This window comes from Triticum aestivum, chromosome 2B, assembly GCF_018294505.1.
Source record: "Triticum aestivum cultivar Chinese Spring chromosome 2B, IWGSC CS RefSeq v2.1, whole genome shotgun sequence".
Lineage (NCBI taxonomy): Eukaryota > Viridiplantae > Streptophyta > Magnoliopsida > Poales > Poaceae > Triticum > Triticum aestivum.
The window spans coordinates 275,827,140-275,899,228 of NC_057798.1; the positions used below are offsets into that span (position 1 = coordinate 275,827,140).

Consider the following 72,089-nt stretch of genomic DNA (forward strand, 5'->3'; position numbering starts at 1 on the left):
TCCACCCTGCTAGCCCAGGCTGCCGACCAGGAACCTATCCCCTGAACGACGAAGTAGAAGAAGAACCCCAAAACAAGTAACATCGCTCTCGCGTCATGATCATCGCAATACCTGTACCTACAACTGTGGTTGTAGTTATCTGTGAGCCACGAGGACTCAGCAATCCCATTACCATGGGTATCAAGACTAGCAAAGCTTAAAGGGTAAGGAAGGGGTAAAGTGGTGAGGTTGCAGCAGCGACTAAAGAAGTATGGTGGCTAACATACGCAAACAAGAGCGAGAAGAGAAGCAACGGAACGGTCGTGAAGCTAGCAATGATCAAGAAGTGATCCTGAAACTACTTACATTCAAACATAACCCAAAACCGTGTTCACTTCCCGGACTCCACCAAAAAGAGACCATCACGGCTACACACATGGTTGATGCATTTTAATTCGAATCTGGTGTCAAGTTCTCTACAACCAGATATTAACAAATTCCCATCTGCCACATAACCGCGGGCACAGGTCTAAAAAGTTTATACCCTGCAGGGGTGTCCCAACTTAGCCAATCACAAGCTCTCACGGTCAACGAAGGATATTCCTTCTCCCAGGAAGACCCGATCAGTCTCGGAATCCCGGTTACAAGACATTTCGACAATGGTAAAACAAGACCAGCAAAACCGCCCGATGTGCCGACAAATCCCGATAGGAGCTGCACATATCTCGTTCTCAGGGCACAATGGATGAGACCAACTACAAGTAAAACTAACCCTCAAGTTTCCTCGATGTGGCCCCGTAGGCTGCTCGGTTCGGACCAACACTCGAAGGAGCGCTGGCCTGGGGGGGGTTAAATAAAGATGACCCTCGGGCTCCGGAAACCCAAGGGAAAAAGGCTTAGGTAGGCAAATGGTAAAACCAAGGTTGGGCGTTGCTGGAGGAGTTTTATTCAAAACGAACTGTCAAGGGGGTCCCATAAATCACCCAACCGCGTAAGGAACGCAAAATAAAGGAACATAACACCGGTATGACGGAAACTAGGGCAGCAAGAGTGGAACAAAACACCAGGCATAAGGCCGAGCCTTCCATCCTTTACCAAGTATACAGATGCATTAATTAAATAAGAGATATTGTGATATCCCAACATAATCCTGTCCCTCATGGAGCAATCTTCAACTTCACCTACAACAAACAACGCTATAAGAGGGGCTGAGAAAAAGCGGTACCATAGCCAAGAAATGGTTTGCTAGGAAGGTTGTAAAAGGTTAGAGGCTGACATGGCAATTTGGGAGGCTTGGTGAACAAGTGATAGGTAGCACAGCATAGCGATAGAACGAAGCAACTAGCATAGCAATGATAGTAGTGAGATCCAAGGTGACGGTCATCTTGCCTGAAATCACGCTAGGAAGAAGAATGAGTCCATGAAGAAGATGAAGCCACAAAGACGAACCAAGCGTAGACGAACGAATCCTCACGATCGCAACGAAACAGGAACTAACAAGAAGGAGCATAACCGGAAAGAAGCAAACAACAAGGTAAACACACAACACATAGACATGGCATGATGCTCAACCAAATATGATGCATGACAAAGGCTATATGATGTTGCTCATGGCAAGAGAGGATGCATACAAGAGCAACACATCAAAGCAAGTTTAAATGAGGCCGGAAACAACATATAACAAATCCGGCAAGCCCTCATATGCAAATTTCGAAATTGGTCCAGATCTAAATAAACCTTATGTTCAAGTTGTTAAACAGCAAGTTGAGATGCACCAAGATGATCTACATGAAATTCTAGTCAAGTTACATATAAAGTTCATTCAGTTCTGAGCTACGGCCTAGAAGATATGAGCAAAACAAGTTAAACATGGCATTGATGCAAAATGCATTCAAACATCAAGGAAACACTCTCAAAACATGGATCCAACGTGATAAGATGACACTACATGCACATCTAAGCAAGTTTCATACAGAGCACACTCAAAACGAAGCAACACTTCAACACATACACTCTATACAAGTTTAAAGGACAAGTTGTCCAAAACAGCAACTAGGCATCTAAAAAGCATTAAAATAACATGCTATAACACCTCAACATGAAGACACTTGGCATGGACATGATGTACACGTAAGGCATGAAAAAACATGAACACTGAGCTATCTCCAGAAATCACTAGAGCATGCTCAAAAGGACATGGAAAGATTCCAAATAATAACAGTTTCACAGACTTAGGAGAAATCACTGAGCATGATAGAAATAACATCAGGTTGCAATGTTTAGAGCTATCAAATAACATGCTACGGGAACTTATCATGGCAAACAAAGGCATGGCATGCTAATACTAAAGACAAAGAACAAAAATTCCTTACTGAACTTATTCCAAAGATCAACAGGAAACATGGTAGCATTCATGCAAACATGGCAAGTAATATGACAGATTACAGACTGAAAATAATAGGACATGGCAGGAACAACGATAAGTAGGCATGTTGGTGAGCTTGTACCACTCACCACAAAGCATTTCATAGCATGTTAAGTAAACCAACAGTAAGAAGACACATTTATGGAGCTAAACATGGCAATATCATAGTCATACGGTCCATGGATCACTAGCAAAACTCATGGCAAAACTGAACTTAATGTTAACAGGCTGACAGCAACATTATTTAGCAACTTTGGAGCAAGATAACGACAAGCTACAGCAGTCTATAAATGCAACCAAGGCCATGGATGGATAGAGAATGACATTTATAACAAAACATACTTAGTAAACATCTCCAGATTATGTATAGAATAACTTGTAGCAGAAGGTTTACATAGCATCATGATATAACAGATTCAGCCTATCAAAACAGTAACAGCAAGTAGCCCACTTCACAAGCTTGATGCACTCACCACAAGGCACACAAAAATACATGGATTGCACCACTGTAAAGATGGCATGATGTAGCATAAAACTCATGTATACATCAAGATCATAGGATGCACACACAAAATGCAACGAAAATGACAATACAGCAAGTTATAACAGTCTCAGCAGGTTAACATCATTTAGCACTCTTGCAACGATGATTAGGGCATCAAGATGGACTCAAACAAGCATGCCACAATGGAATGAAATGTATATAATCTCACAATGAACACTTTAATATATTATATGCATGAATCGGAGCACCGAGCATGAAGTTATGGCATGGCAAAGTAAGCAACAAAATGTTACAGATCTGGGACTTAATGAAAAAAAAACTACCTCGCGGAATCGGGACGGAGCAGTGCGGGATGGAGATGTCCGGGGCGGGGACGCGCGTGTTTGGATGCGAGGATGGGTGGATCTGATCCCGGTGATCGGATCCGGCCGGAGTGGAGCTCCAGTGAGCTCCGCGAGCTCCCGCGACGATGGGGACGACGGGGAGGCACAACCCGTGACGTGGAGGCGGCAGGGCCGGCGAGGGGCGGCGCCGGACGAGGCGCCAGCGGTGATGGGCGGCAGGGCTGGATGGCGGCGGAGCGCGGACGCGGCCGGGCGGCGCGGCACGAGCCCGCTTGGATCGGGCGCGGGAGGAGATGGCGGGGCCGGCGAGGAGGCGACGCGCCAGCGACGGGCGCGGGGTTCGGCGACCGGCGGCAGCGAGGAGGCGAGACACGGCAGCGTGGGAGGCGGAGGGCGCATGCGGCAAGCGGGGCGAGCGGCCCGGGGCGGGCCTGGCGGCGGGGCGCGGTGGCTGGCGGCGGAGGAGACATGTGGCGGCATCGGATTCGCTGTGGGGCGGTGGCTGGACGTGTCCGGCCGTCGGCGGACATGTCCGGTGGCGCGAAGGGAGGTGGACTAGGGTTTGGACCCGAAAATGGAGGGGAAGAGGGCGTTTTTATAGGTAGAGGGAGCTAGGGAAGTCCAAATAGAGTGCGATTTTCGCCCACACGATCATGATCGAACAGCGGAGAGCATGGAGGGGGTTTAGATGGGCTAAGTGGGCTGTGTGAAAGGGTGTTGGGCTATAAGAGAAAAGGGGGTTTCGGTTAGCTCGGTTAACCGTTGGGGCATCAAACGACCTCCAAATGAAAAGAAATTTGACGGGCGGTCTACCGGTGATATACCAAGGCCACTCGGCAAATCTCGGTCCATTCGGAGAATGTTTTTCTCCCGCTCACGAAACAAGGTCTGAGAGTGTGACGCCCCCGATTCAATCGTACACTAATCATACATGCAAACATGTACAATCAAGATCAGGGACTCACGGGAAGATATCACAACACAACTCTAAAAATAAAATAAGTCATACAAGCATCATAATACAAGCTAGGGGCGTCGAGGGCTCGAATACAAGTGCTCGATCATAGACGAGTCAGCGGAAACAACAATATCTGAGTACAGACATAAGTTAAACAAATTGCCATAAGATGGCTAGCACAAACTGGGATACAGATTGAAAGAGGCGCAGGCCTCCTGCCTGGGATCCTCCTAACTACTCCTGGTCGTCGTCAGTAGCCTGCACATAGTAGCAGGCACCTCCAGTGTAGTAGGAGTCATTGTCGACGGTGGCGTCTGGCTCCTGGGCTCCAGCATCTGGTTGCGACAACCAGGTAGAAAGAAAAGGGGAAAAGGGGGAGAAAAGCAACCGTGAGTACTCATCCGAAGTACTCACAAGCAAGGAGCTACACTACATATGCATGGGTATATGTGTAAGGAGGCCATATCAGTGGACTGAACTGCAGAATGCCAGAATAAGAGGGGGATAGCTAGTACTATCGAAGACTACGCTTCTGGCAGCCTCCGTCTTGCAGCATGTAGAAGAGAGTAGATTGAAATCCTCCAAGTAGCATCGCATAGCATAATCCTACCCGGTGATCCTCCCCTCGTCGCCCTATGGAAAAGCGATCACCGGGTTGTCTGTGGAACTTGTCTGGGTGGGTTTTATTAAGTATCCAGTTCTAGTTGTCATAAGGTCAAGGTACAACTCCGGGTTGTCCTTTTACCGAGGGACACGACTATTCGAATTGATAAACTTCCCTGCAGGGGTGCACCACATAACCCAACACGCTCGATCCCATTTGGCCAGACACATTTTCCTGGGTCATGCCCAGCCTCAGAAGATCAACACATCGCAGCCCCACCTAGGCACAACAGAGAGGTAAGCACGCCGGTCTAAATCCTATGCGCGCAGGGGTCTGGGCCCATCGCCCATTGCACACCTGCACGTTGCATACGCGGCCGGTGAGCAGACCTAGCAACCTCCATTACAAAGGAAGTTGCGTTAACACAGTCCAACCCGGCGCGCGCCGCTCAGTCGCTGACGTCACGAAGGCTTCGGCTGATACCACGACGTCGAGTGCCCATATCTTTCCCGCGTAGTTGGTTAGTGCGTATAGGCGAGTGGCCAGACTCAGATCAAATACCAAGATCTCGTTAAGCGTGTTATTATGAAGTAATCGCGGACGTCGACCAGGGCCAGGCCCACCTCTCGCCTAGGTGGTCTCAACCTGCCCTGTCGCTCCGCCACAAAGTAACAGTCGGGGGCCGTCGGGAGCCCAGGCCCACCTCTACCGGGATGGAGCCACCTGTCCTTCTAGCCCCCACATCGGAATCACTTGCGGGTACTCAACGAGCTGACCCGACTTTAGTCACCATCTGTAGTATGTATATATGTATAGTATATACCCGTGATCACCTCCCAAGTGATCACGACCCGATAGTATAGCAAGGCAGACCGACAAGAATGTAGGGCCACAGATGATAAACTAGCATCCTATACTAAGTATTTAGGATTGCAGGTAAGGTATCAACAGATGTAGCAACAATGTCAGGCTATGCATCAGAATAGGATTAACGAAAAGCAGTAACATGCTACACTACTCTAATGCAAGCAGTATAGAGGAGAATAAGTGATATCTGGTGATCAAGGGGGGGCTTGCCTGGTTGCTTTGGCAAGGAGGGGTCGTCAACTTCGTAGTCGAACTGGGGTCGCCGACAGTCTCGGGGTCTACCGGAAATAAGTAACGGAGGGGGAACATAATAAATAACAGAGCAATCAAAGCATCACAAAGCATAACATGGCAGTACGCGATGCTAGGTGTGCCCTAACGCGGTAGTAGGTGATATCAACGAAGGGGGAAACAACCGAGAAAGTATCCCCGGTGTTTCGCGTTTTCGGACACGTGATTCGGAGGGGAAAATTGCGTGTTCTCTATGCTAGGGGCGCATGGCTGACGAACAGGTTGCGTAGTCGGATTCTTCTCGTCATTCTGAGCAACTTTCATGTACAAAGTATTTTCATCTGAGTTACGGATTATTTTATATTAATTTTCAAAGTTTTAATTGATTTTCTAGAATATAATAATTCGAATTAAAAATAGTGAAATACTTATGTCACCTAGGGCAGTGCCAGCCATAGTCAAATGACATGTGGGGCCGGGTCAAAGTCGACAGTACAGTCAAGGTTGACTCGGTCAAAGTTGACTGGTCACACTGGGTTGTGGGTCCATGATGTCATTGACTGGTAATTATTTAATTTAACAAAATTGATTTATTTAGCATTGTGTCCCACATGTCATTGGGTAAGCACTACTAACCAAAACCAAATTAGTCTAAACAGGAGGTTAGTGCCAAATGGAATTAGTGCCTAATCTACGCAGGGGGCGGGTCATCTAGCGGAGGCAACAGCCGGCTGGCTGGCACACACGCGCGGCCGCACGACGTGCAGTGGCTGCGGCCATGGGGTTGCTCAGCCAAGGTAGCAGCTAGCGCGGGCCTGCGCGGGCGCTGGCAGAGGAGCGCAGGCAGTGGTGGAGCATGGGCGAAGCGGGAGGCAGCTACGGGGAGCAGTTACAGTAGCAGAAGGAGCAGCATAGGCAGCAGTTAGCAGGGCAGATCAACATCGACAGCAGCAGCTAGAGAACTAGGCTGTAGCCTAGTGGCAAGGGAGCGCAGTGGCGTCTCCAGCAACCAGGGTTCGAGCCACGTCGGGGACGAATTTCTGGTTTCTCACAAGGGATGCTTCTCCTATATCAATAAACCATGGGTGCTAGTGCCCATGAGTTTCATCTTAGAGAACTAGGCTATAGCCTAGTGGCAAGGGAGCGCAGTGGCGTCTCCAGCAACCAGGGTTCGAGCCACGTCGGGACGAATTCCTGGTTTCTTACAAGGGATGCTTCTCCTATATCAATAAACCATGGGTACTAGTGCCCATGAGTTTCATCTTTTTTTAGGGGCAGTAGCAAGCAGTGTTGGTTTTTTGATCTTAGAACAAGTACACCGGAGCAACCCACACGTAGAAGCTAGCTAGCATGTTAATTGATGAACAGTAGCCACAACGTACAATACGCGTCTCGCCGGAACTAGCTCTAGTTGATTTTGGTCAACTTGACGGAGCAGAACAAGAAATCATGGTTTATTCCAACAAGCAGTAGTAGAGAGTAGCAGCAGATCGTAGCGGGAGCATCAGGGGGGCGGCACCGAACGGCTGCGGGCGCGACCGGCCAAGATAGGAGGCGCGCGCGGCAGGATCAGAGAGCTCCGGCGCGGCCAAGGGCGAGCACGGGCGGTGAGAGTGGCCTACAGCGGGGGATTCGAGTGGGATATAGGGGGAATCGGAGGAGGGGCTCACCCCGGTCGCAGAGGAGGGGTTGACAAGGCCGGGGACGCAACGATGACGGCGGATCGAAGCGGTGAGGTGCGGCGACCGTGGCCGAGGAAGACGAGCGAATCGACGGCTCCGTGATGCTCCAACTCGGATTCTTGTGCGTAGTGGACGAAGACGAGGAAGCATAAGCTCCTCCACATCCGTCCGTCGCTCGGGGTGGCTCCTGACCGGGAAGACGATGATGGCGCGGCGGCGGTAGCGCTCGGGTGCGCGCTGGTTTGGCGCGGGGAGAGGAGAGGGAGTGAGGGAAGGGGATTTAGGGTTTCGGGCGCCGGGGGAGGGTGGCGCCGGTTTTATAGGCGAGGTGGTCGCCGGGGAGGGCCGCCGGATGGCCGCCACGATGACGGTCGGTGCCGTGGCGGGCATCGGCGCGGCCACGCCCTCCAGTGAACAGGGGAGCGGGGAAGCAGGGGCGAGGTGGGTCGGCCTGGTGGCCTAGTGGGCCAAAGGCCAGTGAGGGGGGGGGGGTTCCTTTGTTTTCTTTTCTTTTGTTTTATTTTTTGTTTTATTATTATTATTATTATTTATATTACCTTTCTGTTTTTGTTTTGTTTCCTACTAATCTTAGTTTTAGTAAAATATACACGTACCATCTAAATTAGTATTTCATCTTAGTCCATAGTCACAAAAAGTCTAGTCCTCAAATAAATTAGTTTGACATTTTATTAATTACAAAAGGTATTCAATTAATTGTTTTTTACTGATGTTTTATTCAACTGGTAGTATTTAAACATTTTACAAATGTGTGGTTTCTCCAACATAATTACCTATGCAATATTTGGTTTACTTCGAACATTTTAGTTTTAATATTTGAAAAAAATTATTGTTTGCTTGATTTTGAGTTTGAAGTTGAATCGGTTTCAAACTAACGTGAGATTAGCAACAGTAATCGAAGTGACGTGGGGCCATTGACAGAGAATTACTGTAGCTTAACTATCCGGGCATCACAGAGAGGGGCGACAGGCACGTGCGAATGTGGTTGGGCTCAGAACGGATAACGGAGAGAACCGGGGGAACCCGAACGGATGCAAGTTTTGGAAAACATGCAGATGAAATGCAATTGATGGCATGGCAAAATGCAACACGCAATCAAATGACATGGCAACTACGGCGAATAGCTGGAGACACCTGGCGCATCGGATCCGGGGCTTACACCCTTTAACAGTACGGTGTTTCCTATGACTCAAGAGAGAGAAAATGAAACTACGAAAATAGAAGTCTTCACGCTTCATAATCCTCGCATCAATATCAAAGTCTTCAAGGTCACACCAATTTCTTCATTTTCAAAGTCTTTAAGAAAACCAAAGTCTTCAAACTAAAGAAATTCATTTTTAGGGGTCAAATTTCATCCTAAATATCAAACTCCTTGTAGACTTACATGTGTACACTCACAAACACATTAGTCCCTTAACCTATAAGTCTTCAATACACCAAAATCACTAAAGGGCACTAGATGCACTTATAATTCATCAATCAAGCATTCATATTTATTTTGTCTTCAATGATTTCTGCTTGCGACCGGATAGTGATGTGTGAATAATTCACTAAGGCAAGGTCTTGCAACTCTATGTATTCGTGCACGGGGCCGTTCGATGACTTTGCTTAATTGACGTTATTTGTATCTGTCATTCCTAGCGGAGTTTTATTTTGTCCTCTTCTCATTCTAAGGCTTCGCGGGTATCGAGACCCCATTCATTGATAAGGGGGAGGTAAGAAGCATGGATGCATAGAATGCTATTAAGAAAACTACTCATAGAAATGATTAGTATGGTATCAGAAAGCAATTACTTGGTGACAACTAAGGTGTAGTCATCAAATGCCAAATGCTCTTATCTCAAGAAATTTGTAATAACTGAGGTAACCCCGAGCGACTGTAAGGGCCAGCTTTGTACAACTGACTCTCAATGCAGGTCATGACCGGTCGTAACGTACTTTCAACGGATCGCCCACTTCATCGTGTTAATAGCACATCATAACGGGTGTCTACCCGGGCCATGTTTAATATCAAGACGAGACCCCACACACAAGTACAAGGTTGTGAGAGTAAGTCCTTGTACCCATGCCTATTTCCATATTATTGAAAAATCTTGCGCACCATACTAAACTTCTTTAAATGTGTGACCCCAGTGTAGATCACATCTACAAGCCCTTTATTTGCAAATTTATTTTTTTCTCAACTAAAGTGAGGCCCGAAGAGACTGGAGCACATCTTTGGCCAGATAACCAACATACTATGACAAGCATAAAAGGTTTGTGGATAGCTAGACCTTTGTAACAAAATCATCGCTATGCAGTTGAGTATAAAAGATTGCAAAACTGAAGCAAAAAGAACATCAACTAACAGATCAAATCTATTACTGGCACAAAACAACGTGTAATCACACACATACCCATGTGCTCTAGATCGAACTTGCATCTACTCATAGATTTCTCATGCTGCCAATGTTGGGAAATGTAGTAGAAAAAAAACATCTTGCAAATAAGATCCCAGGATCACTATGAAGATGCAAAGAAGTTCAGATCTGGTCTTTAACAACTAGATTTCAACGGAGATGAAGTTGGTGAAGAATTTAATGTCAATTCCCGCAGCTAGGATTAAACCTCCCAGCCGTGAGAATTTTTCTCCTCCGGATCTAGGATCAAAGAGATGATCTCTCTATTTGTATCCACGTGTATGAGGTCACCAATCCAGCAAAGCTTCACCATCCAGACGAGAGCCTATCAAAGAAATAGAGGTGTGGGTGGAGCAGCCTAACGACGTACAAAACGTTTTTGTGTGAGAGAGAAAAAGAGAGATGGGGCAGCCTTCAAGCAAGATGAGATGCGTTGGAGGGATTGCCCCCTCTCGTATTTGTAGGCACAGGTGAGGGATGGCCGCCTTGGAGGAGGGTGAGGGAGTCCTGGATAAGGGGGTATCCGGACAGCCGAACTATATACTTTGGCCGGACTGTTGGAATATGAAGATACAAGACAGAAGACTTCGTCCCGTGTCCGGATGGGACTCTCCTTGGCGTGGAAGACAAGCTTGAGGATTCGGATGTAGTTCTCCTCCTCTGTAAACCGACTATGTGTAACCCTAGCCCCCTCCGGTGTCTATATAAACCGGAGGGTTTAGTTCGTAGGACCCATAATCATCATCAACAACAATCATACCATAGGCTAGCTTCTAGGGTTTAGCCTCTCTGATCTCGTGGTAGATCAACTCTTGTAATACTCATATCATCAAGATCAATCAAGCAGGAAGTAGGGTATTACCTCCATCGAGAGGGCCCGAACCTGGGTAAAACATCGTGTCCCCAGTCTCCTGTTACCATTAGCCATAGACGCACAGTTCGGGACCCCCTATCCGAGATCCGCCGGTTTTGACACCGACATTGGTGCTTTCATTGAGAGTTCCTCTGTGTCGTCGCTACAAGGTTAGATGGCTTCTCCAACCTTCAACCACACTGTCCTGGGCGAGACTTTTCTTCCCGGACAGATCTTCGTGTTTGGCGGCTTCGCACTGCGGGCCAATTCGCTTGGTCATCTAGAGCAGATCGATAGCTACGCCCCCGGCCATCAGGTCGGGTTTGGAAACCTAAACTACACCGCCGACATCCGTGGAGACTTGATCTTCGACGGATTCGGGCGTGTGTCAGGAGCGCCGAACAATCACGACGTGCACGACCTAGATCGGTAGTCGGACAGTATTCGGAACATCGCACCTGCTACCGCTTCAGACTTCGCTCCAGAGCGGGTCATGCCTTCCAAGGACGGGTGGATGGACCCTGCCCCGGAGGCCGCACACTCCTCGGCATTGGAGCTGAGCACAGACTCCTCTCCTAAAGGGATTTGTGGCTCCTGACCCCCGGACCCATCTCCGGCAGTGTGTTCCGGACCGCGCGCGCTCATACCCATTGAATCCAACTAGGCTCTAGTCATAGAGTTCACCGCCGCGGACATTGTTCACCACTCACCCTTCGGAGACGTGCTAGATTCTTTAAGGTCTCTCTCTGTGTCAGGAGACTCTTGGCCGAACTATGTCCGGCTCGAGTGGCAAGCTGGCGACGAAGAAATTCGTTTCCCACCCACCACCCACTTAATAGCCACGATCGATGACTTGACCGACGTGCTCAACTTTGACTCCGAAGACATCGACGGTATAGACGACGATGCAGGTGAAGAAAAGGAACCACCGCCCATAGGGCGCTGGACTGCCACCTCTTCATATGACATATACATGGTGGATACTCCCAAAGAAACCAATGGCGATAAGGCAACGAAAGATAACCCCTCGGGGAAGAAAGCAAAACACGGGCGTCATCGGCACCACTCCAAGCCTCGCCATAGCAATACCGGCACTTGAGAAGAAATTCCAGATGGTGCCGAAGAGGAATATGATCCTGATCAACCCACCTTCGAGCAAGCTGAACAGGAACACAGGCTGGCTAGCCCAGATGAACAGGCGACGGATGGATACTTGGAGGACGATAACTATATGCCTCCATCCGAAGACGAGGTGAGCCTCGATGATGAAGAATTCGGTATACCAGAGGATCCCATAGAGCAGGAGCGCTTCAAAGCGCAGGCTTATAGCCACTGCATGAAGCCTGAAGAAGAAGCAGCAGCAGCTCCAAGCCGACCAAGACCTGCTCGCAGACAGATGGACCGAAATCCTTGCGGCCGAGGAATACGGACTTGAGCCCCCGAGCAGGGGATACCCAAAGCATAAACCACTAGAAGAAGAGGCCGAAGAGCCTGAACTTCCAGCACAAGATGAGGTTGACCGGCCACCTCGTGGCCGGGATAAAACAGGCTATCAGGCCGGACACCAGCCCGCACCCCCACACCGGTTCACCATGGCCCGGGGGAATACGCAGGACCTGCGAGACATATTGGAAAACAACGCAAGACAACCAAGATCGATCTACGGATCATGGGGGCGCGCCACAGCTCATGACACCGATCGTCATGCCGGATACAATGCTGATAAATCCGGCCAGGCCGGACATTACCGACCAGACCCAATCGGAATACGCCATGACATAGCCCGGCACAGAGGCGCCGCACACCCCCTCTGCTTCACTGATGAAGTAATGGAACATGAATTCCTAGAAGGGTTTAAACCCGTCAACATCGAGTCATACGATGGCACAACAGACCCCGCGGTGTGGATCGAGGATTTTCTTCTCCACATTCACATGGCCCGCGATGATGACCTACATGCCATCAAGTATCTCCCACTAAAGCTTAAAGGGCCAGCTAGACACTGGTTGAATAGCCTGCCAACAAACTCCATTGGCAGTTGGGAAAATCTTGAGGATGCATTCCTCGATAACTTCCAGGGCACCTATGTGCGACCACCGGATGCTGATGACTTAAGTCACATCACCCAACAGCCCAGAGAGTCAGCCAGGAAATTCTGGACTCGATTTCTCACTAAAAAGAACCAAATTGTCGACTGTCCGGACGCTGAGGCCCTGGCAGCCTTTAAGCATGATATCCGCGACGAGTGGCTTGCCCGACACCTCGGCCAAGAAAAACCGAAGACCATGGCGGCCCTCACGACACTAATGACCCGCTTTTGCGCGGGTGAGGACAGTTGGCTGGCTCGCAGCAACATCGCGCCTGGAAACCATGGTACTTCAGACATCCGTGATAGTAACGGAAAGCCACGATGCAACAGACACAAGCATCAAAATAATGGCGACAATGCGGAGGATACGGCAGTCAATGCCAGATTCAGCAACTCCAAATCCAAACAGCGGAAGAAGCCTTTCAAAAGGAACAATCCGGGATCGTCCAGTCTGGACCGCATACTCGACCGCTCGTGCCAGATTCACGGCACCCCCAATAAACCAGCCAATCACACTAACAGAGATTGTTGGGTGTTCAAATAGGACGGCAAGATAAATGCCGAGAGCAAGGACAAGGGGCTGCACAGCGATGATGACGAGGAGCATGGGCGCCCGAACACTGGAGGACAGAAGAAATTCCCCCCCCCCCCGGTCAAAACGGTGAACATGATTTATGGCACTCATATCCCCAAGCGGGAGCGAAAGCGTGCACTTAGGGACGTCTATGCGATGGAGCCCGTCGCCCCAAAATTCAACCCATGGTCATCCTGCCCGATCACCTTTGATCGTAGGGACCATCCCACCAGCATCCGTCACGGCGGCTCAGCCGCATTGATCCTTGACTCAATCATCGACGGATTCCACCTCACGCGATTCCTCATGGACGGTGGCAGCAGCCTGAACCTGTTTTATCAGGATACAATGCGCAAAATGGCATTGATCTGTCACGGATCAAACCGACTAAAACCACCTTCAAAGGTGTAATTCCAGGGGTAGAGGCTCGATGCACGGGCTCAATAACACTGGAAGTGGTCTTCGGATCTCCAGATAACTTCCAAAGCGAGGAGTTAATCTTCGATATCGTCCCTTTCCGTAGTGGCTATCATGCACTACCTGGACGAACCGTGTTCGTGTTGGGGAACGTAGCAGAAATTCAAAATTTTCTACGCATCACCAAGATCAATCTACGGAGTAATCTAGCAACGAGGGGAAGGGAGTGCATCTACATACCCTTGTAGATCGCTAAGCGGAAGCGCTACAAGAACGCGGATGAAGGAGTCGTACTCGTAGCGATTCAGATCGCGGTTGATTCCGATCTAAGCGTTGAACAACGACGCCTCCGCCTTCAACACACGTGCAGCCCGATGACGTTTCCCGTGCCTTGATCCAGCAAGGGGAGAGGGAGAGGTTGGGGAAGACTCCGTCCAGCAGCAGCACAATGGTGTGGTGGTGGTGGAGGAGCGTGACACTCCAGCAGGGCTTTGCCAAGCACCGCAAGAGACGAGGAGGGAGAAGGGTAGGGCTGCGCCAAGAGGGAGATGTTCTCATGTGTATGGCAGCCCCAAACCCCCACTATATATAGGGGAAAGGGAGGGGCTGTGCCCCCACCTAGGTTTCCACCCCTAGGGGTGGTGGCGAGCCCTAGATCTCATCTAGGGGGGCGGCCAAGGGGGAGAGAGGGGGGCGCACCACTAGGTGGGCCTCGGGCCCATCTGAGCCTAGGGTTTCCCCTTTTCCCTTCTCTCTTCGCCTTGGGCCCTGGTGGGGGGGGGGTGCACCAGCCCACCTAGGGCTGGTCCCCTCCCACACTTGGCCCATGCAGCCCTCTGGGGCCGGTGGCCCCACCTGGTGGACCCCCGGGACCCTCCCGGTGGTCCCGGTACGTTACCGATAGCACCCGAAACTTTTTCGGTGACCAAAACAGGACTTCCCATATATAAATCTTTACCTCCGAACCATTCCGGAACTCCTCGTGACATCCTGGATCTCATCCGGGACTCCGAACAACATTTGGTAACCACGTATATCTATTCCCTATAACCCTAGCATCATCGAACCTTAAGTGTGTAGACCCTACGGGTTCGGGAACCATGCAGACATGACCGAGACAACTTTCCGGCCAATAACCAACAGCGGGATCTGGATACCCATGTTGGCTCCCACATGTTCCACGATGATCTCATCGGATGAACCACGATGTCAAGGATTCAATCAATCCCGTATACAATTCCCTTTGTCTACCGGTATAGTACTTGCCCGAGATTCGATCGTCGGTATCCCGATACCTTGTTCAATCTCGTTACCGGCAAGTCTCTTTACTCGTTCCGTAACACATCATCCCGCGATCAACTCCTTGATCACATTGTGCACATTATGATGATGTCCTACCGAGTGGGCCCAGAGATACCTCTCCGTCACACGGAGTGACAAATCCCAGTCTCGATTCGTGCCAACCCAACAGACACTTTCGGAGATACCCGTAGTGCACCTTTATAGCCACCCAGTTACGTTGTGACGTTTGGTACACCCAAAGCATTCCTACGGTATCCGGGAGTTGCACAATCTCATGGTCTAAGGAAAAGATACTTGACATTTAGAAAAGCTTTAGCATACGAACTACACGATCTTGTGCTAGGCTTAGGATTGGGTCTTGTCCATCACATCATTCTCCTAATGATGTGATCCCGTTATCAATGACATCCAATGTCCATGGTCAGGAAACCATGACCATCTGTTGATCAACGAGCTAGTCAACTAGAGGCTCACTAGGGACATGTTGTGGTCTATGTATTCACACATGTATTGCGGTTTCCGGTCAATACAATTATAGCATGAATAATAGACAATTATCATGAACAAGGAAATACAATAATAACCATTTTATTATTGCCTCTAGGGCATATTTCCAACAGTCTCCCACTTGCACTAGAGTCAATAATCTAGTTCACATCACTATGTGATTGTAATGAATCGACACCCATGGGGTTTGATCATATCTCGCTTGTGAGAGAGGTTATTAGTCAACGGATCTGAACCTTTCAGATCCGTGTGTGCTTTGCAAATCTCTATGTCATCTCCTAGATGCAGCTACCACGCTCTATTTGGAGCTATTCCAAATAACTGTTCTACTATACGAATCCGGTTTACTACTCAGAATAATCCGGATTAGTGTCAAAGTTTGCATCGGCGTAACCCTTTACGACGAACTCTTTTACCACCTCCATAATCGAGAAAATTCCTTAGTCCACTAGTTACTAAGGATAAGTTTGACCGCTGTCCTGTGATCCATTCCTGGATCACTCTTGTACCCCTTGACTGACTCATGGCAAGGCACACTTCCGGTGCGGTACACAACATAGCATACTATAGAGCCTACGTCTGAAGCATAGGGGACGACCTTCGTCCTTTCTCTCTCTTCTGCCGTGGTCATGTCTTGAGTCTTACTCAATACTCACACCATATAACACAGCCAAGAACTCCTTCTTTGCTGATCTATTTTGAACTCCTTCAAAATCTTGTCACGGTATGTATTCATTTGAAAGTACTATTAAGCGTTTTGATCTATCCTTATAGATCTTGATGCTCAATGTTCAAGTAGCTTAATCCAGGTTTTCCATTGAAAAACACTTTTCAAATAACCCTATATGCTTTCCAGAAATTCTACATCATTTCCGATCAACAATATGTCAACAACATATACTCATCAGAAATGCTATAGTGCTCCCACTCACTTCTTTGGAAATACAAGTTTCTCATAAACTTTGTATAAACCCAAAATCTTTGATCATCTCATCAAAGCGTATATTCCAACTCCGAGATGCTTACTCCAGTCCTTAGAAGGATTGCTGGAGCTTTGCATACTTGTTAGCATCTTTCAGGATTGTCAAAACCTTCTGGTTGTATCACATACAACCTTTCCTCAAGAAAATCATCGAGGAAACAATGTTTTGACATCCTATATGCAAGATTTCATAAATAATGCAGTAATTGCTAATATAATTCCAACAGACTCTTAGCATCGCTACGAGTGAGAAAGTCTCATCGTAGTCAACTCCTTGAACTTGTCAGAAAATATCTTAACGACAAGTCGAGCTTTCTTAATGGTGATACTTACCATCATTGTCCGTCTTCCTTTTAAAATCCATCTGTACCCAACAGCCTTACGACCATCAAGTGGTTCTTCCAAAGTCCATACTTTGTTTTCATACATGGATCCTCTCTCGGATTTTATGGCCTCGAGCCATTCATCGGAATCCGGGCTCACCATCGCTTCTCCATAGCTCGTAGGTTCATTGTTGTCTAGCAACATGACCTTCAAGACATGATTAGTGTACCACTCTGAAGTAGTACACATCCTTGTCACCCTATGAGGTTCGGTAGTGACTTGATCCGAAGCTTCATGATCACTATCATAAGCTTCTACTTTTGGTGTAGGCTCCACAGGAACAACTTCCTGTGCCCCTGCTACACACTAGTTGTAGTGACGGTTCCATAACCATATCAAGTCTCCACCATCCTCCCACTCAATTCTTTCGAGAGAAACTTTTCCTCAAGAAAGGACCCGTTTCTAGAAACAATCACTTTTGCTTCCGGATCTGAAATAGGAGGTATACCCAACTGTTTTGGGTGTGCTATGAAGATGTATTTATCCGCTTTGGGTTCGAGCTTATCACGATGAAACTTTTTCACATAAGCGTCGCAGCCCCAAACTTTCAAGAAACGACAGCTTAGGTTTCTCTAAACCATAGTTCATATGGTGTCATCTCAACGGAATTACGTGGTGCCCTATTTGAATGCGGTTGTCTCTAATGTCTAACCCATGAACAATAGTGGTAATTTGATGAGAGACATCATGGTATGCCCCATATCCAATAGGGTGCATCTATGATGTTCGGACACACCATCACACTATGGTGTTCCAGGCGGTGTTAGTTGTGAAACAATTTCCACAATGTCTTAATTGTGTACCAAACTCGCAACTCAGATATTCATCTCTATGATCATATCATAGACATTTTATCCTCTTGTCACGAAGATCTTCAACTTCACTCTGAAATTACTTGAACCTTTCAATAATTCAGACTTGTGTTTCATCAAGTAAATATCCTCAGCATCTACTCAAATTATCTATGAAGTAAGAACATAACGATATCCACTGCGTGCCTCGACACTCATTGGACAACACACATCAAAATGTATTACTTCCAACAAGTTGCTCTCTTGTTCCATCTTACTGAAAACGAGGCTTTTCAGTCATCTTGCCCATGTGGTATGATTTGCATGTCTCAAGTGATTCAAAATCAAGTGAGTCCAAACGATCCATCTGCATGGAGTTTCTTCATGCGTATATACCAATAGACATGGTTCACATGTCTCAAACTTTTCAAAAACGAGTGAGTCCAAAGGTCCATCAACATGGAGCTTCTTCATGCGTTTTATACCAATATGACTCAAATGGCAGTGCCACAAGCAGGTGGTACTATCATTACTATCTTATATCTTTTGGCATGAACATGTGTATCACTACGATCGAGATTCAATAAACCATTCATTTTAGGTGCAAGACCATTGAAGGTATTATTCAAATAAACAGAGTAACCATTATTCTCCTTAAATGAATAACCGTATTGCGATAGACATAATCCAATCATGTCTCTGCTCAACGCAAACACCAAATAACAATTATTTAGGTTTAACACCGATCCCGATGGTAGAGGGAGCGTGCGATGTTTGATCACATCAACCTTGGAAATACTTCCAACACATATCGTCACCTCGCCTTTAGCTAGTCTCCGTTTATTCCGTAGCCTTTTATTTCGAGTTACTAACACTTAGCAACCGAACCTGTATCTTAACACCCTGGTGCTACTAGGAGTACTAGTAAATTACACATTTAATACAATGTATATCCAATATACTTCTGTCAACCCTGCCAGCCTTCTCATCTACCAAGTATCTAGGGTAGTTATGCTTCAGTGACCGTTCCCTCATTACAGAAGCACTTAGTCTCGGGTTTGGGTTCAACCTTGGGTGTCTTCACTAGAGCAACAACTGATTTTCCATTTCATGAAGTATCCCTCCTTGCCCTTCTTGAAACTAGTGGTTTCACTAACCATCAACAATTGATGCTCCTTCTTGATTTCTACTTTCGCGGCGTCAAACATCGCGAATATTTCAAGGATCATCATATCTATCCCTGATATGTTATAGTTCATCACGAAGCTCTAGCAGCTTGGTGGCAATGACTTTGGAGAAACATCACTATCTCATCCAGAAGATTAACTCCCACTTGATTCAAGTGATTGTTGTACTCAGACAATCTGAGCACAAGCTCAACGATTGAGCTTTTCTCCCTTAGTTTGCAGGCTAAGAAACTCGTCGGAGGTCTTATACCTCTTGACGTGGGCACGAGCCTGAAATCCCAATTTCAGCCCTCGAAACATCTCATATGTTCCGCGACATTTTGAAATCGTCTTCGATGCCTCAATTCTAAACCGTTTAACATTACTGAACTATCACGTAGTTATCAAAACGTGTATTTCAGATGTTCGCAATATCCACAGATGATGTTCGAGGTTCAGCAAACCGAGCGGTGCATTAAGGACATAAGCCTTCTACGCAGCAATGAGGACAATCCTCAGTTTACGGACCCAGTCCGCATAATTGCTACTATCAACTTTCAACTAAATTTTCTCTAGGAACATATCTAAAACAGTAGAACTAAAGCGCGAGCTACGACATAATTTGCAAAAACCTTTTGACTATGTTCAGGATAATTAAGTTCATCTTATGAACTCCCACTCAGATAGACATCCCTCTAGTCATCTAAGTGATACATGATCCGAGTCAACTAGGCCGTGTCCGATCATCACGTGAGACGGACTAGTCATCATCGGTGAACATCTTCATGTTGATCGTATCCACTATACGACTCATGTTCGACCTTTCGGTCTCTTGTGTTCCGAGGCCATGTCTGTACATGCTAGGCTCGTCAAGTCAACCTAAGTGTTTCGCGTGTGTAAATCTGGCTTACACCCATTGTATGTGAACGTTAGAATCTATCACACCCGATCATCACGTGGTGCTTGGAAACAACGAACTTTCGCAACGGTGCATAGTTAGGGGGAACACTTTCTTGAAATTATTATGAGGGATCATCTTATTTACTACCGTCGTTCTAAGCAAATAAGATGCATAAACATGATAAACATCACATGCAATCAAAAAGTGACATGATATGGCCAATATCATTTTGCTCCTTCTGATCTCCATCTTCGGGGCTCCATGATCATCATCATCACCGGCATGACACCATGATCTCCATCATCGTGTCTCCATGAAGTTGTCTCGCCAACTATTACTTCTACTACTATGGCTAACGGTTTAGCAATGAAGTAAAGTAATTACATGGCGTTATTCAGTGACACGCAGGTCATACAATAAATAAAGACAACTCCTATGGCTCCTGCCGGTTGTCATACTCATCGACATGCAAGTCGTGATTCCTATTACAAGAACATGATCAATCTCATACATCACATATCATTCATCACATTCTTTTGGCCATATCACATCACATAGCATACCCTGCAAAAACAAGTTAGACGTCCTCTAATTGTTGTTTGCATGTTTTACGTGGCTGCTATGGGTTTCTAGCAAGAACGTTTCTTACCTACGCAAAAGCCACAACGTGATATGCCAATTGCTATTTACCCTTCATAAGGACCCTTTTCATCAAATCCGATCCGACTAAAGTGGGAGAGACTGGCACCCGCTATCCACCTTATGCAACAAGTGCATGTCAGTCGGTGGAACCTGTCTCACGTAAGTGTACGTGTAAGGTCGGTCCGGGCCGCTTCATCCCACAATACCGTCGAAAACAAGATAGGACTAGTAACGCTAAGCATATTGAACAAAATCAATGCCCACAACAACTTGTGTTCTACTCGTGCATAGAATCTACGCAATAGACCTAGCTCATGATGCCACTGTTGGGGAACGTAGAAGAAATTCAAAATTTTCTACGCATCACCAAGATCAATCTACGGAGTAATCTAGCAACGAGGGGAAGGGGAGTGCATCTTCATACCCCTGTAGATTGCTAAGAGGAAGTGCTACAAGAACATGGATGAAGGAGTCGTACTCGTAGCGATTCAGCTCGCGGTTGATTCCGATCTAAGCGCCGAACAACGGTGCCTCCGCGTTCAACACACGTGCAGCCCGATAACGTCTCCCGTGCCTTGATCCAGCAAGGGGAGAGGGAGAGGTTGGGGAAGACTGCGTCCAGCAGCATCACGACGGCGTGGTGGTGGTGGAGGAGCGTGGCACTCCAGCAGGGCTTTGCCAAGCACCGCAAGAGACGAGGAGGGAGAGGGGTAGGGCTGCGCCAAGAGGGAGATGTTCTCATGTGTATGGCAGCCCCAAACCCCCACTATATATAGGGGAAAGGGAGGGGCTGCGCCCCCACCTAGGTTTCCACCCCTAGGGGTGGCGGCCAGCCCTAGATATCATCTAGGGGCGGCAAAGGGGGAGAGAGGGGGGCGCACCACTAGGTGGGCCTCGGGCCCATCTGAGCCTAGGGTTTCCCCTTTTTCCCTTCTCTCTTCGCCTTGGGCCCTGGTGGGGGGTGCACTAGCCCACCTGGGGCTGGTCCCCTCCCACACTTGGCCCACACAGCCCTCTGGGGCCGGTGGCCCCACCTGGTGGACCCCCGGGTCCCTCCCGGTGGCCCCGGTACGTTACCGATAGCACCCGAAACTTTTCCGGTGACCAAAACAGGACTTCCCATATATAAACCTTTACCTCCGGACCATTCCGGAACTCCTCGTGACGCCCGGGATCTCATACGGGACTCCGAACAACATTCAGTAACCACATATATCTATTCCCTATAACCCTAGCGTCATCGAACCTTAAGTGTGTAGACCCTACGGGTTCGGGAACCATGCAGACATGACCGAGACAACTTTCCGGCAATAACCAACAGCGGGATCTGGATACCCATGTTGGCTCCCACATGTTCCACGATGATCTCATCGGATGAACCATGATGTCAAGGATTCAATCAATCCCGTATACAATTCCCTTTGTCTAGCGGTATAGTACTTGCCCGAGATTCGATCGTCGGTATCCCGATACCTTGTTCAATCTCGTTATCGGCAAGTCTCTTTACTCGTTCCGTAACACATCATCCCGCGATCAACTCCTTGATCACATTGTGCACATTATGATGATGTCTTACCGAGTGGGCCCAGAGATACCTCTCCGTCACACGGAGTGACAAATCCCAGTCTCGATTTGTGCCAACCAAACAGACACTTTCGAAGATACCCGTAGTGCACCTTTATAGCCACCTAGTTACGTTGTGACGTTTGGTACACCCAAAGCATTCCTACGGTATCCGGGAGTTGCACAATCTCATGGTCTAAGGAAAAGATACTTGACATTTAGAAAAGCTTTAGCATACGAACTACACGATCTTGTGCTAGGCTTAGGATTGGGTCTTGTCCATCACATCATTCTCCTAATGATGTGATCCCGTTATCAATGACATCCAATGTCCATGGTCAGGAAACCATGACCATCTGTTGATCAATGAGCTAGTCAACTAGAGGCTCACTAGGGACATGTTGTGGTCTATGTATTCACACATGTATTGCGATTTCCGGTCAATACAATTAGAGCATGAATAATAGACAATTATCATGAACAAGGAAATACAATAATAACCATTTTATTATTGCCTCTAGGGCATATTTCCAATAGTTCGCTCGTTTCAATGCGGTACCGCACGATGCATGCCTCAAGCTCAAGATGCCAGGACCTCGCGGGGTCATCACAGTTAATGGAAATACGGACCGCTCTCTTCGTTTGGAAGAACATACTGCGGCCCTCACGGCAGAAGTACAATGCAGCCTCCTCCGACAAACAGCCAATCCGGCAACGACATCTCCGAACACCGTCAAGCGAGTCCGGAGTACCCCGCAACAGGACAGTCAGGCACGCCAGGGGCTCGATTAGCAATCCGGCCTCCACCCCAGCCCCATTCAAGTGGCGTTCGTACCACGCGTGCACAATTACGCGCTCAAAGTACCATGGGCATAGGTGGAGGCGATGACAATGCAGCCAGAGTGCGGTTCAGCCGCCAGGAGGCCCGAATACCTTTTTTCCTTTTTTTTCAGGACCCCACTTTCGGGCAGCCCCTTCAAAAGAGATCGGATGACCGGACTCATTATGGAGAGGGCACCAAGGAGGCAAGAGGCTTTTGCCCACAAGGGAATATTCAGGTGGTCTTCTTCAATGATCGTCATACCTATTCTTACATACCCGCATGTAGCCTGCCCTTGGATAGGACATGTCAAATAGTCCTATTTCTTTTTTTTCTGCTTAATGCATCAATTGTACACCTAGGTCTTGCCATATTGTCCAAATAAATTGGAAGTAGTACGTAGCGCCAGCTTCTTATTACTATCCTCATATTTTTTGTTGAATATTTATTCAATATTGCATCCGTATGTTTTGGTATGGTCAGTTTGCCAGGGGCTTCTTATCGAGCCCCATACTATGGCAAGGAAAGTCCGAACACTTTCAACAGTGCGGCACCCCGAACTTATAACATTATATGCATCAGCTCCGAATCATGTCTTGGGTCAATAGTTGGGTTAGCCCGGCTCCCTTGTTTTGGTACCTTACATTCCGTTATATTGGCTAAGGTAGAGCAGGGCGAACTACTGCAATTGTGTCCCGGTTTTTCCGGACGAGCACCTCAGTAGAGAAAGCCAAAAGCTGACCGTCATCATGCGGCGAGAGCTGGTCGCTGTTCGCGAGGTACCAAAATCCCTAAAGATTTTTTTCCGCTTAAGGCGAGGAATCGGCTTCGTCCGATTTAGGCGTGTATAACGCCCCAGTTCGGCTTTCCGAATACTAGGGGCTTCGCCGAAATTTAAAATTGTAGACTTCTATGGTCAAGTGAGAGTAATAAAGTCGAATAGTCTGATTGCCTCGTTCGCTGCGCCAAACACCTCCTTAAAGGACCAAAACTTTGGATAAAGAGTGTTTGGGTATCCACGAACACCCCAGTACTAGTTACAAGGGGGCGGAAGCCGACGACTGGCCTACTTTCAGATTTTGATAAACAACCGCAGAGAAGGTAATATTTTAAATCAAACAAAGTGTTGCATAGCACAAATAAACCCGTTCCCTTATTACACGGAAGACATGAGTACATTCACTCAAAAATTATGTTCTTAGGACATTCATTCGCCACAAGACGAGCACCTTTCATAACGCCATCATAATATTTCTCGGGGCAGCGATGCTCCTTGCCCTCCGGGGGTCCATCCTTCACGAGCTTCTCAGCGTCCAGCTTGCCCCAATGCACCTTCGCGCGGGCAAAGGCCCGTCGGGCACCCACAATACACGCGGACTGCTTGATAACTTCTAGTCGTGGACAGGCACGCACCATCCGCTTCACCAGGCCAAAGTAGCTGCCGGGCAGGGGCTCGCTAGGCCACATCCGGACTGTGAGGTCCCCCATGGCCTGTTCGGCCGCATTGTGGAGTTCGACCAGCTGCTTCAATTGGTCACTCAGAGGCATCGGGTGTTCGGCCCCAGTATATTGGGACCAGAACAGCTTCTCTGTAGAGCTCCCCTCTTCAGTGTGATAGAACTCCGCAGCATCCGAAATGCTGCGTGGCAGATCTGTGAATGCCCCTGGAGAGCTCCGGATTCGTGTAAGTAAAAGAAATGACTCCTCCACATGCTTGCTTTGCATAAAAAATGCCTTACCCTCCGCTATCTTCTTGGCTGCCTGGATTTCCTGGAGGGCCTTTTGGGCTTTGGCCTTGGCGTCAGTCGCGCTTTGGAGAGCCTTTGCAAGCTCAGACGCTTGCGTCTTGTAGTCACGCTCCAGGGACTCGAACTTCTGGCCGAGCTCCTGGAGCTCCTGTTGTACCTCTCCCACCCGAGCATCTTGCTTCTCTCGCTCGGTGTGCTTAGTATCCACCTTGGCTTCGGCCGCAGACAGCGCTTCCTTCAGGGCCGCCACTTCGGTCGCGGTCCCTATCAAAAGCCATGATGCTTTTTCTTAGCATCACCAACTTTTTATCCTCTATACAACATATGGACGGGGTTTTTCTCACCTTTGTTTGCCTCGAGCTGCTTCTTCACGAGGCCGAGCTCTTCTTCGGCCTGCCCCAGTTCGCGCTTGAGTCCGGCAACCTCGGCCGTGCGTGCAGTGGCGGTCAGCAGCAGTGCCTGTTTGATTCATACAGACAAATACTATTAGCTTCCTATGGTTTTTATTTGACCCTCTGTTTGGCTTTTCTTTCCGAACACCAACCAGAGCATCAGGGGCTACTACCTATCCGGTGATATTTCCTCACATTTTCTTTACCTCAAAGCCTGTTAGCAGGCTCGTGTAGGCTTCGGTCAACCCGCTCTTGGCGGACCGAACCTTCTCAATCACCGTACCCATAAGTGTACAGTGTTCATCCTCGATGGAAGCGCCTCGTAGCACTTCCAACAAATTATCCGATCCCTCCGGCTGGGCGGGGGTCATCGGTACGGCTGGCTCGCCCTCCTTCCCGAGGGACTGCTTACCGAAATTCGGAGCCTTTGTAGGCTCCGGTGCAGTAACTGGCCGAGAGCCAGACTTGCTATGGCTCCCGTCAGCATAATCCATGGGGTTCTCATCCCCCATGTGTCCGGCGCCCGAGATTTTGCCTTGAGGCATCTCCGGAACCGTCGCCTCCTGTTCTGGCATCCTCCCGGACAACACCTCGGTGTCATCCACGGGTCATGGAGAGGTCGCCGTCGGGAGCGAATTCATCTTCGACTCATTTAGAGACTCCTCCGAAGAGGACTCCTCGAGATTGGACCCAGCCAGACTGCATATACATGTTCGGCGTCATTACAAACTATGAGGTCGAAAGTCATACGAAAAATATTATAGGATGCGAATACTTACGACCTCGCCCGGGGTTTTCCCCTAGGCAGCCACTCCTCGTCACTAAAAGCGGCGGTAGTGGATTGATCTGGAAGGGACGCCTTGCCCTTCTTCGGCGTCCCGGCCTCCCCCGACGGGGCGGCCTTCCTTTTCTTCTCCTCCCTAGAGCGGGGAGGAGGCATTTCTTCATGTTCTCCCCCGTCTTCGGGGGGAGAATCTTCCTTGTCGTCTTTAGATGACGACTCTATCACGGCCCTGCGCCGGTGACCTTTTCTGGTCCCCGTGGTCGTCTTCTTGGACCCTTCGGCCCCCTCGGTTGAGGTGGCCTTCTTCTTCTTCCTCTCCTCCCCTTCGTGGGAGGAGTGCGCCTCATCCTCTTCTGGCGAGGCGTCGGGTGCGGCCTCGTGCCGAAGACCCCTTCGGGTCCCCGTGGCCTTCTTTTCGGCCTTTTTCTCCGACACCTTGTAAGCCGCCTGTAACGCCCTCGATGTGGCTATATCTCCCACGTGTCGAAGCACGACTTAGAGGCATAACCGCATTGAAAGCAATGTCGCAAGTGAGGTAATCTTCGCACAACCCATGTAATACATAAGGGAAAAGATACATAGTTGGCTTACAGTCGCCACTTCACACAATACATAAATAAACATCCATCATCCAGATTACACTCAAGGTCCGACTACGGAACCAAAATAAAAGAAGACTACCCCAAATGCTACACAGATCCCCGATCGTCCCGACTGGGCTCCTCTACTGATCATCTGGAAACGATACATAGTAACGACCAAGGGCCTCATCAAATTCCCACTTCAACTTAGTTGCGCCATCTGCGCTGGTATCATCGGCACCTGCATCTGTTTTGGTAGAATCTGTGAGCCACGGAGACTCAGCAATCTCACACCTGCGAGATCAAGACTATTTAAGCTCATAGGTAGGACAAGGGGTAATATGGTGGAGCTGCGGCAAGCACTAAGCATATATGGTGGCTAACATACGCAAGTGAGAGCGAGAAGAGAAGCAATGCATCGGTTGAGAAGCTAGAAGCGATCAAGAAGTGATCCTAAAACTACTTACGTCAAGCATAACACAAACCGTGTTCACTTCCCGGACTCCGCCGAGAAGAGACCATCACGGCTACACACTCGGTTGATGCATTTTAAAGAGGTCAAGTGTCAAGTTATCTACAACCGGACATTAACAAATTCCCATCTGCCTCATAACCGCGGGCACGGCTTTCGGAAGATTATATACCCTGCAGGGGTGTCCCAACTCAGCCCATCACAAGCTCTCACGGTCAACAAAGGAATAGATCTTCTCCCGGGAAGACCCGATCAGTCTCGGAATCCCGGTTCGCAAAACATTTTGACAATGGTAAAACAAGACCAGCAAAGCCACCCGCTGTGCCGACAAATCCCGATAGGAGCTGCACATATCTCGTTCTCAGGGCACACCGGATTGTCCAGACTTCCGGTAGGCCAGCCCAGAGTTGCCCCTGGTGGCCACCGGCGGCCGACAGTTTGGACCAACACTCACAACGAGCACTGGCCCGGGGGGTAAATAAAGATGACCCTTGGGCTCGCGAAAACCCAAGGGAAAGGGCTTAGGTGGCAAATGGTAATACCAAGTTTGGGCCTTGCTGGAGGAGTTTTATTCAAAGCGAACTGTTAAGGGGGTCCCATAAATCACCCAACCGTGTAAGGAACGCAAAATCCAGGAACATAACGCCGGTAATCGGAACTAAGGCGGCAAGAGTGGAACAAGTCACTAGGCATAAGGCCGAGCCTTCCACCCTTTACCAAGTATATAAGGTGCATTAATATAAACAGGAGATATTGTGATATCCCAAAGTAACCACGTTCCGACCTGGAACAGACTTCAGCTTCACCTGCAGCTAACAATGCTATAAGAGGGGCTGAGCAAAAGCGGTGACATAGCCAGACAAAGGGTTGCTAGGACAGGATGGTTAGAGGTTTAACATGGCAATAGGTAGGCATGGTAAACAAAGGCAGGTAGGGCTAACAAAGCGATAGAGCGAGTACTAGCAAGCAAAGATAGTAATGATTTCGAAGGTATGATCATCTTGCCTGCAAGGTTCTCAGAGTTGTCGAAGGCTGGATCCTCGTTAGCGTACTCAACAGGTTCCTCGTGCACGTACTCATCTCCCGGCTCTACCCAAAGCAAGAACACAAGCAAGGAACCACAATAAATCACGGTGCAATGCGCAAGCAACATGATGCAAAACATGTCATGATATGCGAGATGTGATATGCAATGCATATGCGTGCTTCGGAAGGAAAGATGATGAACAAGGCATCAACTTGGCAAACCAAGTATGCCGCTGGAAAGATGAGATGATTTCGGTTGAAATCGATATAAAGATCACCGGGAACGGATGCACGGTTTGCAAATGGCAAGCAAGACAAGTATGACACAAAGCTGCGTTTAACAGCGCGATGCTACTTAGCATGCAACAAGAAACTATGCTACAGCGCCCCAAAATAAAAACAAAGCATATGGCAATGATCTACAGGAGATGCTTTACAAAAGAGGAACACTGAGCTATGGCTAATTCACACCATAACAGGTTCAAACAAGCATGGAGAAAGAGCAAAAAATTATCAGGTTGGACATGGCATAAACAGCAGCACGAAGCAATGTTCAGAGCAAGTTATTAACATGCTACAAGAACTTATAATAGCAAACTAAGGCATGGCATGAATCTACTCAAAGCATAGATCAAAAGTCCCTTACTGACCATAAGCCAAAAAGGATCGGAAAATATGATGGCACCCACGTAAACATAGCAAGTTTCGTTAACAGATTTCAGCAAACAAAGCATGGCATTGAAATAATTATGAAGGCACCTTCGCGAGCTCGGTGCACTCACTACAGATCATCTCATGATAAACTAAGCATACATCCATCAAGAAGACATGTCATAGAAGCTACACATGGCAATAAACAACATCATGGCATACCCGGACCAACTACAACAACCTCGGCCAAATTGAATAACATGTAAACAATCTGCCAGGAAACAGTTTGAAGCAAAAGTAGAGCACGAAAATGACATGCTAGACTACTCCATTATTGCAACCAGGACCATGGATGGATAGAGCAAAACCATTTTTTCAAAACACCCTTACTGAAGTATCACAAATTATGCATGGATCTCTCTATAGCAACATGTTTACATGGCATCAAAATTACAGCAGAACAGGAACTAAAATCAGCATTAACACGAAGCCTAGTTTGCTTGCTTGTGCTAGTAACCACATTGATCACAAAAATACATGGTAAGCACCTCTGTAAAGAAGACATAGCCTAGTTCAAAACACATTTAGGGACCAAGTCCATAGGATGCACACATCAATCATGGCAAAAATGACAAAAGAGCTCGTGCTGATAAGATTCTGAAACTAACAATATGAAGCCCTCTTCCAACAGCATTTCGGGCATCAAGATGACCTCAAATGTAAATGATGCAATGGAATAAAATGATGTACTCTTCGAGACGAACAATTTGACATATTATACGCACGAAACGGAGCTACGGGTGCGAAGATATGATGCAATGAACATGCAATGGTTTAACAGCAGATCTCAGACTTGGAGAAAAAACAGGGGGGGGGGGGGACGAGGAAGTCAACCCTATCCGAGATCTGGCCGGATCGCGCGGATGCCGAGGTCGCCAGAGACTTGCCGGAGACGGGGACGTGGCCGGAGGGGAAGACGGGACCGGGGCGACCAGATCCGGCCGGATCCGGCGCCGGCGGCGTCGGCGGAGGCGGAGGCGGGGCCGGGGACGCGGGCGGCGGCGCCGGAGGAGCGACAGCGGCGGCGGTCGGCGGCAACCGGCGGAGGGCGGCGACTGGCGGGCGGAGGCGACAACGACGGCGCCGGAGGCGATGGCCGGAGGGCGGGGCCGCGGGGCGGCGGCGCGATGGAGATGGGCTCGGGGGGCCCGATCCGGCCCTCGCCGGGCCGGCGGCGGGGCTGGCGCGGCGGCGGTGCGGGCGAATGGTGGCGTGACACGTGGCGGCGGCGGGGCGACCGGGACGTGTCCGGTGGCGGCGGAAGGGGAATTCGCTAGGGTTTCGTCCGGAATTCGGGGAAGGGGTCTATATATAGAGGTAGAGGGAGCTAGGAGAGTCCAAATGAGGTGTGATTTTCGCCCACACGATCATGATCGAACGACCGAGAGCATGGAGGGGGGTTAGATGGGTTATTGGGCTGTTTTGGAGGGGTGTTGGGCTGCAACTTAAAAGAGGCCTTTGCGGGGGTGCGGTTAACCGTTGGAGTACCAAACGAGCTTCAAATGACCCGAAACTTGACAGGTGGTCTACCGGTGCTATACCAGGGCCACTTGGCAAGGCTCGGTCCATTCCGAGAACGTTCAACACCCGCACACGAAAAAGGAGACAAGAGGGGTGCGCCGGTGCGTGTGGGAGTGTCGATTGCGAAACGGACAACCGGGAAAAAAACTCGGATGCATGAGATGAACACGTATGCAAATGAGATGCACATGATGACATGATATGATATGCATGACATGAATAAAATGCAAAACAAAAGACAAAACCCAACCACAGAGGGAATATCATATCACATAGCCGAAAATGGCAAGAGTTGGAGTTACAAAGATGGAAAGTTACATCCGGGGTGTTACAGCATCTCCGCCAGGCGTGCGCTCACTGGGTCCTCTGGCAATGGAGCCGGACAGTCGATCCGCTCCGCCGTCTCCACCCACTCCTGTTCGTCAGCAAGGTGACTTAAAAATCCTCCCCCGAAAGTACTAAGGGAACGTCTCGTAAATAGTCAAGGGACTTACCGGACTAGCGAGGCGCGCTGCGCTGAGCCCCCGGTCCTCGAAAAGGGGAGGAGGGACTTCGCCGGTCTTGAACAAAACCTTCCAGATTTCTTTGTGCGTTGTGTCGAAGAGCTCTAGCAGCATCTGGTGTTCGGCCAGGTCGAACTCCGACATATCAAACGCCCGTCTTTGACACGGGAGAATCCGGCGAATGAGCATAACCTGGACCACGTTGACAAGCTTGATCTTCTTTTCCCTCATACTTCTAAGGTAGGTCTCGAGTTCGGCTAGCTTCGTGGGTTCGCCCCAGGCCAGGCCCTTCTTCTCCCAAGAGGTGAGCCGCGTGGGGATTCCGGATCTGAATTTGGGGGCCGCCACCTAGTTGGCGTCGCGCGGCTCGGTGATGTAGAACCATCCTGGTTGCCACCCCTTTATGGACTCCACGAAGGAGCCATCGAGCCATATAACATTGGGCATTTTGCCCACCATGGCACCTCCGCACTCCGCCTGTTGGCCGCTCACGATCTTCGGCTTCACGCAGAAGATCTTCAACCACAGGCTGAAGTGAGGCTTGATGTGGAGGAAGGCCTCGCACACGACGATGAACGCCGAGATGTTGAGGATGAAATTCGGGGCCAGATCATGAAAATCTAGCTCGTAGTAGTACATGAGCCCGCAGACGAAAGGGTGGAGTGGAAACCCTAGTCTGCGGACGAAATGAGGGAGAAAAACCACTCTCTCCCGAGACTTTGGTGTAGGGGTAATCTGTCCCTCTGTTGGAAGCCTGTGCGCGATATTAGCGGCTAGGTATCCGGCTTCCCGAAGCTTGGTAATGTTCTCCTCTATGACAGAGGAGGCCATCCACTTGCCTCCCGCTCTGGACATGCTGCGGCCTTACGGAGAAGGTGAGAACTTGGGTGCTGGAGCTCGAGGGTGCGAGAACGGATGAGCAAAGGAAGAAGAAGGCGTGGGTGAAAACGAGAAAGTTCTGCCCCTTTATAAAGGCGATGTGAATGTACGCCTCCCCACTTACCTCTCTAAGTCTCTTATTTTTCCAAGCGCCTCGACTACTGGCGCTGGTTGGGTTACCCATACCCGCATTGATGGAGATCCCGTGATAAGGGGACACGATCTCTGCTTTGACAAGACGTGCCAAAGAAACTGCCTTGTGATGTGTGCGGAAGCAGGTTGTAGAAAACGGTTCGAATAAAAACCGGGCCGTGGCGTGATGTCACTTTTCAAAGAATTGTCAGTAGATTAGATTCATGGATTATCATTATTCTCTCTACGGTGGTATATGGAATTCTATCTTGCAGAGCCGGACACGGTCCTTGTGTTCGGAATTTATCTTGGAGTATTCGGAGATAGAACCCGCCTCGCAATGCCGAAGACAATCTACGCGCCGGACTCATCGTCATTAAATCCTGGTTCAGGGGCTACTGAGGGAGTCCTGGATAAGGGGGTATCTAGACAGCCGGACTATATACTTTGGTCGGACCGTTGGACTATGAAGATACAAGACAGAAGACTTCATCCCGTGTCCGGATGGGACTCTCCTTGGCGTGGAAGACAAGCTTGAGGATTCAGATGTAGATCTCCTCCTCTGTAAACCGACTCTGTGTAACCCTAGCCCCCTCCGATGTCTATATAAACCGGAGGGTTTAGTCCGTAGGACCCATAATCATCATCAACAACAATCATACCATAGGCTAGCTTCTAGGGTTTAGCCTCTCTGATCTCGTGGTAGATCAACTCTTGTAATACTCATATCATCAAGATCAATCAAGCAGGAAGTAGGGTATTACCTCCATCGAGAGGGCCGAACCTGGGTAAAACATCGTGTCCCCAGTCTCCTGTTACCATTAGCCTTAGACACACAGTTCAGGACCCCCTACCCGAGATCTGTTGGTTTTGACACCGACAGAGGGCTTGCCTCCTTCCTAGGTCGACGCACTAAAGTGGTGGGCCCCCCAAACCCTAGCCGCCAAAGGAGGCTTGGCCTCCAAGCCAAAAAGAGACACCCCACTATTGGGCCTATAGGGCCCATGCGGCTACCTCCACTTGGACCTAGCCAAGGAAACATCCCACGACACCCTCTAGAACATTCTGAAAGGTTCCAGAATATTCCAAAACCTTCTTGGATCTTCCAGTGTCAATTTGGGTCCTCCGAGGCTTTCCTGGTTTTTCCAAAAACTCTTCGGTTTTCTCGAAAACACTTTTGGTATTCTCTCCAAAACATTTTAGGTCTTCCGAAAACTTTTTTGGTGAATTTCTATCACGCTCCCAACACTTCCAATACTCAACAAACTGATGAACCTTAAGAGTGTGACCCCACTGGTTTGATAAGTGCAGCTATGACCCTGAACTCCTTCCGGTCAATAACCAATAGTGGATCTCGGCATTCATATTGGCTCTCACACTTACATGAATAGTTATCAACTGAACCTTTTGTTCCCATGCACCATTTGCTTTGCTTTGTGATTTTTAACAAACCCAAGGCGAGACCTTTGGTCTCCGTATGAAGCAATAACTTGATCACGCTACCGAAGTTTTCCTTGTTACCGATTTTATTCTTTTTCTTGTTTCTGTATTCCAACATCCCCGTGATTATATTACGTTGTGTCTAGCCAAACGATGATGGATACCAAAATACGAAGAGGGCCTGAAGAATATCTCTACATCGTCATAGGAGCAAATTCCATCTTGAGATAACAAGTCCCTTGACACATTCGATGTACCCTAAAGTTGTCATTATAATCACCCTGTTACGGGTAATGTTTGACGAACCCCAAGCACACCATCTAGCATGAAGGTACTCGATACTCTCATAGTCCAAGAAAGTGAGTATATGTTGACACCTCGGTTGAGTCTCTTCAACACCATTGTTCCGATAACAATGTACTCTCTTTATTGCCAGCATCCTTGTTACTTTAACAATGCCCATTGACCAGTAAAACGGGATCATTATGCAACAACGAGCTAGTCTTGGAGACATGACTAGGAACATATTATGTGTTTATGTTTCCACACATGCAAATGAGTTTTTCTCCAAATCCCATATTCAAGAACCATTACAATTATATCACGGAAAATAAACATTACTTACAAACATGGAAATAAATAACATGTATTATTACCTCTAGGGCATATTTTGTACACCATGAGCATTCGACACATGCCCCCGGGCCCTACTGGACACTCCACTGCTCCTTATCTAGCCAGCCGATGCTTTCGTCCACACATTCACCATCTCCTTCCCCGAATATCTCTCGTCCAGTTAGCCTTCGCCCCCTCTCAAACCTCGCTCACGTCTCTCACCTCCTCCATATAGTTTAAAAAACTGAACCGGTCCGGCAAGGATGCCGGTTCAGATGTTTACCGATCGGACCGTCGGGTCACCGGTTCGATTGTCGGTTTTCTAAGCAATAAAATAATATCCATTTTATTAATAAATACACCAATCAATAGAAACAAAATATGTACTCACTTGATAGAGTAACCAGAACTACATGTTAATATCTAATTCATACACATGATAATCTCTAGCTCTAACGTACTAATTTAGTAATGTAGTGTCAAAAACGCTCTTATATTATGGGACGGAGGGAGTAGCAATTAGCAAGTCAAGCAATAGAGCAACATCAACATAAGTAGTACTGTAGCAATTAGCCTGTACAGTGTATAGCAGCAAGCAACATCAAACCAACATCACTGATTCACAATTTCAATTTTCACATAGCAATTAGTAAGTAGCAGCACTCAACATCACATAGTAGCCGAGCGGAGGTCGGCGGAGGTCTGGAAGTGAGGCCGCCATGAGGGGAGACAACCGGAGGGAGGCCTGGCCTGGTCGTCGATTTGAATGGGGCGCCGGAGCTGCGTAGGACGGGAGACCAGGCGGCACCGTCCCCTCTCCACGGGCATCAAACAATTAACAGAGACAGTGGCGGCGGGACAGCGGGAGTGGCCGCGGGGGCTGGTGGCCTAGTGCTGCTCACAATAAGGGACTGTGGTGGAGAGGGACTGAGGGAGAGACAGAGGCGGCGTCGCTGCACCAAAGCGCCAGGCAAGGGTGGCGGCGGCGCCAGGCCAGAGAGGTGGCGACGTATGGGGGTCTCTGCACAAAATCGAGGGAAGCCCTCCCAATTCGTCCGAAACCCTACAAAAGAGGGCTTCTTCTCTCTTCCAATTCTACCCCCAGCTTCTGCGCATGAAATCGAGTGGATTGAGGGGCTTCTCCAAAAACACTAGGTTTTCTTGAAACCCCCCGATTCATCGGGTTTTACAAAAACCGCCCAGTTCGTCCAGTTTTTTTTGTTCGATTGCTTGAATGGTCTGCTAAGCTTAGAGAACTGTTGGGATCCCTGGTTCCGGTTTTTTTAACTATGCTTCCATCTATATATTGTCGGACCATGACCGTCACTAATCATCGGACTCTGAGGGGCTGCCTGCTTTGCTACTGCGCTACTAAAACCGAACGCTGGCTCCTGCTATGCTCCAAGCGACGATGATGGCTACCGCAAACGGATACACTAGGTATTGCAAGCGGTATGGGCACTTGCTGCAAGCTGGAGTACGGGATGCTGCATCAGCCTCCAGTGATGCGGCGAGCAGTGGACAGTGACCGGCGGCCTAGCATTGCTGGGAGTGCTGCCACACACTACTACATGGCGTGACCATGGCTGCGGCAAAGGACGCTTGCGCCGTGCCAATGATGCAAGGATGGCGGCCCGTGCCACAACCAGAGATGCGCGGTGATGAGCCCGTGCCGCACAATGCTGCGGCCAAGAACCATGCCGCTGCAAAGGATGAAGAAGTTGGGCTTATCCAAATCGAGTGCGTTGTGGTCTATGCTTGTACAGATCGATGCCACTCTCTCACTGAGCCTCTTCTTCTACAGATCAAAACGTGAGGCTTTTGCGTTTTCTGAAAGAACAAAACTAAAAATGGTACGGTACATCAACCGAAACAGGAGTCAAAAGAAACAAGACCAGCATTTTGATTAGATCTATGTTTGCCTCCCAGTCAACACGTGTCGCAGTTGCACAAAACATATTTACATTTTCTCGAGAAAACCTAGCTCCTATAGTTTTTAGTGGTCAACAAAAGGCAAGAAGCCTCCTCAAAACCAGGGCTTCACCAACTCCACTTCTAAAGCTGGGAGTGTCGGCTTATTTTCTTTCTTCTTCCTAAATCCTAAGTCTCAAAAATTCAGGTGAGCCCGAACAACATCGTCGATAGGAGATTGACAGATTGGGCAACTCCCGCTGCTTGATTTCAGCTGATCAGCACAGTTGAAGCAGGTGCACATATGGCCACACCTGAATGAACATCAATTCGGTTAGCAAGACTCCACACGACAATTCAAGGTTAATGTGTTCCTGCAAATCATTATTACCTGTACAGTAAAGAGTCAACTTGCATCTCATGGCAGATGCAGCACGTGCCCTTTTTTGCTGTTATGTCAGGCTGGCTTGGCATCAACCCTGTTCAAAGATTGCATCAGGCTTAAGAAAAAAAATTGATGATTATGAGTAGAACTAAAATGTCAATGAGCTACTGTGGGGTAGTGGTAAACGGAAAACAAATCCAAGTTCAGATGGTACTCAATAGACTGAATTACAAAACCTGACACGCCAAGATTTAAGCAGCGTCACACGTATATATAATGCCATGAGAGTGGTCCAGCCCAAGAAGAACAGAATATATTGTTTTGCTTAGAAGACCAGAGTGACTCTTTTCCAAACAGTGCCACTCGAAAGTAGCTGTGGTCCTTTTTTTCAAGATTTCATCTGGCTAGCCTTTTAAGCAAAACTAGCTCACATGTCACCAGACATATTGCCTTCAATGCAAAATTCTTTTCCAAATAAAAAAGAAACTGCAACTTCATCCTATTTTATGCTGAACAGGACCAGATATAGAAGAGGCACAGACATAGAAAAAAACTTTTGTTGCAACTCACCAGCTTCTCGAAGTGCGCTGCACACCTCTTCTTTAATGGAATGCTGCATCTTTACTTGGGATGCAATACAAGTTTCCGCCAACTTACGTAGTTCATATATTTCATGATGAATCTGGGCCATTTCGCTTCTTACCCTGACCTCCATTTCCTGTAACAGACAACATAGTAAGAATATGTCTTTCCACAATTGACATTGAACAGCAGCTGACTCACAAACAAATTTTGATTTTCATGTTGTTGATGTTCAAATGATGAGTGCTGCCAATTCTCTTGGTGGTGGGCTGTGACATGGGAGACAGGTGCTAATGAACACGGTGCAGATGACACCTGATCTTCATTCCGGGGTTCATCATTCTGTTGCCAGTATAAGTTTTCCGGATAGTAACCCCCAAATTCATCAATCATGTGTTGTTGTCTTTGCTTCTGCAGAATTGCTCTCAGGAGATGGTTCATTTTATTGCTAAAATCACTATCAAGGGACTTTGAGACCTTTTTGCTGCATGGAAGAAACAAAAATGTCACGGTTGACAAAATAAAAATAGGGGACGCTCATTATTGACGCTGATTGCCACCTGCAAGGGGGCATATGCGATAACCTTGTTTAAAAAGGTCATAATACGGTATATATAACATGTCTAATGTTCAAGCTTGTTTAGCCTATTTGTTTTATTGTTTCTCTTGTCATTTTGTTAGGATAGCCTGGCAGTTTATTTGTCTTCTACTCCCTCCGTCCCATAATGTGAGACGTCTTACATTATGGGAAGGGGGGGGGGGGTAATTTTGTTTAGTGATTTGGTTTTTGGTCGCAGCCATGCTTGTGGTGTTGTATTTTACGCCTTCTTGGTGATCTCTTCTAATAAAAAAATGCCTTTTAAGCTTGTTTAAGCTTTAGTGGCTTTTTATTGGTAGGCTAGCCAAGTTTCACGGAACACTTGCATCTCAGTATGTCTTCATAAAAAAAAGTTTTGCTGGAGTGAACCTAAGTGCATCTAGCTGCGCAAGTGGAGATGTGCAAAACATATACTGGGAATTAGAGGGAAATTACCTCTCAAGAAGATTACAAATATCAGCATTGCCAGACAAATCTCGACAGTCTGCTTGTGTGGCAATATGCAATGATCTCCATGAGTTAGGGGAGTCTATCCAAGGCCGATCATTAAATTCAATCTGATTATGATTCTCCATATCACCAATTGTGCCCTGATGCCAGCTGTCCGGACTCATGGAATCTACTGGTGCAGGCCAACCAAGACTGCTCATCCATAGTGCTCTCTCGTCCCAAGAACCATTCAGACTTTGGTTGTCTTCTTCTCGTAAAGTTTCACCTCTTGATGAAGGAGTTTCTTGGAGTTCACACGATGTGCTTATGGTACTTGGGGAGATATCATCCATATATTGATTATCGTAGACAACACGATGATCATCGTACCTTGCAAAGTTTGAAGCTTTAGAACTTTCTTGATAGTGAACACACGAGTTTACCAAGTTTACACGATCTTCCTGACATTGATTTCCCTTTGTGTCTATCTTCTCATCATATTGTCGATTTCCTGAACCGTCGGAGTTAACAAGGCTCTCAATTGCTAGCCCAATAGACTTCTCCGCAGATGGATTTCTATCATCACTATGTTGTTCATCAGCCCTGCACTTCGTGAAAACAAGTATTGCTTTAGGCATACGTGAGAGTAGGCGGAAAGCAATTACTCCCTCCGTCCCGAAATAAGTGTCTCAAGCTTAGTATAAATTTGTACTAGAGATAGTACAAAGTTGAGACACTTATTTTGGGACGGAGGGAGTACTAAATAGATACGACCAAGGACAAACCCAACTTCTCCATCTAAGCTATTTGAAACAGTAAGTTTACCTATTATTTTGCAGACTACATTCATTTGCATCTTGTGAATCTGTCTTGCTGCTATCGTCTCTGTCCATCAGAAATTGCAGACATGACATGTAAGTTCTTTTACTATGCATCATCAAGAGCATACTACAGACTTAAATGTGTTGTGACATTCTAAGAAGGACGCCGCTAACTGCCACACGTGTGGGCGTTAAGAAATCTGCCCACACGTTTTGTCTGGTGCCTAAGAGGACCAGCCCACACATCTGTGTGTGGGCAAAACAACTAGCGCCCACACGCCTCTTTTTTTCCCTCCCGGTCCCTCTTACACGCGTGCGTGTGGGCGAAATAGATAACGCCCACACGCCCGGTACGTCAGGCCCGCACGCCCCACGTGACACTTTACCGTGCGCCCCGCAGTTGCCATGGGCCGGACCCTCGTCCATGTTCGTTTAAGTGCAGTTGCCATGTCGCTGAACTACGGTTGCCATGTCGGACAACTACAGTTGCCATGTTTGCTCAACTGCAGTTGCCATCTCAGGTCAAAGTTCCAGATTGCCATTTTTTGGACAACTACAGTTGTTGCCATGTGTGGTCTGGTCTACTGCAGTTGCCATGATTTCAAAACTTTAGGAGTTGCCACCTACTAACACTAGGCAGTTGCCATGTAGCGCTACAAAAAAAGGCATGGCAAAAAACGTTCGGGTAAAAAGAGAGAGTTGCCATGTGCTCACAAGCACGCTAGGGCAGTTGCCATTTAAAAAAGAAAGAGTTGCCATCTGCTTACGTGCACGCTAGGGCAGTTTGCCATGTACCATGCCAAACATATGGCAACTGACATGTTCGGGTAAAAAAAAGAGAGTTGCCATCTGCTTGCAATCACACTAGGGCAGTTGCCATGTACACTGCAAAACGCATGGCAACTGGCAGCTTAGGTGTGGGAGAGGAGGCGGGCGTGTGGGCGAGATGGCAAACTGCCCACACACCAGCCCTTGTGCGTGACTGAAACTGGTGTGTGGGCGAACTACTAAACGCCCACACACCAGCCCCTCCGTGTGGTAAAACGGATGTGTGGGCGACCTATCTCACACACCACACACGCGAGTTGTCCTACGTGGCATACAAAATCAGCTAATTCGTGCCAAGATTCGTGCAGAAGTTACTGGACGGTGATGGAGGCGTGTGGGTGAGTTGGCTAACGCCCACACGTGTGGGCGTTAACATTTCCGTCTAAGAAAAGACCAGGTAAGACAAACATGTAGAAGTTACTGCGGTTAAAAGAATAATTCAGAAATCCTTTTTATCCACCAAAACTGTCTCAAGCCATCTTATGTACTCCCTCTGTAAAGAAATATAAGAACATTTAGATCACTACTTTAGTGATCTATAAGCGCTCTTATATTTCTTTATGGAGGGAGTAAAAGAAAAAAGAAGTGCTAATACCTCGATGCCTCAGGTCTGCATTTTGGTGGGTGTGGCCTAACCGGTCTTAGTAGATTCCACACTTCATCGTTAATAGCATCTCCGTGACGCAGCAGCTTTAGACGAAGCATGGACTGCAGGATATCAAAGAACAGTTTAAGGTGAGAAGCAGTGGTGATTGCATAAACATGCTTCAAAAGGACGGGAGAAAAAAAAGTAGGGCCTCATGAAATAGGACAGAATACAGATACCAATACCATGCCAATAATCTTCCAGGGAGTAAGTAAATGAGTTCATGCGAGCAGACAAGTACTATGGTATTTAACAGACTTTGCAGTAGAGGGAAGAATAATCTTGTCCCCGGAGGAAGGAATAATGAAAGAAAAAAAGAATCTTTATTTAAGTTAGTTGCTAATGCCAGGAATATGTTGAGGGAGGGAACTCTGTTAAGCAATGAAATGCATGCACCACATTTCTGCAAACAAGAACAGCTTTCAAGGATGGCAATTGTTCACAACCACGCTGTCACTGCCTTGTCCAGTTAAAAGTTCATTTTTCCTAGGTACCACCGCACATCAATATTGGCTGGAGTTGGAGTAAAGGAAAAACAAAAAACAAAAAAGTTTCTAAGTAACTGAAGGTATGGCAGGAAAAAAAACACAACCTAAAAGGTGATGCCATTAAGAAGAATTGAAATTTGCGTTGTACTTTGCAAAACTAAACTGCCCAGCCATTACTCATATTTATGTCCCTGGTACATGCTATAGCAAGTAACCTGTGAAGTCATGTGGTATGGTTTGTTTGGCTTGTTGGCCACAATTGTGCAGCACTCAGAATCTCCACATGATACAAACCAGAGATGATATTCACTCGTGACATCTCATCCATCAGATATGAGAAGCCACAACTTTTTTTCTTTTTCTTTTGAGGGGTGCAAACTATAGCCCCCTTTTTCAGGGATCCAAGCCATAACCTCAATCAGTCTGCCATTGAAACGCCCATCCTACTGTACTGAACGTAAGGGCCTCATTCTAAGGCCGGCAAGCGCCTCCGTTCTAAAAACTGTACTGAACGTTGCTCCGCTGTCACCAGCAAATTAGTTGCATATTACTGCCATTGAAAGTACTACTACGTATGTTAACCTTTCTCATTCATGATGACATACAAACAGATCTGTAAAGGTCATGAGCGGCTATAGGGTACTAGAGTTTCCATGAGCAACATTATCGGATCTTTTGGTCAAGCTTTTGCGACTATCCACCAGAGTCACAAATAAGATCACTAACTAGTTTGATGGTCACTTTATAACATGTAAGGGGCTGTCAAGTTTTTAGACCATTCCCGTTTATTTTTGGTTGAGCCGAAATAAAGCATGATTATGGAATTTGCACATGCCATTGATCAGCAATGCCAGTTGGGAAACCGATCTACCAAACAGTTCTCCGGCCCCATCCTTGCGGGTCTAAAACCAACAACTCACACTTCTTTGGTCGTCTTAAATAATGTTTCCAAAACGATACTAAAAAAAATGCGTCACTGATCATTAATTCATGGTTGATGGAGTAGTACTGTATAGGAAAAGAATTCTATGAGACCAGGTCTCACGGGTTAGCAGACGAGACTCATCCTGATGAATGACACGTGACATTCACAAATCACAAAGCATCTACCCACCGCCACCTTTTTTTCTTTTTCTTTTGAGGGATGCAACGTGAACTTTTTTGATGGAATACGAATTTACCTGGATCCTGCCTTTGTGCCCGAACCGAGAGACGGCGTGTCGATCCGCGAGCGCAGCGAGCTCTCGCCTGCGGCGATGTGCCATCCGAGCGACAAGCTCCTCCACTGCGCGGCGCCCGCGTACCGTCCTGACCACCAGCTTGGGCGGCCGAGTGCCCTTGATATGAAGGGCGAGCGACTCGACTGCGTTGCGCAGCTGGGTCGGCGACGGAGGCGCGGACTGCGAGAGCGGGAGCTCGTTATTGGCGGCCTCCAGGTCCTCCTCCGGAAGCGAGGCAGCCCCGCTGAGCTTCTTGACGATGCATCCGACGCGGCGGCGTGGCGAGCCATCGGATTCAGAGGTGACGTCGCCGGAGACGCGGGGCGTGACGGGCCCCACGGCCTCGATCTCGCGCCAGCGCTGGATGAGCGAGGACGCCCGCGGGCCCGACGGCGGCAGGTCCGGGCCGGCGGTGGTCGTGGAGGAGGCATCGGACGGCGCCGGCGAGGGCGCGCGGAAGACGGCGGCACGGGCGGCAACGGGGCGCGTGGCAGAGGCGAGCGCGGACAGCTCGGCCTCCCTGTCGCGGCGGCGCGCATCGGCGGGAGGCGGCGGCTCGGAGGCTATAATCCGCCTGCGCCTGGGCGTGGGCTCGGCGGGCGCGGCGGGCGCGGCGGCGGCGTCGGAGAAGGAGTGGCGCGGCGGCGGTATAAGGACGTTGACGTTGAAGAAGCGCCTGTGCCTGGAGGTGGAGGTGGAGGTGGAGGGGTCCCTCCATGGTGCGGAGTCGTGGGGCATGGCGGCCAGGGAAGAGGCCATGGGGAGAAGGGTCGGGGCAGGCTAAGAATGGGCGGTGGTGGCGGGAGGACGCGTGTGCGGTGGTGAATATAAGGAGAGAAGAGGAAGAGAAGCTCCACGCTTCCTGCGATCCTGGGATTGCGGTTTTGCTATGCTATTTTCCGCTCCGGCGCAAGGAGAGAGAGAGAGAGAGAGAGAGAGAGAGTTGGAATGAGCCGTTGCGCACGGGAGCGCGGAGCCACAGAGCAGAGCAGAATGGCGGGGGAGAAGAGAGAGAGAGAGAGAGAGAGAGAGTTTGCTCCTGAATTTAGGCGGAGGAGGCGGGGGAGGGAAGAAGGTGCCGTTACGGCGTTAGCGCGGGCGTGGTTTCGGCGCCATTCCACCTCGCACCCTTTCCCGTTTCGGGCCACGGTGGTTGCCCTGCCATGTGCCATGTGACGTGCGCCCGGGTCGTCGTCTCGTCCCTGCTCCGCCCGCGCCGGTGTTGGTCTCGTCTCGTTAGGTGCTGCATGCGTCGCGCTACACGTTGCTTTCTCACAGAATGTGCTTGCTTTGCAATTGCATACAGGCTGCGCATGCCGGGTGTTCCTTCCGACTCCGACCCCTCCTCTCCTCTCCTCTCCTCTCCTCTGCTACATGCCGACTTCAGCTCCCTTTTTGGGGCATTTTTCTGGGTTTTAGTTATCAGTATTATTATTCCCAAAAAGTTATAAAGTCTTGTCTGTCTCCCAACTGCGAGCTACCTTTTCTGCACTGCTCTGTCCGACGCTTATCTATGCGTGTGAATCTGCGGCTCACAACGTACGTGACACGTCCACCGTTATCCACGCGTGCTTCTCACAGGTTCTTTATATTATAGTCCTTCCTATAAGAGGCTTATTACTCCACCACGTGGTACGAGTGAATCCACATGATGGCGTTTTCCGTTTCCATCTCATAATCAAAGCGAGGTGCGGTAAACTATATCTACTCTATTCTGCTCTGACTAAATCCGCCAGGCGAGACCATCAACTTGTCCACCTCCTGCTATGGTGTATCCACGACCACGACCAGTTAAACCCTCAAATTCGCCTCTAAATGCATGGACTTCAAGGGAGGAACACCATATCGTTGACTAAGCTTCAAGCTAGGCTTTGCCAATACAAGACATGTGCTCGGCTGCTCGCCACCCACGACGTCTCGAGCCCAACAACAACAAACAACGATGTCTACGTGCTCTATATTCTACCAATATTCTACCAACAAAAAACTACCACATTCCATGAAACCGTATCCAGAAACTACCACTTTATAAATTTATACCAAAAACTATCACTTTTTTTATTAATCCGTGGCAAAAAACTACCACTTTCGGAAAATAACCAGTTTAGAAGATTTAAACATGTTTATGACAAGTGGGGCCCACCCGTCAGGGCTGATGTGGCAGGAAAGTCAACTTCGTTATTCCAGTCCGTTAAGTTGACCGCTATGATAGGTGGGGCCCACACGTCATTCTTCTTCCTCCTTCTCCCTCTCTCTGGCATTTTAACAAACACCTCATGTTCCACCCTGTGCGCTTGTTCCACCCTGCCTCGGACCCCATGGGCTCGAAGTAGGCGAGGTCCATCTCATCGGCGACGGCGGACGTGGCGAGCCACTCGTCGAGCGTGACCACCGCCCTCGCGTCCACCGTGCGCACGCCGGCGTCGTTGCATTTGACACATCTCCGACGGATTCGACGCCGGTGGCTTCGCCTCGTGCCCGGACCCCGCCAAGTACTTCTCCCTGCTGGAGGTCGCGGGGTCCGAGAGCTGCGCGACCTCCTGTTGTCAGAGGAGATGGCCGCGGTGCGTGTGCTGGTGTATGTCTCGCACCTACCATGGGCGGGGCAGGTGGTGCGGGCCGCCGGCGTGCCTGCCGCGGCGTTCTTCTCGTAGTCGTGCGCGGTGAACTCGTCTACGGGGAGGTGTGGGCAGGGCGGCTGGCGCTGCCAGTGATGGGCGGGCGTGAGCTGCTCGCGCACGAAGCGTTGGGCATGGAGCTGGGGCCGAAGGACCTGCCGCCATCCCCGGTCCAACGCATAGCCGCGGCCCTACTACCACGTACGGCCACGAGAAGCAGCGGTGGCGGCGGCGGCACACGAGCATGCGGCGGCGCGCGCATGGGCACGCGGTGGCGGGTTGCCTCTAGGTGGGCGACAGGGACGACGCCAGTGCTCGCCGTGGGGCACGAAGATGAGGTGTTCGTTGAAATGGCCAAGAAAGATATAGGAGGAGGAAGAAGAAAATATATACTGATGTGTGGGGCCCACCTATCATAACGGTCAACTTAACAGTCAAAATAAAATGGTGTTGACTTTCTTGCCACATCAGTCCTGACGGGTGGGCCCCAATTGTCATAAATGTGTTCAAATCTTCTAGACTGGTCATTTTCTGAAAGTGGTAGTTTTTTGCCACGGGTTAGTAAAAAAGTGGTAGTTTTTGGCACAAATTTGTAATGTGTTGGTTTCTGGGCACGGTTCCATGAAATATGATAGTTTTTGGTTAAATACTCATAAAAGTACGAAGCATCATAAACGTAATAAAAAGGCGTCGTTGTTGCCACTTCGCGAAACCGACATGACCTTGTCGACGATAGCGGGAAAGTGTTTGTGCACGTGCATCTAAGGACCAGCGCACTTTAGTCACACTTGTTGCCATTAAACTCCTAAATTGATTCAAAGTGCCTGACACCAGATCTCGCCATCCGGCAGGCATGACGAAAAATTCTAACATTGTTGCAAACAAGGAGATGGCATAAATCTTTCAAAGCTTCGTCAACTCCATCTAGATGAACAAACATGAAAAGGATTGAAGGTTGAAAGACTAACTCCAAGAAAAAGCATCAACAAATGTCTGAGCGCCACCCTTCGCGAGGATTAAAAAATCTAACCTAAAATACTAGTCGGAGCCAAGGCGTCGGGATTCCTTCTCTCTGCCACCGGCCACCAAAGTGGTAGGCAAAGGGGAGATGAATCACACGCTCATTGCATTGCGTTCATTTGTTGTTGGGTTTACTTAGAACATCATTGTTAGCATTGCACTTTACATAATATGAATCTATAAATACACTTTATGTTGGAGATATTCCCTATAGATAATAATATTTAAGTGTCATTTAATTTCAGGTCTACAGTTAATATTTATATTCTATGCTATAATTGTTACGGTTCTCGAATATGCGATTCAGATGAAACTCATGAGCATGTGTAGAGTTATAAACGGTAAAATAAGATTTCTAGTCTTGCCTCTGTGACAAGTATTGCAAGATGGTGTCTTTTTCCTAATCACGGGCTTAGTTAAGTGTAATAATAATGTCGGCAATATTGACAACACGATTTTGGAAGAACACTCGTGTTGAAATAACCCAACTAGCATGTTATACTTAAATAATATATCGTCTGAAGTCTATAGTCCATAACACAGGTGTTAACATATATATGATTCATTAGACCATGAGAGTATCAAGTCACTCCATACCGGATGGTCAACTTTGGGGTTGTCTCAACGCCATCCATAACAGGGTGATCATAACGTCAACTTACGGTCTCATCGAAAACGTATTACGAGCAACTAGATAGCTGGAGACTGGGATTTACTCCTCTGATGATGAAGGAATATTATTAGGCCCCTCTCGGTGTGACGGCATCCATCATCGTCTGGCCAGACACAGCATGAATTGATCACGGAGATGCCGGAACACAAGAATGAGAGAAGAGAACAAAACCGGTAACGAGGAAGAACAATATAGTGAGCCTATGTTGATCTAACGGGGATACAGATGTAACTCACCTCAGGTTTTGTAACATATCGTGAAGCAAAACGAATATCATATTATGACCAATGATTCACGTAAGTGAATCTAGTGCTACCCCTAGTTGGTTTTGGAGTATTGACGACAAAGTTGGTTGAGGGACTAATGCGTTTGTGAGAATTGCAGGATAACGCAGGTAGTGTCCCTCATTGATTCGGTTTACCTACCGGAAATGACCCCTAAAAATGTATGAATACATTGAAGACAATGGTGGTATGAGAAGATATTCATATTGAAGACTATGACATGAGAAGACATTGCGTGAAGACTATGGAGCGCGAAGACTGTGTGGTTTCGTTGTTTCCTTTTCTTCTTTGTTGAGTCATAGGAACCACCGTACTGTTAAGTGGGGTCCAAATGAACTAAGTCAGAGTGACTGAAGTGATGCTCAACCCAAATCCTATGTCTTCGAGCGAAGACAATGAGAGCAAATCTTATCCAGAGCTGGATGAGTCAGCTTTGCTTGTAGCCCAAGTAAAGTTGCCGTGTGTGTTTGAAATCTGACCGTTGGAACACGTGTCAGTTCCTTAGTGACTCAGGGTCATTTCGGACAAATCAGGTCGGGTTGCCTTGTGGCTATAAATAGCCCACCCCCTACACCATAAATTGGTGGCTGCTCAGAGTTAGTTTACGGCTTTTGTCGTTTTGAGAGCAACCCACCTCGAAGCCTTTGAGAGAGAAATCCTTGCGAGGACAAAGCCCAAACACCCAGAGTCAAAGAGTGTTAGGCATCACTGAAGTCTTTCTGTCTGTGTGACCTGAAGACTTATTACACTTGAGGACTATGTATCCTCCAGCCGGTTAGGCGTCACGTTCTGAGCATCCAAGAGTCATTGTGGATTGCCGGGTGAACAAAGTCTGTGAAGGTTTGGAAGTCTACCTTGAAGACTTACCAGAGTGATTGGGCGAGGACTAGGTGTCCTTAGCTCAAGGGGAATAAGGTGAAGACACGGTCTTCTGAGTTAAATCTCAGCCTCCCTAACCAGACGTACAGTTGTCACAGCAACTGGAACTGGTCCAACAAATCATGTGTCTTCAACAAGCGACTGGTCCTATCCCTTTCCATCCTTTACTTACGTTTGTCTTCGTGAAGTCACTGCCTATCTGTGTACCTGTTTGACTTCATTGCTTGACTACTACTGTTGATTGGCTTCACCCTATCTTCCATCCTGATCCTTACTACTTAGCTGCTATTAGTCCTGTACTTTCACAGCATTGCATATTTGACTATGGCTTGCTTATGGTAGTTTATCTTCCGCTGCATATCAACTAGGTCATTTCTGTTGTTTGTCTTCGAAACTTCTAAGTTTTGAAGACTTTCATAAAAATCGCCTATTCACCCCCCCTCTAGTCGATACTAGCACTTTCAATTGGTATCAGAGCAAGGTACTCCCTTGTTCTGTGTGATTCGGTTTAACCACCTAGAGTTTCAGCTATGTCGACTGCAGGATTGAGGAATGTATCTTGCCCCATCTTTGACGGTCACGAGTATCCTCGGTGGAAAGCCATGATGAAGAAGCGACTCATGGCTATGGACAGCGAACTGTGGACTGTCACCGAGATTGGTCTTACCGATCTATGCAAGATGGCGGAGGCTGATGACATTCGCAAGTACACTCTACTGAACCTCACAGCGAAGGATGTCATCTGCTCCTGCATGTCCCAAAATCAGTTCAGGAACGTCATGCACCTCAATCACGCGAAGCTAATCTGGGACCGGCTTTCTGAGGTCTATGAAAGTCATCTTAATCGTCATGATCCTTGGCTTGATGACTACAAGGAGTCTCTTAAAGAGATGACCTTTCCACCTGAACCGTCTTCATCTTCACCATGCCTCATGGCAGGGGGTGCTAAGGTAACTGAATGCTATCTTTCTGAAACTAGTGATGATGAATCGGGTGATGAATTTGGCCCCAGCTATGTGAAACTTGCTTCCCTTGCCACTAAACAACAAAGAGCTTTGGAAAGGGTTCAAAACATGCTTAGTAAGAGCGATGATATGTTGGGCGAAGAAATGGATCAATCAAAAGCTTTGGCTGAGAGTCTTCAGAGACTTCATTCTAAGTTTGACGCCCTTCAAGATCAACATAATGCTCTCTTGTCTGATCATGAGAAACTTTCTTCTGAATGTCTTCAAAGAGAGCAAGATCTTGAAAAGATAAGGGTGGATTATGAAAATCTTCTGAGGAAGAACGATTCATTTCTTGCTCAACAAATCAGCGCTGCTCAGGATGAATTTGAACCACCATGTCTAAAATGCATTGAGCGTGATAACGCTGCCTCTATTGCTGAATGTTCCACTGCTGCTACTGTTGCTCTGTCTTCAACTACTGATGTGGTAACTAACCCCTCTGCTGAGGATGCCACTATTATTGCTGATGAAAATGCTAGGTTGAAGACATTGCTTGAAACAGGGATGTACAAAAGTCTGAAAGGGCATCAGACATTGTGCGAAAGCAGATTCTGAACCGAAACCCTAGGAAAGAGGGTGTTGGGTTCGAGAGGAAAATGAATACTGATGGTTCTTACTGGAAGCCTGAGCAGTATCCCAAAACCACTTGGGTTGCTGCAAAGGAACCTTCAGTGGATCCATCCACTTTATCTGGATTTACCTATGCTAATCCTATTATCATTGATGAATCCTTTGATGCAAACTATAACCTGTTCAAAAATCAGAATGGTGAGGTGTTTGCCAGGTATATTGGTACTAACTGCAGGAATGGACCTCCTATGAAGAAGATCTGGGTTCCCAAAAGCTGCCTTGAGAATCTTCCAGTGAATGTCATCATGACACCACCAGGGAAGAAGACAAACCCCAGACCAAAGGCATCATATGGTCCAACGGCTTCATACGAACACAGGACTCACTTGAGTCACCCTAACGCCAATGTTTTGCAGGGAAATCATACTCAGACTCATGAATATGAGCATGTGTCTTCAAACCGCTATGTTCATAGAACTAAGAACTTTTCTGCTTATTCACATGAGTATCATTCATCTCCTGCAAGGCTATTTGCTAGGGCTTCAAAGCCGAAATTCTCAGATGCTGCACTTAGACTCATTGCTTCTAAGCCACCCCTAAAAATGTGGGTGGTGAAGAAGAATTAACTCTCTTTTGCAGAATGTGGTCTCCAGCCAGTAATCAAAGGCGTCCGATATTATTGCTGGGGACCTAAAACACAAAGGGACGCATGATAAAATGACTTACTATGTATTCCACATATGAATCGCTTACCTGTCATACTATGTGCTAACTTTGATCTAAGCTGTGATAATCCTAGTGTGCATCAAATGCTTATGCTTCACAACATACCTTGTGAAGCCTATCCTCCTAACTGCACTGTAGGGCATGTCACCAAAAGCTTCAGAATGGATTATTGACAGCGGATGCACTAATCATATGACTGGTGATCGAAGTCTTCTCATGGACTCAACCTTACGTCCATCCGACAAGAGTCAAATCACATTTGCTGACACTGGTAAAGGCAAGGTATTGGGTCTAGGTAGAGTTGCAATCTCTAGGGATCAACACATGGATAAAGTGATGCTTGTTGAATCCCTTGGGTTCAACTTAATGTCTATCTCAATGCTTTGTGACTTAAACATGATTGTGCTATTTGGAAAATATCGTTGCCTTGTACTAATGGAATCTGACAAGTCTCTAGTCTTTGAAGGATATAGGAAAGATGATCTATACATGGTAGATTTCTCAGCAGGTCCACAGCTTGCCGTATGTCTTCTCACAAAAGCTTCAGAATGCTGGCTCTGGCATCGAAGGCTAGGACATGCTGGCATGAGGAACTTACACTCACTCGTCAAGAAGAAGCATGTCATTGGCATCGAGGATGTCAAGTTCAAGAAGGATCATCTGTGTGGTGCCTGTGAAGCTGGAAAGATGACAAGGGCAAAGCACCCCTCGAAGACAATCATGACAACATCTCAACCCTTCGAGCTGCTACACATGGACTTATTTGGACCTACTCACTACTCCACCCTCACAACAACTACCTGTCTCTATGGCTTCGTCATTGTTGATGACTACTCAAGATACACATGGGTGCACATAATTCTCTACAAGACTGAAGTACAAGATGTCTTCAGACGATTCGCCAATCGAGCAATGAACAACTATGGCGTCAAGATCAAGCATATCAGAAGTGATAACGGCACTGAATTCAAGAACACTGGCCTTGATCTTTATCTGGATACAATGGGAATCACTCATGAATTTTCTGCTCCGTACACACCTCAGCAAAATGGCATTGTTGAGCGCAAGAACAGAACCCTCATTGAGATGGCTCGAACAATGCTCGACGAGTACAAGACACCGAGAAAGTTCTGGCCTAAAGCTATTGATATAGCTTGTCACACCATCAACCGTGTCTACATCCATAAGCTTCTGGGCAAAACATCCTATGAGCTCCTTACTGGCAAGAAGCCAAATGTCAGTTACTTCAGAGTATTTGGAGCTAGATGCTGGATCAAGGATCCCCATCACAAGTCAAAATTTGCACCTAAGGCTCACGAAGGCTTCATGCTTGGCTATGGAAAGGACTCACACTCCTACAGAGTTTTCAACCTCTTTCACTACAAGATCGTCGAAACTGTGGATGTGAGATTTGATGAAACTAATGGTTCACAAAGAGAACTCCTGCCAAGTACACTAGATGAAGCACCTCCAAGCGAATCTATCAAGCTGATGGGAACTGGTGAAATCATGCTTTCTGAAGCACAGCCTGAAGAGGAACTTATCATCTCTGCACCAAATCAACCTGAAGACAATGCTCAGACCGAAGACAATCCTCCCAATGATGACAATGATCAGCAAGAGCAAAGTCTTCGTCCAATTCATCCTCGTGTTGCAAATGAAGTACAAATTGAGAAGATAATTGATAGCATCAACGCACCTGGTCCGCTTACTCAATCAAGAGCAACACAGTTAGCAATTTTCTGTGGGCATTTTTCATTTGTATCAATATCTGAACCCAAGAAAGTTGCTGAAGCTTTTATGGAACCTGAATGGATTCAAGCCATGCAAGAAGTGTTGGAAATATGCCCTCGAGGCAATAATAAATTAGTTATTATTATTATATTTCCTTGTTCATGATAATCGTTTATTATCCATGCTATAATTGTATTGATAGGACACTCAGATACATGTGTGGATACATAGACAACACCATATCCCTAGTAAGCCTCTAATTAACTAGCTCGTTGATCAATAGATGGTTACGGTTTCCTGACCATGGACATTGGATGTCGTTGATAACGGGATCACATCATTAGAGAATGATGTGATGGACAAGACCCAATCCTAAGCCTAGCACAAAGATCGTGTAGTTCGTATGCTAAAGCTTTTCTAATGTCAAGTATCATTTCCTTAGACCATGAGATTGTGCAACTCCCGGATACCGTAGGAATGCTTTGGGTGTACCAAACGTCACAATGTAACTGGGTGGCTATAAAGGTGCACTACAGGTATCTCCGAAAGTGTCTGTTGGGTTGGCACGAATCGAGACTGGGATTTGTCACTCCGTGTAAACGGAGAGGTATCTCTGGGCCCACTCGGTAGGACATCATCATAATGTGCACAATGTGACCAAGGGGTTGATCACGGGATGATGTGTTACGGAACGAGTAAAGAGACTTGCCGGTAACGAGATTGAACAAGGTATCGGTATACCGACGATCGAATCTCGGGCAAGTACAATACCGTTAGACAAAGGGAATTGTATACGGGATTGATTGAGTCCTTGACATCGTGGTTCATCCGATGAGATCATCGTGGAACATGTGGGAGCCAACATGGGTATCCAGATCCCGCTGTTGGTTATTGACCGGAGAACGTCTCGGTCATGTCTGCATGGTTCCCGAACCCGTAGGGTCTACACACTTAAGGTTCGATGACGCTAGGGTTATAAAGGAAGTTTGTATGTGGTTACCGAATGTTGTTCGGAGTCCCGGATGAGATCCCGGACGTCACGAGGAGTTCCGGAATGGTCCGGAGGTAAAGATTTATATATGGAAAGTTGTTGTTCGGGTTCCGGAAAAAGTTCGGGTTTTTTCGGTATTGTACCGGGAAGCTTCCAGAAGGTTCCGGAGGATTCCGGAGGGGTCCGGAGGTCCGGAAATTGTTCCACCACGTCCAATACAGTAGCATGGGCTGTAGGGGGGCGCCCTAGCCTTAATGGGCCAGGGGCACCAGCCCCCCCAAGGCCCATGCGCATGGGAAGGGGAAAACCCTAAGGGGGAGGGCCTCCACTTGACTTGGGAGGCACTCCTCCCCCCTTGGCCGCCGCCCCCTCCTCAGATTGGATCTGAGGGGCCCGGCCCCCTCTCCCTTGCCCCTATATATATGTGGGGGGTGGGAGGGCAGCCGCACCACATGTTCTGGCGCAGCCCTCCCCCTCTCCCAAGTACTCCTCCTCTCCCACGGTGCTTGGCGAAGCCCTGCAGGATTGCCACGCTCCTCCATCACCACCACGCCGTTGTGCTGCTGCTGGATGGAGTCTTCCTCAACCTCTCCCTCTCTCCTTGCTGGATCAAGGCATGGGAGACGTCACCGGGCTGTACGTGTGTTGAACGCGGAGGTGCCGTCCGTTCGGCACTAGGATCTCCGATGATTTGGATCACGACGAGTACGACTCCTTCAACCCCGTTCTCTTGAACGCTTCCGCTTAGCAATCTACAAGGGTATGTAGATGCACTCTCCTTCCCCTCGTTGCTGGTTTCTCCATAGATAGATCTTGGTGACACGTAGGAAAATTTTGAATTTCTGCTACGTTCCCCAACAGTGGCATCATGAGCTAGGTCTATTGCGTAGATTCTTTGCACGAGTAGAACACAAAGTAGTTGTGGGCGTTGATTTTGTTCAATATGCTTACCGTTACTAGTCCAATCTTGTTTCGACGGTATTGTGGGATGAAGCGGCCCGGACCGACCTTACACGTACTCTTACGTGAGACAGGTTCCACCGACTGACATGCACTTGGTGCATAAGGTGGCTAGCGGGTGCCAGTCTCTCCCACTTTAGTCGGAACGGATTCGATGAAAAGGGTCCTTATGAAGGGTAAATAGCAATTGGCATATCACGTTGTGGTTTTGCGTAGGTAAGAAACGTTCTTGCTAGAAACCCATAGCAGCCACGTAAAACATGCAAACAACAATTAGAGGACGTCTAACTTGTTTTTGCAGGGTATGCTATGTGATGTGATATGGCCAAGAAGAATGTGATGAATGATATGTGATGTATGAGATTGATCATGTTCTTGTAATAGGAATCACGACTTGCATGTCGATGAGTATGACAACCGGCAGGAGCCATAGGAGTTGTCTTTATTTATTGTATGACCTGCGTGTCATTGAACAACGCCATGTAATTACTTTACTTTATTGCTAACCGGTAGCCATAGTAGTAGAAGTAATAGTTGGCGAGACAACTTCATGAAGACACGATGATGGAGATCATGATGATGGAGATCATGGTGTCATGCCGGTGACGATGATGATCATGGAGCCCCGAAGATGGAGATCAAAAGGAGCAAAATGATATTGGCCATATCATGTCACTATTTGATTGCATGTGATGTTTATCATGTTTATGCATCTTATTTGCTTAGAACGACGGTAGTAAATAAGATGATCCCTCATTAAAATTTCAAGAAAGTGTTCCCCCTAACTGTGCACCGTTGCGAAAGTTCGTCGTTTCGAAGCACCACGTGATGATCGGGTGTGATAGATTCTTACGTTCACATACAACGGGTGTAAGCCAGATTTACACACGCGAAACACTTAGGTTGACTTGACGAGCCTAGCATGTACAGACATGGCCTCGGAACACAAGAGACCGAAAGGTCGAGCATGAGTCGTATGGTAGATACGATCAACATGAAGATGTTCACCGATGATGACTAGTCCGTCTCACGTGATGATCGGACACGGCCTAGTTGACTCGGATCATGTAATCACTTAGATGACTAGAGGGATGTCTATCTGAGTGGGAGTTCATAAGATGAACTTAATTATCCTGAACATAGTCAAAAGATCTTTGCAAATTATGTCGTAAGCTCGCGCTTTAGTTCCACTGTTTAGATATGTTCCTAGAGAAAATATAGTTGAAAGTTGACAGTAGCGATTATGCGACAGTAGAAAGCTTATGTCCTTAATGCACCGCTCAGTGTGCTGAACCCCAAACGTCGTCTGTGGATGTTGCGAACATCGGACATACACGTTTTGATAACTACGTGATAGTTCAGTTAAACGGTTTAGAGTTGAGGCACCAAAGACGTTTTCGAAACATCGCGGAACATATGAGATGTTTCGAGGGCTGAAATTGGGATTTCAGGCTCGTGCCCACGTCAAGAGGTATAAGACCTCCGACGATTTTCTTAGCCTGCAAACTAAGGGAGAAAAGCTCAATCGTTGAGCTTGTGCTCAGATTGTCTGAGTGCAACAATCACTTGAATCGAGTGGGAGTTGATCTTCCAGATGAGATAGTGATGTTTCTCCAAAGTCATTGCCACCAAGCTGCTAGAGCTTCGTGATGAACTATAACATATCAGGGATAGATATGATGATCCTTGAGGTATTCGCGATGTTTGACACCGCGAAAGTAGAAATCAAGAAGGAGCATCAATTGTTGATGGTTGGTGAAACCACTAGTTTCAAGAAGGGCAAGGGCAAGAAGGGATACTTCATGAAACGGCAAATCAGCTGCTGCTCTAGTGAAGAAACCCAAGGTTGAACCCAAACCCGAGACTAAGTGCTTCTGTAATAAGGGGAACAACCACTGGAGCAGAATTACCCTAGATACTTGGTAGATGAGAAGGCTGGCAAGGTCGATAGAAGTATATTGGATATACATTATGTTAATGTGTACTTTACTAGTACTCCTAGTAGCACCAGGGTATTAAGATACCGGTTCGGTTGCTAAGTGTTAGTAACTCGAAATAAAAGAGCTACGGAATAAACGGAGACTAGCTAAAGGTGAGCTGACGATATGTGTTGGAAGTGTTTCCAAGTTTGATGTGATCAAACATCGCACGCTCCCTCTACCATCAAGATTAGTATTAAACCTGAATAATTGTCATTTGGTGTTTGCGTTGAGCATAGACATGATTGGATTATGTCTATCGCAATACGGTTATTCATTTAAGGAGAATAATGGTTACTCTATTTATTTGAATAATACCTTCAATGGTCTTGCACCTAAAGGAATGGTTTATTGAATCTCGATCGTAGTGATACACATTTTCATGCCAAAAGATATAAGATAGTAATGATAGTACCACTTACTTGTGGCACTACCATGTAAGTCATATTGGTATAAAACGCATGAAGAAGCTCCATGTTGATGGATCTTTGGACTCACTCATTTTTGAAAAGTTTGAGACATGCGAACCATGTCTATTGGTGTATACGCATGAAGAAACTCCATGCAGATGGACCGTTTGGACTCACTTGATTTTGAATCACTTGAGACATGCAAATCATACCACATGGGCAAGATGACTGGAAGCCTCATTTTCAGTAAAATGGAACAAGAAAGCAACTTGTTGGAAGTAACACATTTTGATGTGTGCAGTCCAATGAGTGCTGACGCATGCAGTGAATATCGTTATGTTCTTACTTCACAGATGATTCGAGTAGATGTTGAGTATATTTACTTGATGAAACACAAGTCTGAATTATTGAATAGTTCAAGTAATTTCAGAGTGAAGTTGAAGATCATTGTGACAAGAGGATAAAATGTCTATGATATGATCATAGAGATGAGTATCTGAGTTATGAGCTTTGGCACGCAATTAAGACATTGTGGAAATTTTTTCACAATTAATACCGCCTAGAACACCATAGTGTGATGGTGTGTCCGAACATCATAGTTGCACCCTATTGGATATGGTGCGTACCATGATGTCTCTTATCGAATTATCACTATCATTCATGGGTTAGGCATTAGAGACAACCGCACTCACTTTAATAGGGTACCACGTAATTCCGTTGAGACGACACCGTTTGGAGAAACCTAAGTTGTCGTTTCTTAAAAGTTTGGGGCTGCGACGCTTATGTGAAAAAGTTTCAGGTTGATAAGCTCGAACCCAAAGTGGATAAAATGCATCTTCATAGGACACCCAAAACAGTTGGGTATACCTCCTAATTCAGATCCAGAACCAAAAGTGATTGTTTCTAGAAACGGGTCCTTTCTCAAGGAAAAGTTTCTCTCGAAAGAATTGAGTGGGAGGATGGTGGAGACTTGATGAGGTTATTGAACCATCACTTCAACCAGTGTGTAGCAGGGCACATGAAGTTGTTCCTGTGGCACCTACACCAATTGAAGTGGGAGCTTATGATAGTGATCATGAAGCTTCAGATCAAGTCACTACCGAACATCGTAGGACGACAAGGACGCGCACTGCTTCGGAGTGGTACGGTGACCCTGTCTTGAAGGTCATGTTGCTAGATAACAATGAACCTACGAGCTATGGAGAAGCGATGGTGGGCCCATATTCCGACAAATGGTTAGAAGCCATGAAATCCGAGATAGTATCCGTGTATCATAACAAAGCATGGACTTTAGTGGACTTGCCCGATGATCGGCAAGCCATTGAGATAAATGGATCTTTAAGAAGAAGACGGACGTGGACGGTAATGTCACCGTCTATGAAGCTCGACTTGTGGCGAAGAGTTTTTCACAAGTTCAAGGAGTTGACTACGATGAGATTTTCTCATCCGTAGTGATGCTTAAGTCCCTTGGAATCATGTTAGCATTAGCTGCATTTATGAAATCTTGCAGATGGATGTCAAAACGAGTTTCCTTACCAATTTTGTAAGGAAAGGTTGTATGTGATACAATCAGAAAGGTTTTGTCGATCCTAAGGATGCTAAAAGGTATGCTAGCTCCATTGATCCTTCCATGGACTGGAGTAAGCATCTTGGAGTTGGAATGTGCACTTTGATAAGATGATCAAAGATTTTAGGTTTATACAAAATTTATGAGAAACTTGTATTTCCAAAGAAGTGAGTGGGAGCACTATAGAATTTCTGATGAGTATATGTTGTTGACATATTGATGATCAGAAATGATGTAGAATTTCTGAAAAGCATATAGGGTTATTTGAAAGGTGTTTTTCAATAGAAAACCTAGATTAAGCTGCTTGAACATTGAGCATCAAGATCTATAAGGCTAGGTCAAAATGCTTAATAATACTTTTAAATGAGCACATACCTTGACATGATCTTGAAGGTGTTCAAGATGGATCAGTCAAAGAAGGAGTTCTTGGTTGAGTTGTAAGGTATGAAGTTAAGACTTAAAGCTCGACCACAACAGAAAAGAGAGAAAGGACGAAGGTCGTCCCCTATGCTTTAGACGTAGGCTCTATAGTATGCTATGCTGTGTGCTGCACCTGATATGTGCCTTGCCACATGTCTGGCAAGAGGGTACAAAGGTGATCAAGGATTGGATCACCAGATAGCGGTCAAAATTATCCTTAGAGGAATAAGGATATGTTTCTCGATTATGGAGGTGATAAAGAGTTCGGCGTAAAGGGTTACGTCGATGCAAGCTTTAACACCTATCCGAATGACTCTGAGTAGCAAACAGGATACGTATAGTGGAACAACCATTTGGAATAGCTCCAAGTGGAGCGTGGAAGCAGCATTTACAATATGACATAGAGATTTGCGAAGTACATACGGATCTGAATGTTGTAGACCCGTTGACTAAAACTTCTCTCACAAGCAAAACATGATCAAACCCCAGAACTCACATGATGATGTGAACTAGTTTAATGACACTAGTAAACTCTTTGGATGTTGGTCACATGGTGATGTTACGTGTGAGTGTTAATCACATGGCGATGTGAACTAGATTATTGACTCTAGTGCAAGTGGGAGACTGTTGGAAATATGCCCTAGAGGCAATAATAAATTAGTTATTATTATTATATTTCCTTGTTCATGATAATCGTTTATTATCCATGCTATAATTGTATTGATAGGAAACTCAGATACATGTGTGGATACATAGACAACACCATGTCCCTAGTAAGCCTCTAATTGACTAGCTCGTTGATCAATAGATGGTTACGGTTTCCTGACCATGGACATTGGATGTCCTTGATAACGGGATCACATCATTAGAGAATGATGTGATGGACAAGACCCAATCCTAAGCCTAGCACAAAGATTGTGTAGTTCGTATGCTAAAGCTTTTATAATGTCAAGTATCTTTTCCTTAGACCATGAGATTGTGCAACTCCCGGATACCGTAGGAATGCTTTGGGTGTACCAAACGTCACAACGTAACTGGGTGGCTATAAAGGTGCACTACAGGTATCTCCGAAAGTGTCTGTTGGGTTGGCGCGAATCGAGACTGGGATTTGTCACTCCGTGTAAACAGAGAGGTATCTCTGGGCCCACTCGGTAAGACATCATCATAATGTGCACAATGTGACCAAGGGGTTGATCACGGGATGATGTGTTACGGAACGAGTAAAGAGACTTGCCGGTAACGAGATTGAACAAGGTATCAGTATACCGACGATCGAATCTCGGGCAAGTACAATACCGTTAGACAAAGGGAATTGTATACGGGATTGATTGAGTCCTTGACATCGTGGTTCATCCGATGAGATCATCGTGGAACATGTGGGAGCCAACATGGGTATCCAGATCCCGCTGTTGGTTATTGACCGGAGAACGTCTCGGTCATGTCTGCATGGTTCCCGAACCCGTAGGGTCTACACACTTAAAGTTCGATGATGCTAGGGTTATAAAGGAAGTTTGTATGTGGTTACCGAATGTTGTTCAGAGTCCCGGATGAGATCCCGGACGTCACGAGGAGTTCCAGAATGGTCCGGAGGTAAAGATTTATATATGGAAAGTTGTTGTTCGGGTTCCGGAAAAAGTTCGGGTTTTTCGGTATTGTACCGGGAAGCTTCCAGAAGGTTCCGGAGGATTCCGGAGGGGTCCGGAGGTCCGGAAATTGTTCCACCACGTCCAATACAGTAGCATGGTCTGTAGGGGGGCGCCCTAGCCTTAATGGGCCAGGGGAACCAGCCCCCCAAGGCCCATGCGCATGGGAAGGGGAAAACCCTAAGGGGGAGGGCCTCCACTTGACTTGGGAGGCACTCCTCCCCTCCTTGGCCGCCGCCCCCTCCTCAGATTGGATCTGAGGGGGCCGTCCCCCCCTCTCCCTTGCCCCTATATATATGTGGGGGGTGGGAGGGCAGCGCACCACATGTTCTGGCGCAGCCCTCCCCCTCTCCCAAGTACTCCTCCTCTCCCGCGGTGCTTGGCGAAGCCCTGCAGGATTGCCACGCTCCTCCATCACCACCACGCCGTTGTGCTGCTGCTGGATGGAGTCTTCCTCAACCTCTCCCTCTCTCCTTGCTGGATCAAGGCATGGGAGACGTCACCGGGCTGTACGTGTGTTGAACGCGGAGGTGCCGTCCGTTCGGCACTAGGATCTCCGGTGATTTGGATCACGACGAGTACGACTCCTTCAACCCCGTTCTCTTGAACGCTTCCGCTTAGCGATCTACAAGGGTATGTAGATGCACTCTCCTTCCCCTCATTGCTGGTTTCTCCATAGATAGATCTTGGTGACACATAGGAAAATTTTGAATTTCTGCTATGTTCCCCAACAAGAAGAACTTCAACAGTTCAAGCTGAATAATGTTTGGGAACTTGTCAAGCGACCTGACCCTCGCAAGCATAACATTATTGGAACGAAATGGATATATCAAAACAAGCAAGATGAGCATGGTCAAGTCGTCAGAAACAAAGCACGTCTTGTGGCTCAAGGATATACTCAAGTTGAAGGAATTGACTTTGATGAAACATTTGCTCCTGTTGTTAGGCTTGAAGCTATTCTCATACTGCTAGCCTATGCTAATCATCACAACATCTTGCTATATCAAATGGATGTGAAGAGTGCATTTCTCAATGGCAAGATTGAAGAAGAAGTATATGTCGCTCAACCACCTGGCTTTGAAGATCCAAAACATCCTGATATGGTGTACAAGCTAAACAAAGCACTGTATGGCCTCAAACAAGCTCCTCGCGCATGGTATGATACGATCAAAGACTTCCTGAAGAGCAAAGGCTTCAAACCAGGATCCCTCGATCCCACACTCTTCACGAAGACATATGATGGCAAACTGTTTGTGTGCCAAATATATGTGGATGACATTATCTTCGGCTGCACCAACCAGAAGTATAGTGATGAGTTTGGATACATGATGCAAGAGCAATATCAGATGTCCATGATGGGAGAACTGAAGTTCTTCCTTGGTCTTCAAATTCGTCAACAAAGCAATGGCATCTTCATATCTCAAGAAAAATACCTCAAAGATTGTCTGAAGAAGTTTGGAATGGAAGACTGCAAAGGTTATACGATGCCAATGCCAGCCAAACACCACCTTGGTCCCGACGACAATGGTAAAGAGTTCGATCAAAAGGTATACCGCTCCATGATTGGTTATTTACTTTATCTATGTGCATCTAGGCCAGATATTATGCTTAGTGTTTGCATGTGTGCTCGATTCCAAGCGGCACCAAAGGAATCGCATCACTTAGCTGTGAAGCGAATTCTTCGATATTTGGCTTACACCCCAACACTCGGATTATGGTATCCCAAGGGCTCAAAATTTGATCTGGTTGGATTCTCGGATGCTGATTATGCTGGTGAAAAGGTGGATCACAAGTCAACATCAGGAACATGTCATTTTCTTGGTCGATCACTTGTCTGTTGGTCTTCAAAGAAGCAGAACTGTGTATTACTCTCAACTGCTGAATCTGAATACATTGCTGCTGGATCTTGTTGTGCTCAACTTTTATGGATGAAGCAAACTCTCAAGGACTATGGCGTCAATCTGAAACAAGTACCTCTCTTCTGCGACAACGAGAGTGCCATCAAGATAGCCAACAATCCAGTCCAACACTCGAAGACAAAGCACATTGAAATTCGTCATCACTTTCTCAGAGATCATGTCATGAAGAAAGATATCAATATCATTCACGTCAACACTGAAGAGCAACTTGCAGATATCTTCACAAAGCCCTTGGATGAGAAAAGGTTTTGCAAGTTACGGTGTGAGCTAAATATCTTGGAATCCTCTAATGTCCTGTGATCAGGCACACATCCTAACACTTATGCATGTTGATGACTTAGATGTGCAACACACAAAGTAATGTATATCTTCAATCAATGAAGATTTACACTCTGAGTGTGAATACATTAACATGGAATTTGACTTCGGAGCGCCACGATAATTGTGCACCGTGTCTGGGTCTAATACTTCCTATACGGTGGGTAACGCCACCACCAAATTTCTCTGTTTGAAGTGTTTCACTCATGGCGTTACTTTTGCAAAGACTTCGCATTTGGTTTGTCTTCTGTTTCAATTTATCTTCATGATTTTCTGTGCTATGATGATTTGATTGCATACATATACTAGTGTTCTGTCCTCTACAACATTCACTTATAGCTATGTCTTCAAGTTGAATCTTTTGAACTAAGTGAATGTGATCGGACCCTAACCTCTCTATGCTTTCTATCTCAAACTCTATCTGTCCAAATCATATGCATTCTATTGAAACTGTCGAATGTCTTCTCTGCGTCCTAGTCAGCAGAAGACACAGAGACAAACATCAAGTCCTATTTAAATGATTCATCTTTATTGTCGATATCCGGAGAAGCTAGAACAACCATCCGACAAACTTGGCGGGCGTGGGAACGTGGGACAACTCTAAATATGTTGCATGCTTGCCACGTGTCCCACGGATGTGAACAGACAGGGGCACCTGCGTAATTGCGCTGTGCCGCACACCTACTTATAAATATGTGTCCCCTGCGGTAAAGAAATCCTTCTTCCACCTCTCCACCTCGTCAAAACCCTAGCGCCACCGCTAGCTCTGGACGACGCCGGCGACGAAGCGCTTAGCTACCGCGACTTCTCCGACGCCGTCCTCACGTCGGCCGCGGACATCATCCTCTCCGCCATCGCCGTAGGTGTCCTCCATCGCCAAGTTAGGGCACAGTGGGCCGAACTGCTCGGTCTCCTATTCATCCCATCTAGCAGTTCTTCATGCGGTAATTATAACTCTATTTTTACCACCTTTTTGATCTTCATAGATTCATCCTATTTACCGAAAGTGGTTTCTACCTACTCAATGTTAGATCTACTCTATCTGCATCTCATAATGCCTAGTCTATTCACTTAGATTACCTATCTAGTTTGATTCCTCAGTTGTACTTATTCACGGATTAGTACAAATCTGGAACCAACTCACATCGTATAAGTGAATGTCTTTGCATCATGAGGTCAATGTCTTCAAACTGATTTATCTTCAAAATCTTCTGAGAATGCATATGACCTCTTCCCCTTCCCTCGCATCTCTAATGCTGTCACAGGTACATGTCCGTGGGAGAATCCCTTGGTTCTCATAGTCTGAATTTGTTTGCAGAATACTTACAGCATCATATCAATTCTCCTGAAGCCAGTTCCTGCTTGACCAGCAAGCGAAAGTCTCGGAAGCCATTGAACATATTGAAGCCATTCAGTTTGAAGTTCATGGCTGCAAAAAAATCAGCAAGGAAGGGTGGCAGGCAACGTCGTGGGGGAACTTCAAAGGATCTGCCTGATGATTTTGCAGAAATATATAAAACAGATCCTGAAGAAGATTACAATCAGCGCAAGACTCGAATCCAATGGATTCGATGCTATTGGGCTGAACAGTGGTACAAGTACAAGTTTGTGACCCAGGAGTACGCAGAGAAAAATGCTATCAAGAGCCCTTGGGGTGATATTCTCTAGTGAGGCCTCCCCCCAAGAACAAAGCTGAAGCTATTGCACAAGATTTCTATCCTTGCATGGTCCGTGGACCACAGCCTGAAGAAGCCGACCCATCATCATTGCTCTGGTGTCGTGACGACAATCTCTTCAAGCACAACTTCGAGTTTGCTAAGGATTCGGCAAAGGAAAACAAGAAGTCACGGGGATTAGACTTCAATCCTGGCCCCTCTGCTCCCCTTGATGATGGCACACGTGAAGCTGAAGAAAACAGAATTGGCCCCTTTGCAAACCTTGATGGCCTCATCTCCTACATCTTGGTACAAGGTGCCAAAGTGGATCATTCTAACAATGATGCTGATACTGATGAAGCCCCAGCTCCTCCTCCAAGGCTGCAGAAGCCAAAGAAGATTAAGGCTTCATCATCAGTTGCTCCTCCAAAAGCTTCTCGTGTGAAGCCACTGGCCACTGCACCTCCTGAAGCCAGTGTGCAGTCTGAAGATCAATCCCGCATTTCCAAGAAGAGGAGAAGAAAAAGCAACTTGTCAGGCATACTGATCAAGCCTTGACTCCTGCCGCCATTATGCGTGAAGAACCCATTGATCTGTCAAGTGATGAAGATCTTGCTGATGATGCCCTTGAGCAACTGATAAAGAGTAAGGAAGAAGCAGAAATCTTCAACAACTTGCCTCTCTTTGATGTGGCAATCATCCATAACTTCATTGATGAGTGGTTCGACACCCCCAATCTAAGCTTTGAAGATTTGCAGCTTCCCATTGGCCTCAGCGTCTCTTTCAATGGCGCCATTGCTTCTGAGCTAGCTCTTGCTCAGTGCATCGTTGAGCTGAAGAACAAAATTGATTATGAGAAGGCTCAATTCAAGAAGCATTTGGCGAAGCTCAGTGTTCAAGACGTCAGAAACTTCAAGGTCATGCTGCATGAGCTTAAAGAAGCTTTTCTGAAGAAGCGCCAAGAAGCTCAAGGCTCTCGTGAGCGCATGAAGAGTTTGGCTGATAAGTGTGTGCTTGCCTACAATGAGGCTGAGAAGCGCAAGTCACTTGGCCGTCCTGGCATTGACCCTAGGATGGCTGCAAAGAAAAAGAAGAAGCTTCCTGCTGACCAGCCTGCACCTTCAAGCCAAGAAGCTCCTCGCATTATCTTCCCAAGCACCATGACTGGCTCGAAGCCAAAGGTCACCACAACCGCTTCAGAACAGAAGAAGACGAGGGTTGCCAAGGCTGAAGCTAGAAAGTGGAAGAATACTGAAGCCTCTGATGCCGCTCCCTCCAAGAAGAAGCGCAAGATCAAGAAGAGTCGGGCTGCTCCCACAGAGCCCCTTGTTGTTGAACCCATCTCAGTGGTTCGTCCTGCATCTGCATCCCAAGAACTTCGCATGACTGTTCATGAGCCTGCTTCCACAGAGGCTCCTAAAGCTGACGATATTCCAGCAGCTGAACCCACCGCTGTTGAAGACATTGGTCAAAATGACAATGTTGAAGATGATGAAGTTCTTCCTCAAATTGAATATAATGTGGTATCATCGCCTGTTCGAACGAACAGCGAAATCATCAGCATTGGTCGTCCTCTGACGCCAATTGCTCAGGATGCTTCATGGGCTGATCGCCCACAAGACCAAGACTCCCCCAGTACTCCCCAACAACAACAAACCACACCATCCGTACTAGTTGAAGAGGATGAGGACCTGCCCACTCCATCTCCAAAGGCGTCGCCTGTACTACAAAGGCTTCGCAAAGGACCAAGGCCTCAAGTCCCTCTTTCGAGCGTTCCAGAAGGAGAAGTGCATCATCAACCTGTTGCACGTCAAGTGTTTTCAGAAGCCACTCCTGCTGTGAATGTCTCCGTGTCTAAAGCCCCAGCTGCTGAAGACAATCCGGCTGCATCAGCCGATGAAGAACGTCAAGAAGAACGTGTCCATGCTCCCCCCATTCCTGAAGAAACTGTTTATGAAGTGAACATGTCTGTGCCTGACGCTCCAGCTCAGCAAGTGGAGGTTGAAAATCCTGAAGCTGCCACCACCAACGCAAGTGAAGCTCATGACGCTGTCATGACTGAAGCTAATGTGGAGCTTGAACAAAACAGTGTGCCTGAAACCAATGAGGCAACTGCTCCTGAAGCACCTGTTGTGCAGCCTGAAGCCTTAGCTGTTGCCACTGCTCCTGTTCCGCCACCAAGGCCCTATACAGTTGAGCAAGCATATAGCCATGGTCAGCTAACCACTGTTCGATGGCCCATTCTGGTACCTCCGCCTACTGCCTCTGGACCTCAATTTGATTATCATATTGAGCATAGGCCTCAGGTCCAGAAGCCCAAGCCAAGACTGCCAAGGTTTCTAGGTACTGCAAATTCACGAGGGTCCTTCAATGCTAATGGCTTCAAAAGCCACAATACCTTCTTTGATAGCGCCAAGAACCCTTACTCCAAGCCAAGGATATCATCAGATCGGTTCTGGAGCTATCAGCAGAGAAGCTATTACTCCTGTGTTCTGTATGATCAAGGGCGCATTTTCCCTCATATGCGCCTCGACACTGAAGCCATTGCTGAACTGCCGTGCTTAGAAGAAGCACTTGACTGCTTTCGTGTTGCTGGTCTGCTCAGCTTTGTCACAGACAAAGAACACTGGAATGAAGAGCTATTGCTTCAATTCTATGCTACTCTACACATTCGCGGTTACAACAGAGATATCAAGACATGGGTCCTCAAATGGATGACCGGAAACGTTCATCATGAAGCCAAAGCTCTTGACATCATTGAGCTTACAGGCCTATCCACTCTCGGAGATCTATATGAACCTGGTTGTCAAAAACACCGCAATGCACTGTAAAGCATCTTCCATAAGCCTGAACCCAATATGAGCCAGATGTTGAGCATGATGAAGCCTTTGCCACGTGATGCTGAATATCCAAAGGAGTTCTTTGTTGATGACCTTGAGTATCTGCCGCGCACTATATATCATATCATCAGGCGGACTCTATGGCCGATCAAAGGACATTCATCAGCTGCAAAACTTGAAGGAGCCATGAAGACATTGGTCTTTTACATCCTCAATGGCATCAGCTTCAATGCACATGATTTCTTCATCAGGCAACTTGCTGCTTCTGGATCTGATCTGTTTGGTCTGAAGTTTTATGCTCCATGGGTCATGCGCCTCATCAAGAGACACTCTGCTATCAACTATCAACCATCTGCTCGCAATCATGTGATCTTCCTACCAGAGGTTGATATGTCAGTTGAAGCCATATATCCTGAACCTGCCAAGAAGCCTCTTTGTCTTCAGAATGCAGAGCACCAAAGCTTCACTCAACCCATTGAAGGTGTTCAAGCAGCAACACGAATCTATCCATTGGCTGGAAATACTCGTCTGCCTCATCGAGCACCTACTGAAGCCACTGAAAGCACCATCGCCCAAAGGCCTCGGAAGCGTTCTCGCGTTCTCAATGACCGAGAACTTCTTCTGGCCCTTCATCAGAAACAGGATAAACATCACTTTTGGCTCAAAAGACAGATGCAAAGCCTCTTGGTGGATGTCAATCACATACGTAACCTTGCCACCAAGAATGCCTTTGTTGCTCATGAAACTTGCCGGCGATCATGGAAGAGCTTAACCCTGCTTAGTGCTGAAGCAGATCTTCAAGATGATGGCTTCAATGAAAGATTCCAGTTTGACTCCACTCCTCCATGGACTGCTGCCCTACGTCGCACTCCATCTCTTGAAGACTCTGAATATTCTTCCTCCGTGGCAACTGTCAATGCCAGAGTGATCGATGACGAAGATGATGCTACTTCACCACCTCCTACAACTGCATGCATCGACACTGCACCAAGTTCGTCTGCACCGCCAACCAACGACGATAACCCTGCTGCTTCACCTACTCATGAGGACGAGTAGATGCTCTATGTCTTCAAACCTTTTTGGTCCTTACTGACAAAAGGGGGAGAAGCGTATGAGTTGACAGTCTTCAAGCGGGTTCATATGGGCGGTTGCATTATATTTTGCCTCGTGCTTACAACTCTTGCTTTTTAAAACATTTGGTTCTTTGAGTTGTAACACCTAAACTTGATGGTCATCTGCTACTTATTTGCTTTAGTGTGATGCGATGATAAATTCCGCATGTGCAATGATAACGTCCGCACTTAGATCATCCTGCAGACGTCCATTTTTCATTATGCATGTCATCCTATTTGCTATATCATTTCATGCATGATGAATTATCTTCATAAGTTGAAGTGGATCTCCACAAGTACAACCTGCCATGTGCATTTGCATTCCAAAAGCAAAATTACTTATCTGCACATCTTCAGGGGGAGCCCTTGCTTATGAAGACAATTCCTATCCTTTATAATTTCACATACTTTATCCCCGTTGAAAACTTTAACTAGTTTGTCATCAATCACCAAAAAGGGGGAGATTGTAAGTGCATCTAGTGCCACCCCTAGTTGGTTTTGGAGTATTGACGACAAAGTTGGTTGAGGGACTAATGCGTTTGTGAGAATTGCAGGATAACGCAGGTAGTGTCCCTCATTGATTGGGTTTACCTACCGGAGATGACCCCTAAAAATGTATGAAGACATTGAAGACAATGGTGGTATGAGAAGATATTCATATTGAAGACTATGACATGAGAAGACATTGCGTGAAGACTATGGAGTGCGAAGACTGTGTGGTTTCGTTGTTTCCTTTTCTTCTTTGTTGAGTCATAGGAACCACAGTACTGTTAAGTGGGGTCCAAGTGAACTAAGTCAGAGTGACTGAAGTGATGCTCAACCCAAATCCTATGTCTTCGATCGAAGACAATGAGAGCAAATCTTATCTAGAGCTGGATGAGTCAGCTTTGCTTGTAGCCCAAGTAAAGTTGCCGCGTGTGTTTGAAATCTGACCATTGGAACACGTGTCAGTTCCTTAGTGACCCAGGGTCATTTCGAATAAATCAGGTCGGGTTGCCTTGTGGCTATAAATAGCCCACCCCCTACACCATAAATTGGTGGCTGCTCAGAGTTAGTTTACGGCTTTTGTCGTTTTGAGAGCAACCCACCTCGAAGCCTTTGAGAGAGAAATCCTTGCGAGGACAAAGCCCAAACACCCAGAGCCAAAGAGTGTTAGGCATCACTGAAGTCTTTCTGTCTGTGTGACCTGAAGACTTATTACACTTGAGGACTGTGTATCCTCCAGCCGGTTAGGCGTCACGTTCTGAGCATCCAAGAGTCATTGTGGATTGCCGGGTGAACGAAGTCTGTGAAGCTTTGGAAGTCTACCTTGAAGACTTACCAGAGTGATTGGGCGATGACTAGGTGTCCTTAGCTCAAGGGGAATAAGGTGAAGACATGGTCTTCTGAGTTAAATCTCAGCCTCCCTAACCAGACGTACAGTTGTCACAGCAACTGGAACTGGTCCAACAAATCCTGTGTCTTCAACAAGCGACTGGTTCTATCCCTTTCCATCCTTTACTTACGTTTGTCTTCATGAAGTCACTGCCTATCTGTGTACCTGTTTGACTTCATTGCTTTACTACTACTGTTGATTGGCTTCACCCTATCTTCCATCCTGATCCTTACTACTTAGCTGCTATTAGTCCTGTACTTTCACATCATTGCATATTTGACTATGGCTTGCTTATGGTAGTTTATCTTCCGCTGCATATCAACTAGGTCATTTCTGTTGTTTGTCTTCGAAACTTCTAAGTTTTGAAGACTTTCATAAAAACTGCCTATTCACCCCCCTCTAGTCGATACTAGCACTTTCAATTCATTTGAATATCAGCCGTTAAAATATAGGGATCAACATGGATGTCCACAGTTCCATTGATGATCATTAAACGAAAAGTGTTCTTGTTCATGTCTATATTTTACCAAACTTGCATGGTCATATGCTTTAGGGATTACGATCTGTTGAACTCTGGTAGTTAGGAATATGAGACAATATTGTTGGAAAAGTTTCAAGAATAAAAAAATAGTTTCTAGAGAATCTAGAAGCATTTCGAGGTTACGGGAAGGGTTTCGGAGAATACCGGGTAATACTACATAGGCGGAAATAGTTTTTTGAAAGCTAATATAAATATGAGTGGGCGCTGGTAATTACCGGGATCCCCCTAGGATTTATTTAGGGACTATGGGCTAACAGAAATTGCTAAATGCCTCATAGGGAAAAGTTAATGGGCCTGTTGGGACCAATAAAGGTGTGGAGCCCCCTAACAAGCTAAGGGGCGAAACTAGTTGGAGGATAATTCCTCCTCCCTGGTTGGTGCACCAACATAGGGATACCTCCTCCCTAGTCGGCCACCCCCTCTACCACCAATATATACATGAGGGGGCGTCGGGAATCAAGGCGCGCCCCCTCTAGTTCTCTCTTGATATAATTTGATCTAGACTTGATCTAGTTCTAGTTTTCTCTAATCCACATAAAATAGAAACCCCGTGTGGTTCTTTTCTCCATCCTCTAGTTCTCCAATGACACAAAGCTAAGATGGTGAAGCGTTGCCCGATCATAAAGCTCATATGTGTGCAATCCGTAGAGAGGTCGTGCTTTCGGTCTTCTGTTCAAGTGATCATTCATGAACGGGTTTGAGGGACTTCATCAACGATCTACGACAACTCGAAGTTGGTACGATCTGATCTAACTTTGTATACATATTCACAGTGAATCTAGGGTATTGATCTTAAGTCGGTTTTTTTTGCTTTCTACTATGTTTCCCAACACAATGCTCCCAAAATTTTAAGGTCTCACAATCAATTGAGGTCTCCAATTTGGAATTTGGCCATCCAATTTTGACCGGGTCAATAATTTTTCAAGGAGCTCTCTCATTCAATTCTTTTAATTCACTATGCTCCTGTAAATACACTATACTACTTAATACCATTCTCCCTAAATTTTTTTCCTCGCAATCAACTGAGATCTCCAATTTAGAATTGGGTCATCAGATTTTGACCAAGTCAATAATTTCTCAAGGAGCTCTCCCATTTGATTCTTTTAATTCACTATGCTCATTAATTTTAGAGGTTTTCCATTCGACTGAGGTATTCAATTTTGTATTAGGTTCATGATTTTTATCGATAGAATGATTTTTCAAATCAACCGACAGCAACCGGCCTATAAACATATCAATACCGTGCACCCTGTTACCACCTAGAAAAAAGAAGTGCCGACATGTGATATTTTAGCACAGAAAATAGTACATGCACACACCAACCCCGAATTTTTTTCACATAAGTATGGGTTGATCAGCGGATAACATAGAATCACACCGCAAAAGGCCCGCCAAAACACTGTGTTATAAATAAAAAGAAAAACACAGTGCATCATCTCCTCATCTCACACTCGGGGCAGCAGGACGGGTCGGTGGATGCCAGTTCTGGCCAGCCTATTGGGTCTCGACGTTGGGGGTCGCCTAGCATGCAAAAGGTGGGACCTTTCTGCTCGTCTCTTTCGTTGGGGTTGCGGCGGGTGTCGAGTGAGGTGGTGTCAAGGTCTTGGATGCCAGGGCGGCGGCTGTTGGTGTCAAAACCGGCGGATCTCGGGTAGGGGGTCCCGAACTGTGCGTCTAGGCGGATGGTAACAGGAGACAAGGGACACGATGTTTTTACCCAGGGTCGGGCCCTCTTGATGGAGGTAAAACCCTACTCTTGCTTGATTAATATTGATGATATGGGTAGTACAAGAGTTGATCTACCACGAGATCAGAGAGGCTAAACCCTAGAAGCTAGCCTATGGTATGATTGTTGTTCGTCCTACGGACTAAAACTCTCCGGTTTATATAGACACCGGAGAGGGCTAGGGTTACACAGAGTCGGTTACAATGGGAGGAGATCTTCATATCATATCGCCAAGCTTGCCTTCCACGCCAAGGAAAGTCCTATCCGGACACGGTATGAAGTCTTCAATGTTGTATCTTCATAGTCCGGGAGTCCGGCCAAAGGTCATAGTCCGGCCATCTGGACACCTCCTAATCCAGGACTCCCTCAGTAGCCCATGAACCAGGCTTCAATGACGACGAGTCCGGCGCGCAAATTGTCTTCGGCATTGCAAGGCGGGTTCCTCCTCCGAATACTTCATAGAAGATGTTGAACACAAGGATAGTGTCCGGCTCTGCAAAATAAGTTCCACATACCACCGTAGAGAGAATAATATCTGCACAAATCTAATGAGCTGACGTATTCCGCAGCATGACATCATGCCACGGCCAAGCCTTTATTCGAATCATTTTACTGTTCCACCTCAGCGCGTTTAGCGAGGCGGTTTCCTTGGCACGTCTTGTCAAAGCAGAGATCGTGTCCCCTTATTCTGGGATTCTCATCAATACGGGCGTGGGTAACCCAACCGTGCCTATGGTATGACTCCCTAATTGAAAGCGAGTCCCAAACGGTTACGGGGAGGGCTCTTGGTATTCAACTCCTTTATAAAGAGACCAAGGCTCGACTCCTTTCTTTTCAATCCAATCGAATCCGCCCCTCGCCTCGAGTTCCAACACCCAAAGCTCTAGTTTTAGGCGCTTCGGGCCTTCGACGATGTCCAGCTCCGACCTTCAAGGCTGGTGGATGCCTTCCTCCGTTACGGAAGAAGACATGCGAAAGCTGATAGATGCCAGGTATCTAACCGGCGAAATCTCGCATAGGCTGCCTGCTCAAGGGCAGGCCATTCCCACTCCCCAGCCCGGTGAGAGCGTGGTGTTCACATCTCACTTCCTTCGGGGGCTAGGCTTCCCGATTGATCCCTTCGTGAGGGGGCTTATGTTTTATTACGGGATGGAATTCCACGACTTAGCTCCGGAGTCCATCCTCCAAATCTCATCATTCATTGTCGTGTGTGAGGCCTTCCTCCATATTACTCCTCACTTCGGATTGTGGCTTAGAACCTTCAAGGTGGAACCGAAGATGATCGAGGGGCAGCACGCTGAGTGCGGAGGAGCTATCATAAGCAAGATGGCCGACGCTCCATGGCCCGAGGGCTCTTTCCAAGAGGAGTTCGGCTTATGGCAACGGGACTGGTTTTACATCACAGCC

The 72,089-nt window shown here is 47.1% G+C and overlaps 1 protein-coding gene across 1 annotated transcript; it reads right to left on the reverse strand.

Annotated features, from left to right (window-relative positions):
- Positions 1-35,698: 35,698 nt before the first annotated feature.
- Positions 35,699-42,739, reverse strand: LOC123044738 (uncharacterized). Its single transcript, XM_044467579.1, has 8 exons — positions 41,677-42,739; positions 39,957-40,069; positions 38,538-38,597; positions 37,719-38,315; positions 36,887-37,169; positions 36,674-36,821; positions 36,110-36,197; positions 35,699-36,032 (listed from the first exon to the last, which is right to left on the reverse strand). Exons 1-8 carry the CDS (start codon positions 42,472-42,474, stop codon positions 35,915-35,917), a joined length of 2,205 nt encoding a protein of 734 aa, XP_044323514.1. The 5' UTR covers positions 42,475-42,739; the 3' UTR covers positions 35,699-35,914.
- Positions 42,740-72,089: the final 29,350 nt, after the last annotated feature.

Bases quoted from the DNA above. Each gene is read 5' to 3' on its own strand.
- LOC123044738 (XM_044467579.1), bottom strand. From the start codon at position 42,474: ATGGCCTCTTCCCTGGCCGCCATGCCCCACGACTCCGCACCATGGAGG. The intron at 37,170-37,718 runs GTAATTTCCCTC...TCTTCCATGCAG, and splicing joins ATTTGTAATCTTCTTGAGAG to CAAAAAGGTCTCAAAGTCCC. The intron at 36,198-36,673 runs GTGAGTTGCAAC...ATCTTTGAACAG, and splicing joins CAGCGCACTTCGAGAAGCTG to GGTTGATGCCAAGCCAGCCT.